We start from the raw sequence: 62,286 nt of genomic DNA, 5'->3' as shown, positions 1-62,286 counted from the left end.
GTGTCAGTGAATAACATTACTCTTAGGCCTTTGTACTGCAGCCCTCTGTACTCCTAGTCACATGACCTGTCTCAGACACCCCACACAATAGGGTCTGCCATCCACTAGCCGCAATGACCCCCTCCACCAACACCCCCCACCCCCATACACACACACACCAGACCCACCACCAATATACTGCATTTATATATGTATGTGCTTAAAAGCTACAAAACAGGTGTATGTGTATTAAATCCAGATAACATAAAAAACAAGTCATTTAAAGATACTCATAGGAACAGTTGGTAATATAGGTTGATAGAATGTGAATAGGAGGGGTTTTAATGGATCCAGACTTGCTCCCTAAAATCATTTTCTATACAAACCATCTAGGCAAAAGTACTGTGGCACAATTATACACACTGGCTTTCCTAAGCCTTCCAAACTCCTGCCAGCTGGCTTTGCACCAGGTTAAAAAGAAAGACACTGATGGTAGATAGATTGGAGGGCTTGATGTGGACTGGGTGAGTCTCAACTACAGTGGTCATTATTAAGCTGGAACCTCCTTTTATGTAAAAACATGAGAAAAAAAACAGGAAGCACATGCATGCACCTTCATTAAACTGTATTGCTTTATATTTATGGTTATTCATGGTCTACTCCTCTTTAATTGAGTTGCTATGGAACACAGTGGCACATACATCTATGATTCCAACCCATGCAAACCATAATTGTTTCAAACAAATCCACCCTTCAACAGCAATTTAGTGGTTTTAGTGTAATGTAAGTTGTTACTTTTCACTCAAGCCCAGTCAGGTTACACAAATTAAACCTACCCAGGAAAAAAATAAACATTTAAAAAGAATTGAATCACTGAGTGCCTGGCATATATTAGGAATGCAACAACTGTCTAATGGCAACATACTGTCTAATGCTCCTCAGATAAACATAGGCCTATATGTTATCTCGATAAAAGTCTCACCACGCCACCCTGAGGTCAGTTTAGGAAATAAATCCCATCCAAAACAAAACTGACGTCAAAAGAGCATACAGCTTAGTCTGAGGAAAAATATAGAACAATGGCAGGGTAAGACCCATAACCATGATGTGCTAGATTTTTATTTTTTTTTTCCGTTTGAGTGAACTTTTTAGTTACATAGGCCTACAGTTAAAGATTTCCGGCCTTTTGACTTCTCTGTATTTGGAGAATTAAGAGAATTAATAAGTGAAATTTGGGGGAAGTTTATTAGATTATCAGAATCAGAATCAGAATCAGAATCAGAATCATCTTTATTGGCCAAGTACATTTCCACATACAAGGAATTTTTCCTGGGAGTAATTGCTCTCAATGTACTTAAACTGAAAAATATGCATGCAACAGTTTAGGATAATAAATAAATATAATATATTATATAATAATAAAATATAATAATCTGTCAACTGTTCACTAGAGTGACGGCAAGGGGGAAAAAACTGTTCCTGTGTCTGGTGGTTTTTGTGTACATAGTTCTGTAGCGCCTGCCAGAGGGGAGGAGCTGGAACAGATTATGTCCAGGGTGTGAGGGGTCTGCAATGATTTTCCCGGCCCGTTTCCTGGCTCTGGATGTGTACAGGTCCTGGATGGTGGGCAGGTCGGCACCAATAATCCTTTCTGCAGACCTGACTGTCCGTTGTAATCTGTTCCTGTCTAGTTTAGTGGCCGAACCAAACCTATATCATGTAAATCTATTTAATCTTTTAGCGATTATTCATTTTAATAAAAGTATTTTAACAAAATATGAGTAGCCTAAACATTTGAAGCATCTGAATTGGATATGAAGTTATCATATAGACATTTGACTGAAATCAGTGCAGTACATTGAACAAAATTGACAATGTGTTTTCAGCAGCCTCATTAGGCAATCTCATTAGGCAACTTTTAAATAGGCCTTTCTATGTATTACTTCACACTAGAATCACAAGACTTGACTGGTACACAAATGCAGTGCATTCATTTAAATGTACAATCTCTGTTTTAGTGTACAAGGTAAGAAAGGTTAGTTGCAATGTGTCCTTATAGACAGTCAAGAGGTCTTTTAATTGCAGCGGTTTTATGAGCCGGAAGAACGTGTTGCCCCCTTCAGCCCATGCGCTAACTTACGCCATTTTGAAATTCGAAGGCAGCCTTAAAGAGGTACGCCTCATCTCTGCAACATATTTAACATACAACGTTACGTTGACTGTATTGTAGTGTAGTCTCAGAGTTTTAAGTATTTGTTGTATATCGTCTGCTATGGCAAACCGAAACCTTAAACAGGTAAACATTCAAAACAGTGCTTCCCCAAAACCCCCAAATCAGAAGCGCAACACCGATTCTCCAGCAATGGACCGAAGGCCAAACATGGAGGAAGGAACACAACCCCATTCTGTGGTTAGTCCAGGAACTGAAAATGATGGAGGCGAATCGATGGAGATGACGCTGGATTTGAAAAGCTTTCGGAGGACTGGAGAAAAAACGTTCACACAGAGATGCCGGTTGTTCGTTGGTAACCTACCATCCGACATAAATGAAGATGACTTCAAAAAACTATTTGCGAAATATGGCGAGGCCAACGAAGTATTCATCAACCGAGACCGAGGTTTTGGCTTTATTCGGCTGGTAAGGAGACCTCACTTATTTTTAGCTCATGTAACGTTAGAAGCTTGAAGGTGTTCCATGTAAGAATTTTTGTTTAAGCATTTAGATAATGAACTAGAAATAGGAACAGAATGTAAAGAAATTACCGTTTTGACGTTACGTTAACGTTAAAAATGCCTATGCTCTGTGTTGTCCAGATATTCATTGCATTTAGCATGCTAGCCATCTGGCCCCAGCCTGTTTTCATTCATAATAGCATCATAACATCTCATCCTACCACTTTGTACCGCTAGAAGCGCTAGTGAGTCAATGTAGTGAAGACAGCAAAGCCAACCAAGTATTCCGTTACTGGCAAAGGTAAAATCCCATTTCAGAGGAAGTGTTTGTTAATTCGTGGAGAAATGGAATACTCCACTTTTGAACTACAGAGCCTCAATCCATTTTCAGAGTGCTGGATGAATTTACTAACGGACCCATGTATAGCTGTTCTGTAGTTGGTATGAAATAGTACCTTAGTAGCAAACCTATTGGTTAACGTTAATGATTAGAAAGCTTGAGTGTTTAAATGAATCTATTGCCGTGACTAAGTTAATGTAACATATACATTTCAATTGATGTTGTCAGAGAAACTAATGGTGGCCTCGAAATTCAACCTTCAACCTCCGCCACCTTGGCAGCCACCATTCTGCTTGGGGTGGGGAGTATTCGTCTAGTCGGTGTGACATTATATCTGGCAAAACTCTGTGAAAACAAAGAGTTGTAAAGCCAGAGACAAACCAAACCGACATCAAAGAACCAGTGGAGACGAAGGCCGACTGTTGCGTCGCCTCTTGTCGTCTGGACCCAAAAGTTGCACTTGAACTCACCACGAAGACTCTAGCCAACAGCCATCTAGCGTGTACATTCTGTGCCTTCACATACCTGCAGGTCAATATTTTCACACCACTCTCGCTCCCAACAGATGGTTTTGTAAGGTAGCTACTTCTAATCGAGAATATGTCTGAGAAGAGGTTGCAAATTGCATTGGCGTTGTCAGCCCTCGGTCTTATTGTTGTCGAAAAAGAAAGGAAGAAGCGGAGGCAAAAAATTAGAAACTACTAAATGGGTGAAATCATGGATACTATAGCGACAGGCTAAAGGGGCCTGTCTTGAGTTAGAGATAAATTAAATCTCAGACGCTCACGACACAGCCTGACATTGGCTGACGGTGGTGTATCATGGGCTTGATGCCTGGCAACCGACTGTGAAGCTGTCAGATGTACGTATTCATTGATTTCCGATTATTAAGCCTCAAACTGCTACAGGCAAATTTCAAACATCGACTTTGACAGCTCTTTGTTTTCACCAGGTTGCCTTGCAATGCGATCGCGCAACATTACTTCTGGTTATTTGTCGACCAGATGAATTAAATAATTTAGCTTGCAAGCCGACCGCTAGTCAGGTTTAAATATAGTCCCTTTAATGATTGCCAGGTGTAGCGTTAATGTTATTCGCTTGCAAAATGTAAGTTTCCAGATCAAGTACCTAGACGGTCAAATGAAGAATCAGATGTACAGCATTGCAAACAAATGTATGTTCGTACGCATACATAGAAATAAAATACCTGTATATGGGGTTCTCAACACCTTGATTAAAGGTACAGTCTGCGATTCATACTCTTTTTTTGTGAGCGAAATGCTCCTCACGGCCCTCTAGTTGTCTGTTAAGTGTTGCGGGCGGCTCAAAAAAACTCTGGTGTTCATACACAGCCCTGGCTCTGTAAATAGGAATCAAACATGGCTTGGACCGAGCCATAAACAATCCCAGCCAATCAATATGGTACTTCAGCAGCACATGGCATGTGTCATTTCATTGGCTGTTGAGCTGTAATGTCAACTGTCTTTCGCAAAACCAAAATGCGGACTGCATCCTTACACTATGATTCTTTCAGCACCTCCAGCATCAGCTGTCTGTTCACATCCTGGCATATAGCCCATTGTTTATCCTGCAGGCATTCTTCCTAGTATTCTTCTTATGTACTCTCCCATTTTGATGGTATTTTTATGACTTGGCTGTGTAACAAAGTAGAAATTAATAATCTATAATAATATAATAATAATCTATGCAACTAGTATTTTGATTTGACAGCTGATAATTTGTTGCCCTACTATGAACGAAAGCTCTGTGTGTAACCTACTTCCTCTCATCTGTTATCTTTCAGGAAACAAGGACTCTTGCAGAAATCGCCAAGGCAGAGTTGGACGGTACTGTGATGAAGAATCGGCCCATTCGCATCCGCTTTGCAACTCATGGTGCTGCTCTGACCGTCCGCAACCTCTCTCCTGTGGTGTCCAACGAGTTGCTGGAGCAGGCCTTCGCCGAGTTTGGCCCAGTAGAGAGGGCCATTGTGCAGGTAGATGATCGTGGCCGACCGACGGGGAAGGGTTTTGTTGAGTTTGCCAACAAGCCTGCTGCAAGAAAGGCGCTGGACCGCTGCAATGACGGAGCACTGCTTCTTACCACGTAAGAGACAAAGATTGCGATCATGCGGATAGATGGTGTCATTGCATTAATGGTCCTTTGATTTAGAACAGTTTTGTTGTTTTGGGCATGAAAAATTAAAGAGCTTCTTAATTCTTATTAAAGAGCCTTTAGTGGTCTTCACACAAAGGCAGTTACACCAGACAGCTATTTGTTTTCTAATATCCCTCCTGTGATACCCTTAGGTCACCTCGCCCAGTAGTTGTGGAGTTGACAGAACAGTTTGATGAAGAAGATGGCCTTCCTGAGAAGTTGTTGCAGAAGTCAGCCCAGTATCATAAGTAGGTTCTCTCGTATAACTTAACTCCCTCTCATCCCTCTTCCCTTTCCAGATAATCTGTCTATTATTTATTGTTACATATATGGTTGTAAAGGCTCCGTATATACGATTTGGTTTGTCTTCCACCAAGTTAGACATGGTAATGCAAAATCAATGCTACATAGTTGGTAGTATCTTAAGGAGTCTAAATGAGTAGGGCAGGGTGATATGACAAAAAAAAACCTCATATCTTGACATGCTGAAGAGAATGAAGATGTACGATGTGATGTAATGAAAAACTTAAAGTATAATGCTTAAGTATCAGTAATTATTTGTAATATCAAAAAAGTGAATACAGCCTTCTGTCCTATATCTAAATAGTTGCATTCAATTGAAGTAAAAAATATAAACAAATTGCACACACAGCATACAGTATCTTAAGTGCAATCAAAGACAAGTTTCCAACATGAAACACAATCCTGGATTTAAAAAGAGAATAAACAAACGACAACTCTAGGCCTACACACAGCTTAGGCTACACCATAAAGCTGTAGTGGAGGTTAAAGTATGAAAGTAATTTCAGTCAGTGGAATAGCAAGGTGTTGAAAATATTATTTTATGAATATATAAACAAAAGTATTTGGCCACACCTGTTAATTATTGAATTCAGGTGTTTCAATCAGACCCGTTGCCACAGGTGTATAAAATCAAGCACCTAGCCATGCAGTCTCCTTTTGCAAACATTTATGATACAAAATGGGTCGTTCTGAAGAGCTCAGTGACTTCAGGTGTGGTACTACAAGCACCTAAACTGGAACGAAGATTGTGAGCCAGGCTTTCTCGTCCAACGACTGACCTCATAAATGCTCTACAGAATGAATGGGCACCAATTCCGACAGAAACACTCCAAAATCTTGTGAAAAGCCTTTCAAGAAGAGTGGAAGCTGTTATAGCTGCAAAAGGGGGACCAACTCCATATTAAAGTATATGTATTTGAATACAATGGCATTACAGTCTCTGTTGGTGTAATGGTCAGGCGTACAAATACTTTTGTCCATATAGTGCAGTGTTTCCCCTACCGTTATATTAGGGGGGCGCCCCGCCCCCCCAACGGCACCCCCGCCCCCCCTGGAAGGTCAAGTTCATTTTGTTCAATTTTATTTTCTATTAAGCGCCAGATCACAACGGAAGTAATTTAAGGTTACCTTTCCTATAGAACAGGTCTATAGCTTGTTCTTTTATTAAACAAAATAAATAGCCTTATGTTATTTATCTTATTTACACGACGGCATGTAATTTCTGTCTCTACATGGTCGCGCGTTTACAATTCTCTGCTCTCTGTATCGCGCATGGCAGAGTTCCGCCGCGATGCGCACAAACACACACACACAGACACGTGCGCGCACACACAGGTGAGCACACTCCCACCAGCTGACAGAATTGGGCTTAAGAATCAGTGCACAGCTACGGACACTTTTAAGCTTTAAAAAACTAATATCCAGGCGTTCATGAATCCGGCAGAGATCTTTTCCTAGGTAGGGTCGACAATGAGGCCCAATGAGAATGGCTACAACAGACGTGGAAACAGAACGTACGTACAGAATGTCCGCACCGAAAATTCAGAAATAGATCTGGCTTCCATTTTTTATCATTTTCCGCGAGTTGTGCGTGGCCCTTTTTACATAGAGTCTGGTAATAAATCTATGAAATGTAACGAAAATTATTTATTTTGCTGTGAATAATGAAGGAAGCAATAAATTCGATTATTTGCCAAACCCTCAAGAGCTGTTGCCATGGAGATTTAACGTTACTTTCTGTTTGAAGACAAGGTAGCAGCTAGTGTTGAAGAATGGATGACTTGAAATTGGACGATTTTAAATTAATATATGAAATTGAACATCAACACCTATACGGATAAAATAAATAAACAAGGATAGCAAAACATATTGATAAGCAATGAGAACGACAGAGACAGGACGTCAGATGACGAGACAGATCATAGTGACACAGGCTGTTTTTTTTTTTCGTCATATGAAGGCTGAGACATTCATAACATTTTATTCAGTCGTACTGGTCCTTTTATAATGCCAACATGTGCACTTCGTTGTGGATAAGTAAAGCCTATTTTGCTAAATTTTTGTAGTCCTGGTAATCTTTTGTTTGGCATATTGGTGAGGTTATTAAGAGGACCATTTCTCAATCGTTTTGTTCTTGATGAATTAATGTTTGTTTATTAATCAATTATTTTTCAACAAATAACTCAATTATAATTACAAAGAGGACAATTCACAACTTTTTATCGCAACTTTCACTTGTTTCGCCAATTTCATTGCAACAAAAACCTAAAAATAAAAACTTTCATCGCAACTTTTTGGAAAAGCTCCTGCGAAATCAGGAATTTTAGGCCGCAAATATCTCAAAAAATGTTCTTCCAGAAGCCCAGAAAGATACACCACTGCAGCGAAAAAAGCTGCACAGTTTGTGGATAATTGTCATAAAAAGACATGTTCCGATGTTTAGTTGTTATATTGACTGCTGTCATTAAAAGAAACACATGAACACCATGATTCCTTTAAGCGTTTGTGTCGGTGGCCGCGCTGCGCACCGTCCGCACCGTTTGCCCTGCCTGTCTTGTGTCTGATACATGCCACAGGCTTACTTGGTTCTTTTCCTTGCAGGGAGAGAGAGCAGCCTCCGCGTTTTGCTCAGCCCGGCACCTTTGAGTTTGAGTACTCGTCGCGCTGGAAGGCCCTGGACGAGATGGAGAAGCAGCAGCGGGACCAGGTGGACAGGAACATCCGCGAGGCCCGCGAGAAACTGGAGGCTGAGATGGAGGCAGCCAAGCACGAGCATCAGCTTATGATGATGAGACAAGGTAGGTCTGAGTTTTCACACACACCAGCGCACAGCACACATGTGCACTTCACATAGACCTGCAAGTACATCTTCACAAGACACTTCACATAGACCTGCTAGTACATCTTCAATCAGCTGAAATCGTTTGCGGCATGGGAAACAAACATGCATGTGTATGACACAGGCACATATAGGTCAAATCTCTACAAACTTAAGATTTATCAATGTTGTCTTGTGTATCTCGTACCTGCTAGTGCACCTGATATGAATGCAACATTAAATGTCTCTTGTTCTCTCTGTGTCTCTTTACCCAAAGATCTCATGAGGCGACAGGAAGAACTCCGTCGTTTGGAGGAACTAAGGAACCAGGAGCTGCAGAAGCGCAAACAAATTGAAATGAGGTACAGCTCCATACGCGCACACACACACACATACATTTAGTCATTTAGCAGACGCTTTTATCCAAAGCGACTTACAAGGATGTATACACATTTTACGTTTACACTGATGGCACACTGCACATCAGTAGCAATTAGGGGTTCAGTGTCTTGCTCAAGGACGCTTCGACAGGGAATCGAACTTGCAACCTTCTGATTACTAAACGACTTCTCTACCTCCTATACCACTGTCGCCCCCAAACACACAGACACAAATACACTCTTTACTGGGAGGAGTTCCGAGTTTCTCTGAATCTCTTTTTGATTTTGATTGGAAATGCAGATTTTTAGTGCCAACTAATTATTATTAGTTCATATAAACACAGGTGACATGACTGCCATTCTCAAAGTACACACTGTTTTTGTGTGTGTGTGTGTGGGTAGACATGAGGAGGAGAGATGCAGACGAGAGGCGGAGATGATGCGACACCGTGACCATGACGACATGCGGCGGCAGCAGCAGCAGCAGCAGCAGCAAGATGGCTTCAAGCCCAACTTCATGGACAGCGTGAGTAAAAAAAAAATGGCAAGCCCTCGGGCCTGCCCTCCTTTAATGTTGGTTCGTCTGTCGTCTCCTCCAAGAGCGAGCACCAGTAAACATCAGCGAAACAGATTCCTGTTGGCCCTGGTACAGCAGGCGGCTCCAGGGGGCGTTCTAAAGAATGGTGAGATGTTAGGGTTATGTGTCAGATCGCTGTAAGATCTATAGTGGGCATATAGAAGACTATCAGTTTTCAGTGGCTTATGGTTTTTACAACAGACAATGGAGCTACTTTTCCATTGCATTGTATCTTCCATTACTTGACTTTTCAGGCATTATGCTGGAGCTTGGTACCTTTGGATACTATGAGCTACACTGTTTCTTACTATAACTTATACAAGTAACGCATGGTTTGTTTTTCTTTCCAACTGGACAAACCATTTTTCCCCTCCCTGTCCACTAGATCTTGATCTGTATCTTTGTCATTTGAATCTGCATTTTGATGATCTGGTGCTGGCTCTTAATAAACACATTCTATAAATATCCACATGCATTCTAACAAAGAAGGAACGAGAGCTAGACTTTGCTACGCTGTACAATTGGATAACTTCGATAACGTTGCACAAATGCTGTTGTGCAAGCTAAAAAGAAAGCTAAAACTTTCACGCATTTCATTTGTCCCTAAATGACAGCACTTTAATGATGTCTCAGGAATTCCTGTAAAGAATTCACATCTGTGTCACTATATTGGATGTTCACCACTGAAAAATATGAGCTTTTAAGAAAGAAAAAAGGTTGTGTGGTTCAGTCACGTAACTGTAAGTTGTGCTTGTCCAGTACTGTCCTGATCTGTAGCATAGTCTGAATCTAACTTAACTGGATCACCTTTAGAACTGGTATATTCAGAAGACATAGACAGATAGGTCATTTGTCATGGTACTTCAAGGCTTTAGTCATAATACTCATCTACAATGGTAGCTTTGGAGTTTGTCAGTCTGTCCTGTTTATACTTGCATACATGAGGTGTTGTTGGTGCTATAAGGTGATCAGAATGTCTTGTGTTCATTTTGTTTGAATGAAAACAGTCAAATTACTTTGTGCACACCCAAACAGACGGCCAGTCTGACATATCAAGTGAACGCAAATCCATCTTAAAGTGAATAGAGTTTCTCGCAGGGTTTGATTGTTCAAATGCTATAGAATTTTAATGGTATTGAAAATAGTGTGTGGAATTTTCCAGGATTTTGATGGTTCCAAAGTTCTTTGATTTCTAAATCTTAAAGGTACTTAACTGTGTACCTTGAACTGAATTGGTGAGCGACGTATACCCAGAAAGCTTCTTCTGAACAGAAGAATGCCCTATCGACACCATTTGAAGGGACAATTGTAGATTTTTGTCTAATCATAAAAAAAAATCCCAGACATTTTACTCTGGAAAGTGAAAAGGAGCTTGATGTGGGAACATCTGTACCAAGAACATGTAGGGAAATATATTTTAGTTGTTAGAAGTATGAACAACATGTACATTTGGATTCAGTCAGTTTTCAACATTCAGATTAATACGAGCTTGCTATAATGCAGAGGAAAATTAAATGGCTTGAGCATTTTTTTTTTTTTTTTTTAAAGGGAATTCCTTCGATGAAATGCATTTGACAGAGCCTAATACTTAAGACTTTAAAACAGCAGGCTTTGACACCTTATGGTACGTCCTGTATAGGGGTGTAACAGTCCACAGAAGTCATGGTTCGGTTCACACCTCGGTTTGGACATCACAATTTGGTACGAGTTCGGTACAACAGCAAAAGGAACCAAAAAACCCAGATGTGTGTTCAAAATAAATGAAAAGTTACAATTTGTTCCACCTAGTGTCGTATAGTATATGATAAGAAACCATCTACAGTAGTTGACTTCAAGGTACATTTAACAGTACATGCATTTTGCAGCAATGTCAAGGTTTCATATTGTTATCGGCGTAATTGACATAATTTGTATGTATCAGTAATTTACTACCTTCATGTGTAATTTTTGTTTCATTGTACGAAACAAATAGATTAGATTTAAGAAATTAGAGGTTTTACTTTCAGTGTGGATATAATTTTTTTTTTTTTGACATCATACAATTCATACTTTTCAATTTATTTAAATTACTTATCTAATAAACAGACAATCACTAAATCAATCGAGTGGCAGTGTGAGCTCTTGCAAACTCGACTTTCATAATGGACATGCCTCCTCTTGTCAGTAACCCTTCAATATGCATGGATTTAGGAAGGGGCTTTTATTTTGCAACGCCGTCTCTGTGCCAGACGAATGGCGGAATTAACGGTTGAATGCAACAACCATAGGCAGTTTCATATGTCATGTTTGAACAAACTTTACAAGTTCACAACTGAATACCGTGCAGAATAACATGATGTGCAATAAGTTCATTCAGCTTTCAGTGAGATAACAGTTATAGATCAAGCTATGTTGTGAAAGTCATTGTCAAGTGAATGTCTTTTATCAAGATAACTTCAGTGTGGCTGTCAATCCATCTAATTATGTACCTGTCGCCAAACTAATGGGGCATGAACCCGTGGCAGTGAGTATGACAGATTATGCATAACCTTATACCACCATCAGGAGACCTGACCTTCAAGGCTTCTTTTCTGCTGATTTATGTGCAAGTTATGCAGTAGGAACAGTTCAGCATTGTGAAAGAATTGCATTGAATCCCACAAATGCAGAATCGTGACAAACTGGACGGTTATGTTATGTTCTGTGTGTCTCTCCTCTCTCCCCCTCTCCTTGTCGCATAGATATGGAAAGCTGTTTTGACAGGATCAGATTTAAGAGTATTTTTTTTAAGATGAACAGAACCCATATTTTACAGGCCAGAGTGACTGGGTAACCGCCATCATACACCCGCCCACACAGAAATCTGCACACCATTGTGGGTTGGCAGGTGCTAATTTTGCGCCCTGTTTAGCATATTAGTCATCTGAACACAGACGTGACCCACATGGTGTCTCATTTCCAGGTGGAACTCTTCACTGCTTGTGAAATTTGGTTCGTCTGCATTATGTTCATCAATCTTCACACGTAGGCTACAGCTTATTCTGCATCCGTACAACTGCATGCACTGAACCTTAACGTCTGTACCGTGACTGTTCCGGATGAATACACGTACCGTTACACTCCTAATCCTGTAACAAACCCTCCTCATCGAGGCCCTGGTCTTTAGGGCAAGATCATGCTTTGGTTGTGTAAATCATTCTAAAGACTTTATACAGCTGATGTCTCGTGTCCACCTTTTAAATGTGTCTACACCAGATAGGCTTGTGTCTATAATAAGATTCAAATCATGCCACAGTTGCATTCTTTTGCCTGTTACGTCCATTTAAAATGTTGTGCTTTCATCTATAAATCCACTAATCTATGTGCAGAATATGGCTGCCTGTGTTGGCCCGTTCACGATCGCATAATCAGAAGTGAATGCAAAGTTGATGTAGAATAATGGAACACGACTTTGTTGGAGGTCAGAGGTCGGGGTGCATTTAATCTTCTCGTGAGATAAATGGCATGTGATGTGTATCCTAATTTTGAAAGTGTTTGGTAGTATGTTTGTGTGTGTGTGCGTGTGCGTGTGTGTGTGTGCGCAGCAGTGTGTTTGTATGTGTGTTACTGGCATGTCTTCTTTTCCTCCAGGATTTTGATGGAAGCGTTTCATTATCTGCTCAAACTATGTAGCAGTGCGCTCATTAAAAGAAGCATAGCAAATGTGCAAACTGAAGGATACTGCACACAAAAGGGCCAGACTGCACTGAGCAGTTGTTCACTTGACCACTTTACTTTGTCTTTTTTTAACCGGCACAATCCTGTAATGTAGGTTGTGCTTGTCTTGAGTTCCACATGCAAGGAATTCCTTTGAATGCACTGGAGGGTACTAATGGGTACATATGTTAGGAGGAAAAAACCCTCTGTCTCTTCAAGAATTGCGCCTTAACACTTAACCGATGGCAGAGGGTACTATCTAAGGTGCGGTTAGGGGTTCAGTGTCTTGCGCAAGGACATTTGGTGAGAAGGAGTCCGGATCAAACTAGCAACTTCCGGGTGCTGAACGACTCCTCTACCCCCTGAACACCTTCTGATTTAGTGTTATACCCCTCACAGAAGAAGGAACATTTTGAATTGCTTATTTTATTGCTGTATTATCTCAGTTATGATTTTGTGAGTCACTTCAAAATGAAATAAAAATGTCTGCTAAATAGTAAGTTCAAAACAAAGCAAAAGCTATTTGCTACATGGGCAGCTTCGACGGTTCGTTCTTTTCAATACCCCTGTCCATATTGACTTGTTGCTGATTGCTGATATTATGTCAGTCAATTTGGGGGTTAGTCCAAAAATTAAATAATGTTAATTAATTGTACCAAAAATCCTTTACGACCTGATTGTTCTATCCTCTCGTGCATTTTGGTGATGCTAAAATTCAGTAGGAATCCAATCAAGCCATTGATCCACTAAAGATCACTTTAAGCCGGTGTCTTTAAATGGCTTGATTGTGTTCCCCAATATTTCAACAAAGCGATACTGTTTCCAAAAAACAAACATTCAAGAAACCTCAAAAAATCTCTATCTATCTCTATTGTCTTTCTTTCTCCTGAAACCTGTCTGTCTTGTTCAAATTATCTTCGAATATGGAGCTTGTCTGTCTATGCATGCTGTTTTTATAGGTTAGTGTAATAGTGAAATCATCTGTTTTCTTGTTGAACCTATGTACTACTTTAGTGTATGTAAATGCTTTGCATCAATGTGAGCTAAAACATACACCTGGATATGCACCTTTGATATCTTTAGCGCTTTGATAATAGCAATAGTTATAGTGTGTACTGTATTTACTCTAAACATCCCAATCAAAATGCATCATAAAGGTCATCTCTGCATTTTGCTTAGACAGTATATTAAGTAACCTATATAAACGTGTGATCCTATCCTCTGTCGTACAATGGCATAAAAGCATACTCGTGGTTGCCTTAAATGCATTCTTGAAAGTTTTTTTTAAAATCCTGTAGCTTTGAGGTCATGTTTTTTGCATGCAATAATGTGTTTTTGATGTTGATGTATAATTATGTGATTGCCTCTTTTCTCCTGCTGTTACCGCGTGGAGAGACTCCATAGACATCCTGAGACCCGCTGGGAAAGTCAATCAGATCTCACCCAAGGCAACTCTCAGCCACAAGTCTATCGATACAGTGCCTACGTCCAATGTTTTATTAGTTATACTCCCGTCATCTCCAGTTTTTCATCAGTGTTTTATCACTCACACTTTCTTAGAGTACAAAGCCTTCAGTGACGTGTGATCATTGCTATTGAAAATTTAATTTGGGTGGTATTGGCAGCTTCAGATTCAGAACCTTTAGATTTTGAAGCGGCAATCATAGCAAACTGCTATATGAACAGCATCTCTTTTTGGAGGAACCTAGAGTTTCGTCGTGTAATTAATGAATAGCTGTACATGTGCTTTGAAAGTGATTTGAATGTGATTTCATGTGATTTGAAAGCGACTGAGGTGATGTGTTAGCTGGTTACAAGTCGATTCAATTTGTCAACAAGGCAGAAGCATTCCATACAGCTCAGAATGCATGCTAAGACAACTTAAGCAGAACAACAAACACCTAGCTATAATGTATGAATATTGGGGGAAGTTAATGGGCTACAAACAGATGGCCAACCTTATGAAAGCTATATTCCCCCTAATATGAAGTGATACAAACTTGAGTGGCTAGTGAATCAACTTAGCTAGATAACAACCGATTGTAAAGGGACTAATTAGCCGTACTCAACATTACTGAGAGAGCTTACGGCCGTTTTAGTCCAAGACTAGAGAGCCAATAGCTTTACTAACACAGCCAAACAGGACGCTTGTGTAGCGCAACAATACAAGGCGGCGAAGGGAATGGCAAGTGTGCCTCTTTTTGAATAGTCAGCGGATGTCCTCATTTGTTGATGTATTGCTTATTCCCTTAAATTCTCGCTAGTTTTTGTCCTATCCCAACTACATAATGTCATACGGGAGACAAGGACACCCAGCCTGAAACAGACGTCTCAATCTTTACTACGTGACCGTGTACCATCAAAATTAATTTGAAGCAAAAAAACTTTACATTTTCTTGCTTTTAATACCTTTCTTCTGCCAAGTTCATTATTAGGTGTATTTTAAACTTTATCAATTACTTTTTTGGTACAGGTTAGCACTTCAGTTTGAAAAACATTCAACAGCTTAGTTCTAGTGAGCTTTATCATTCAGTCTTAGTTCTAACTAATTTATTTAGCTAATTGTAACGATTGCTGCAGCTGAATTACACAAGCCCCGAATGCTGCAGTTGAAGAAGAGAAGTCTTGACACTGATCTACATTTTTATTTCTGATCAGTGTTAATTACACTAGCTCAAAAGTGTGTGTTGATTCTCATGCAGTTATACCAACGCTGACGTTCAGAACATATTCCCAGTTTTAGTGGTGGGCTTTTTTATACACCCCAGTGTTGGTGAGGTTTGAACTGATGTTCACATATGGAAATCATGTGACATATGTAACATTATTTTGAACTTAGTTAAACTTACAAAAAAAACCTCCGTTCTTGTCAAACATCCCCTGCGAATTTTGTTCAATTACATACCTGTAGGAGACCTTTATATAACAAAGCATAAAACTGTATACTGTTTACTGAATACTTTTAAATCTTTTAATTTGGTTTATTTTAATTCAGTAGATATGACTAGTACAAATGTAAAGAAAACAAAACTATAATTGGTGTCAAAATCTCAATTTTATAGATTTTGAGACACTTGAACAATTTTAGACAAGGCTCCATTAAGACCGCAATGTATCATTAAAAGCTGTAGCTTCTAAATTTTGTATGTTTTAAGGCATCACATTCTGCCTCTGGTCCCCGAAGACTAATGCAGATCATAGATAAAGATACAGTAGGGCAGTGCAGGTGTCACAAACACTGTATTTCTATGTTCACAGAATCCTCTTTGCTGGGGGAACAGATGGAACAGACACCAAGAATGAGAATAACTGGCTAAGAACTAATGTTGTGATTGGCATGCAAACTACATTTTCACCCCTCAAGAAACTAGTTGTTGGTGAATAAATTGAGTCACGGCTCAATTTGATGCATTTATTTAGTTTGTGGTCTTGGAGCACAAAAGTCAGTACATATTTGCTCAGTCTAATTATTTAAACACCCTCTTAAGGGGTTAATGAATTTGATCAAATTTGAGTATTTTTAGGGCGACTAAAACTGCTCCGTTTCTGTTTAATTTGGTGTCTGTGAATGTTGTGAGTGTTTTTTTTTTGTGCACACTAAATATGTGTGAATGGGCCAGTTGAGTGTGTTTGTGTGTGTCAACATGTTGACGTTTTATGGGGGGGGGGGGGGGTTGATTTGCAAGCTGTGTGTGCGCGAGCGTGCATGTGCGTGTGAGATCATGTACGTATGTAGTTCATTCTAACATGAATTTATCCTGTGGTACTCTTCTTGATCAGGTAAGTTATCTAGAGCCTTAGCCAATTGAAAAGCATACGAGAAGGCATATTCACTCCTGGATGATGGAAAAATGTTGATTAGCATCTCTGAAATCTTTCCCAAATTTGCCTAGATAAATAACAGTATTAATTAACTCTGAGTAATGCCCAGTATGTAGTCCCATGCCACAGCAGACATAAATGTTAAAAAGGACTTGCCTACTTATGTTTGTATGAAATGTATATTTGCTAACTTCCAATAACTGATAGAGTGGCTGGAGTTGTTCACTTGTGTGCATTCCACCAGTATGCTATGCACTTAAGTTCTTAGACAGTACATTTGTAGTTTGTATGATAAAGACTTTGGCAAGTCCTTATTCATTAACAAAGTCAGACAGGAAATAGCATAAATTAGAACTGTAGTCATCTAATGTATTCTGTCTGTTTGTATCTGTATAATTATGCAATGTAAGCTTTGAAAGGTTTTTTTAATTGTTGCAATGTTTGTGTGATATTTGAGTGTGATTTTTTTTGCTTGCATGTGTTCTAGGGTACATAACTGGAGAGAAGGGGGTGGGGCTGAGTGAGATTGTGTGTGTGTGTGTGTGTGTGGTGTGTGTGTGTGTGTGTGTGTGTGTGTGATAATCATTGACTAGGAGTTCGGGGATGTGGTCAATTTAAGTGTTTGTGTTAATTGGTGCGAATGTGTCAACTAATCAACAAGAGGTACTTTGCTTACAGATAGTGGTTGTAAAAAAAAGTGTCATATCACACTTTCAAAATGCATATCTACCCTTGGGTCTGTGCTCTTCTGAACATTTCATTATAAGGAACGGTCTGCAAAGCAGAATGTGTTATTCAGGTCACATGTCATTGTGGCTTGTCAATGTACAGATTAGCTTTTCTTTCAGCTTGAAACAACCTCAGTCACCTCCTTTGTTGGAAAATACAACGGTTTAGGGGGTTTGTTGGGTGCTGTTTATTTTAGGTACAGTACTTAAAAATCATGCGAAAGTGCTGTGTTTTGCTCAGTCACCCTTATTATTATTATTATTATTATTATTATTATGGGTAGTGTACACATTTGTTGTGTGTGTGAATGGATGAATGTGAGACACATTGGACATAATTTTTATGTCAATGTGTTAATTGAAGAACAAGAATGACAAATGTCCCTATTTTGTGGTATCTCAGGATTGGGGTGTATGAATCCAGCCAGCATTAGGGGCCCTGTTTGGGCCTTTATCATGTTTGTAGACATCAGGAGGTGTTGGACTTAAACGATATAATTGCTACTGATGACTCCAAACATTTTGTCACTTCATCTGTTCTATATACCATAGACTACTGTACATTTTAGTTTTTGACCCTCCAGATAACATTATCTGATTTAATTTCAAATGGCCACTAACTAAATGCTATGCATGTACTTGTAGACTTATGATGTGGCAAATATGGAAAATGTATGTTGGCCTTAAATTGTATTGGAATTTTAATGAAAATGTTTTCATTGGAACAGGAAGTGAGTGTACAAATTAGTCCCAGACTAAGATATAATTGCACTCGAATGTTCATACGAGTGCATGACAACCTACTTTTACTGTAACACAACTTCATCAATTTACCTGCAATCCTTACCGTTTGCACACCTTTTCTTCACTTCCAGAGGGAACAGGAAATGAGAATGAGTGAAATGGGCCCTCGTGGAGGAATTAATATGGGAGGTAGGGTCATAAAGATGCTATCATCATACTGAGGAGAGGCTTGGTGAGGCACCCTGGTTTTTTTGACAATACAAGTAAGGATGCATTTGGGACTGCACATCACCTGAAGGAATTGTGTACACAGAATGGATTGGGACTATGGTTGAGCTTGGTGATGGGTTTGCTGTCAGTTAATTGTGTGTGTGTGTCTGTGTGTGAGTCTATGACCATATGAATGTGAAGCAGGGGATGGCCTCATTTGTTGATGGTAGCCTTCAAACAGTTCTTGTCTGGATTTGTCTACATCCTTAAGAAATAACCTCTTGTGTTCTCATTCCCATACCATGTTGAGTGTCTGTGGCTAAAACCAATAGAAAAACACAAAATATCGTAATGGACGTATGCTGTCAACAATACAGAAATAACATTTTATCTGAAGATACGGGAAGGGGGTTTGCAAACCTTTATTATTTTTTGCAGTGTGCTTGCTAAATGCTTGGTCAGTTTTGTGCAATACAATCAAAAGCAAATGTTCTTTCCTTTTACCTTGAGGTATCAGTTTCATCACCTCGATTCCCCATGTTGCAGTGCCCGTTTTTGTATTTTCGTTTTTCGCTTGTTTTTGTTTAAAAATGATTACACACTTGATGGCTTAACCATAAGGTTCCGTTACATTTCACTTATTCTTAAGATGCTTCTTCCATTATTATTTATGATTATTGTCTGGCTCTTAAAATGCACTTTCATCAGCAGACTCAAAAATCCGTTTTCTCCTAAAGCGCATTTGGAAGAGAGTTTGGTCTTATTAGTTTTATAGGTTAGTAATGACGTTAATGATGATTCAGTGATTCATTACGATTCGTTTTAGGGTTTTTACTGTAGTGGGGTTCAGCGCAGTGCCCTTCTTAATGCACTTTATTTTGTTTTGTAAATGAATACATTCATTAGGAAATCAGAATGTGAAATGTTTTACGTGAAAACATGAAGAAAAATGTCATTAATGTCTCTGGCAGATACACCAGTGTTTTCTATTCAGTGTCTTCTGTTTGTTTTTTTTTTTTTTTTTTTTTTGGTCTGGGATGGGTCTCTGTACAGCAGTTGTGGTGTGGTAAATTCAAAAAACCACTTCACTACTTGGCTGTTTAATTGATGGATCTACTTTTTGAGCTGTCGTTGTGTCGTAAAAAAAACCCCAACCTATTTCTCAGTAAAGTTTTGGAATGGCTTGAAATCTATTCTTCCCAGAAGATGATATGCTGATCGTTCTCTCTCCTCTCCTCTTCAGTATCTTTGCCATCGTAATACTAAAAAAGATGCTGTGCAGTCTCAAAAGCAACAAAAGCAAATGGGTGATATTGAGTGGATTGTTGTGCCACACCATCATCAGTAAATCTAAACTATATTGGGATGCCTCACTCAGCCTGTCCAGTGTCTTGAAAACTCTCTTGTAATGCATTTTTCTCACATGGTTTCTGATAACTGATTCGTACTTTCTCTTGAATTGGTGGCCATGGTACACTCCAAGTCAAAACCCATGATGCATTATCTTGCGTAGATGCTTATAACTCTGGTGCAGCAGCTGGTGGTAACCAGGCTCCCTCTCAAATGCTGGGTATGGGGATGCCAGGCCGGGGTGGAGCCATTGGCCCTGAGGGGACACCATTGATGCCAGATAATGGAGTGATGGTAAAGTATTCGTGTACATATTTGCTGTGTAAAACCAGTTATTTTATGCAGTTTGTACTGTATGTCAGTGGTTGACTGTGACAGCTTAGTGTGCGTTTGGTGTGTGTGTGTGTGTGTGTGTGTGTACACCTCGTGCCAAATTGTTTTCAACAGAAAAGCACATGTAAAAAGGTGCCCTACCCTTTTTACTTTTTCTTTTTTTTTAAGATAAAGCAGTTTTCTTTACAGTGAAAGTGATGTAAAAGTACAGTTAGGGTTTTAGATACTAGTAAATGATTACAGCTAAATGTCCATCTGAAGTATAATAATCGGCAAATCAGTCCTGAGTAGGAGATCAACATTTGACTTCAGAACTCAAATTTAATTAAAATGTTCTAAAATTACTATTCAAATGCAGTAAAAATGTCTACCAACAACCCAATTTAGGTAATTTGACAAAGTGACACCATTACAAAAAAAATTATTTCAACATAGACAGCTACATTTTAGTTATGTGCAACTTGGCCTACCTTTAAAAAAAATTGTAAGATACAATCGTAAATTAGAACAGTATAAATAGGTTAAACAGACCGTGATTATCTTGTCAATGTACAATGTAGACACACTAGAGACAAAAGCAATTTGGTTCCTTAATCCTGTCCGACTGCAGTATATGTAAAGAAAAATATTATTCAGGTGTATATGAGAGTCTCACACTCTATATTTTGGGTACTTTTATTAGACTGATTGTTGAAGAGGTACATACTCCTCCAGTGGCAAGAATACTGCATGGCACAGAATTTCACATTGTTTTGAATGAACGTATACAGTACTTGGAATAGAAACAATGAAACTAGTTTTTTTGCCTTAGCACACAAAATTGTTAGAAAAATATAGTAATATTCAAATCTGCATTAAACAAACGAGTACTTCATAAAGTTAATTATTAATAGTTAATCTGGTTTTAGACATAAACAGTGTGATCATGAAATGGATTAAAACTATATACATTTTTGAAATCATATTTTAATGTGACATTTGTGTGTGTGTGTGTGTGTGTGTGTGTGTGTTCAGTATATTTTTATATGTTTTGTGTTTACAAAGACACAAGTGAGAAAATGGCAAAATTGGAGATGTACAAAATATCCTTAGCATGTTCTTTACCACAGTGCATCTTGAGGAGTCATTTATCAACATTGCATTAAAAGTCAAATGAAGCCCGTTGTCACTTGAAAAACTACTTTCTGTAAGCATCATAGTTTATTCTGTTTTGGGAATGGGAGACAAGACAGCATGCTGCTTTGACATAAAATATTGTTACGCTATGCCTTGAACCAATTTGGAAAAAAGGGATTTTTACATCATAATGTTGCTAAAAGTGCCACATTCTCACCCTATACCTCAAGGATCTATCCCATAGAAACACAAATGATCACATATTGTAGTAGCCAGTTTTGGGGTTGCAATTGCACTCTACCATAAGTAGTGTGTTTTCTTAAAATGTTTGCTGTACATGTTCCACACAAGAGGTCCCTTCTGGTCGTTGGTGACAATCATACATTTCCCTCCATATTTGGGGGATCTGTAAGAACTTTGTGTAAAAGTTTGGCAGTCAGTCACTTGGATAAATTACTTGCCATTTGATGCACAGTATATAGGTACATGTCCACATGCAGTCTTGACAAATGACTCCTCTGTTGTGTTTGCAAAGAACTATGGAAAATCTTTTTTTTTTTCAGCATTAGTGGTGTGGAAACATTCCAGACTTTTGGTTGTCACTAAAGGCCTTAACAAATAATTTGGTTATTTCACATTACCTTTTAAGGCAAGCTCCTATACCAAATTACCCTTGTAGTCCGTAAAGTATGTTTAGCACCACTGATGTATTTTAAGCCCTCAGATTTCTTAATTTGTCTACCCTTCTGACTCCAGGGAAACCTCATGTTCTTGTAACTAATTGAATGATTGATCTTTTCTTCCCTTGATTACTTCTGATGGTGACTCCACTGCCTTTGACTATCCTCAACGCTTGGAAACCTCTTTCTTTAAACAAACAAACTGGACCCCCAACCCTGCAAACCATATATCATGACCATTTGGAATCCCCCCTGTATTTGTAACCCTATCGACGATCACAAAATCAAACGACTGGACCCTGGCTCGCGCTCTAAATGTAGCGCAATGAGAGATACCCCCAGGGTGGGCCTCCTCAGATGGTGCCCCCCATGGGTGGGCGACCAGGGGTCGAATCCCCCCAGCAGCAGCAGCAGCAGCAGCAAGCAGTGGTTGGAGGGGCTGGGGCAATAGGTGGAGTTGGAGTTGGGGTCGGGGTCGGGGTTGGGGGACCAGGTGCTTTTGGCAGAGGAAGCCCAGTTGGAGGCAACTTTGACGGCCCCAACAACAAGCGCCGTAGATTTTAAATTTTATAGTTACTGCCCACAATTTGTTTCCCTTTTTATTTTTTAAATTCTTGTATATACCCATGATTAGTCATGTCAGAGGGGGGGGAATGGGGTCATACTCAACTGTGGTTGTGCTGTCCTGCTGCAGTATTTCAAGCCTAGTCCATGTGGAACGGTTTTTGTTTGCTTCTTTATGTGCATCAGGAAGTTTAGCCATGAGCATGAGCACCGTGAGCCACCCTAGCAACCCTATGTCCTTTTGAAGTGCTCTGGAGCCACCAGCGACATCTGTGAACACGTTTTACTATTGATGAAGCCCGCTTTTATAGACTGTGATGTACAGTATTCTTGGTTTTCCTCCATACTGTGATGTTTTTTGTTGTTACATTAGGCTTACTGTGTTGCTAGACTTGCATGCTTGATTACAGTTGAAATGAAATGCATCTTGTTCAGTTCGGTAGTATGTTCAATAAACCCATTTTCAAATGTGTGCTCTGTGCACTGCTATTTGCCAAACATCTCCTGGAAGCTGGAAACTTTCTCAAGCATGTCAGAATAGCATGTTGACAAAGTTACTTGGTTCATTTTTGCCTTTTGAATGTCTTTTGAGGTGTGTGAGAGCGTTACGCAAGAGGTTTTACTCACTTGCTTCTAATACAACAAGCCATTGCTGTCAGAAAGTCACCTTGATGCCTAAATCAATCTCCTGATAATGACATGAATGAGAGGGAGTCCTAATATATGCAGTAAAACAGGACTGACTAGTTTGCAAGTTTTAGTGTCTGGTCGTATGCCTTGTGGGCCTTCCCTGTGGAATTTATTGATGCCTTGAACAAAAACTGAGTGTTGTTTTAGGATTATCAGGATCTAACTTTTGAAAATTCTTATGATGTACCGAATTTAACAACCCTGAACATCCTGCTGTTGACTTTATTAATCCCAAAGGTCAAAGCCTCTGGATTTCGTGTAAAACTACTTTTTTTTTCTTCCTGTTTTTTTTAATTTATGATTAACAATTATTTCTGCAACACACTACGAGCTTACATAGCACATTTACACTTGTTGAATTTTTCCCAGTCGGGCTTCAAAGTCAACATTTAATTGGTTCCATGATTTTTGTCTTCAGCAAAAGAACAGTGTTTCAGTAGACCCAGATCTCCTTGGTGTTGGGTAGACAGTATGTTGGACAGGCAATAGTCCGCTGATCTCAGTATAAATCACTGCGCATGATATTTCAGGTGGATGTAGGCACATAATTATAATTTATAACAAATAATCGCACTCTCTTTCTGATGTTGAGGCTATGGAGATATTACATTTGAGAGAGACATCAATTATAATGCAGCATTGAAAAATATTTAAACTTTGAAGAGCAGGAGTGGAGTGACAAACAGCAGAAACCTGTTGGTACATGTTAGCTGGTTGACATGACATGCACATCATTCAGAGATCCCTACAGATGTGCTGTTTTTGAAAATATGCTGTTTTACGCTGCTAAAAGTCCAAAAATGAATCATTGGGAAGAATATATTATCTCATCTCATCCACCATCACCGATATGTAAAACTCAAAGCACATCATAGCTGTTTTATAGTCTTACGCTGTACTAAGTTTTCAACGGTCCCACTGTGGTAACAGATCAGTTGCATTCATGCAATATCAGGAAAAATAGCCCAGCCTTGCTTTGAAATGCTCTTATCAGTATCACATTTTTGCTTACTGCTTTTGGAAATGTTTCATTGCAGTGTCTTTTAAACACCCCATTGTTGAATAACATGTTGATCCTGCTTTGGACTGATTCTTGTATTTCAGTGGAGTACACACAGTACAATCCTGTTTAGATTATGTTCTTTCGAGATCATTTCAGTTTATGGCTCAAAAGTCCCACACTTTGAAGGGTCTTGTCCAGAAGACTCACTTTCTCTATGCAATTTTGTGTGCACATTGCAGAACCTGTGGGAACTTGACAGGATTGCTTTATGACACTTAAAAAACACGCCACTCCCACTTTTGAAATGGTTTTGAAATTCTTTGTTTCTTTAAAATATATTTAATTCAAATTCCATACCTGCCAAGTTGACAATACTTATATAATAGGTTTGGAGTTTAATTTCTCTTTTTAACAGTAAACATATGACACCAGGAAGGTAAGGGGACACCAAAATCTTTGTCAGACCTAGATGGAGCTCCTGTAACCTTTGCAAACCAATTCAGAATATCTATGGCAATGTACCGTGTGTGTGTGTGTGTGTGTGTGTGTGTGTGTGTGTGTGTGTGTGTGTGTGTGTGTGTGTGTGTGTGTGAGAGTGCGCGTCCAGAGACCTGCAACTGTTTGTATGGTCAATAAATACCTTCAAGAATGCTTTTGGCGTTGCCATGCAAAAATGGTGACATGGCCAACAAAGTATACTGATGGCTGTTGTATTAAATGTATGTTTGCACTGTAAGGGAAAATGCGTTACTGTATCTTGGATTATGTGACATCCTATTTTGAAGTAAATACAGCTGTATAACTATAGTTTATAAAGAAAATGGAAGTAGTAGAGGGGCATAACTGGATCGGGGGCTACTCAATACCGCCTTTTTAAAATATGTGAAACACATGTTTTCACCATTTTAACATTTTCAACACTCAACCATATGCATCTGTTATATGGGAGATTCAACATTACCTGTACAAATTTTCATTGCAATATCATTTGAATAATATTAAAACTATGGGTGACATTGAGGTATACTGAACATGGTAATGCAAGCTTTTCACCTGACAGCCCAAATCCATGCATTACTTGACAGACCTAGATCGATCTTTGAGTTTTGGAAAGATTGATTCATAGGTTTTATGGGTAGCTTCATACCTGTTTTGAGGTTTTAAGTGGGCAGTGTTTCTTTTGTTCCATTCAATCAGCATGGATCAAATCAGAGGCACATTTGAGTGTCTACTGATGATTTCTGTATAGGCCTACATGTTTACAACATTCCCAGATCATGGGTTCTTTTTGGCATGACGTCAAAGAGCCTACCGGGTATTGAGGTCATCAACATTCTCTTCTCTTAGGACACTTACTAACCTATCCGCCTCCTACTTTGCTCAAATGGTTGCTGTCCGCCTTTGGTGTATCTTACACACAGCTGCTTGTTTCATACTGGGCATGAAAGACTTGACGTGATTTCCAGACTATTAAACATGGTTTATACATTGATTTTGTAGTTAATACACAGGTGCATTCAATACATGGGTTTGTTTTAAAAAAAAAAAAATACAGCGAATTAGGTAAAATATTGACAAGGCATTTCCTTATTTTGTATACAGATTTCTTCTCCATTCTCGTCATAAATCTGAACATGAGTCAAATCAGCGTAAAATCATGTGCATGTGAAGGCACTTAACAGAATGTTTGCCTATGGTTGAACTTGAAATTCTCTTGCTAGGCATCCTGCAGGTTTATAAGGGGAATCAGCCGCCATGTGGATCACATCTGTGTTCTAAATTAAATTAGGACTAATATGCTAAATAAAATGAAGGATAAATCAATATATTGACAATGTGTTCTTGCAGAGATCATGCACTTCTCCATTTTACGCTGTACACCGCTTGAACAAAGGATGAATTATTAATTTAAGCAGTTGTGCCACAACATTTGTAAGTGTCATGGTGGAGTCTCGGATCATTTTGGTATTGATTAATAGAGTTGTTTTGTCAATTACGCCGAATTATGCTCATTGACCTCCATACTGTTACATTTACCTTTTAAGTCAACTATTAACAATATTCATGAGAATTTTTGACCGTTTAGCATACTTGCATCACCTCAAGTTCCTCTGCAATCTGCAAATTACAAATATTATGTGTATGCCACCTCAAAACCATATCCAGAGGTACGCATATTTTCACGTCAAGTATTTTTTCATGAATACAATTCTATGTGTATGAAATTGCTCAGTGTGATTTGCCATTGATTTTGACTGTCCGATAATGAACCCCATTCAATGTGGTTTTAGAATACAAACCTGCCTAAAAAACATATTTGGACCAAAACGTTTTGTGTATCTTGTCCAGAGCATTACCTGTTGAGTTTTTGGTCAGACGTACAATACTAGACCAGTAATTCGAAACTGTTGCTCTGTCAGCATTTGACAGTTCACCACTCCGCTTTGTGATGATATCCAACTTATATCAAGACTTTCCTGAGTCACGGCTGTTGTTTTTAAGTGAATAAAGTGAATTTCAAGCACACAAATGAAGCTGATGGAATTGTACCTGTTGCAGGTAAGTGTGCTGTGCAATAGAGGAGCCAGTGGTGTGTGTGTGTGTGTGTGTGTGTGTGTGTGTGTGTGTGTGTGTGTGTGTGTGTGTGTTTTCCTTTTCTTCTAAGTAGGACTAAATTACTTCATACTAGTCATGAAATTAGCGTGGAGTGTTGCTGTAAGTCACGTCACGCTCATGATCCTTCTGCGACATATAACATTCTATCATGATTGACGTTTTGGACTCTGTATCTGGTTTAAGCTGTGTGGCGTTTTTGTGTGTGTGCTTGTGTGCATATGAAAGAGTGAGATATTTAGAGTTTTACTGATTGACAGGATGTAGTCATGACGGTTTATATTAAAATCTCTTGCCAGTTTTGTGTTGGAGCATTTAAAAAATAATGGAATACCACAGGCAGTGTGTTTTACATCACAAAATTGCATCGCAGACATGATTCAGCTGAATTCAGCATGATTCAAACTGAAGGTACAGTATGTGCTGTATAGGAAGCAAGCAAGGTGCAACCTTGAGTTCTCTACAAAAACAAAGTGAAAAGTAAAAACTAAAAAAAAAGCGCACCAGTGGCCTGTTGCAATGCATCAAAGTAACACCACCAGCAGAAACACGAAGGATGCATGTGTGATGTGCATCAGCAGAGGTCCAACACTGGAATTGAACCAGTACATGGGAGGCAGGCGTGTTGGCGACGGCGGCTAAAATCCATGACTGCAAGGGTCAGTCATTATCAGGTGTCCTAAGGTACTTGGGAGTGAGGTTTACTCTCTGCCCTGCTCTGCTCTCCCGGGCCACCATCTCACATGCACAGAGTGCTTTGTGGCTGGTGTTCTCACTAAATGGTGTGGGTGGGGCACTTCTCAGATTGTGTGGCCGGGTGAATAACTGCAGTAATAATTGTAGTAGAGAGGATGCAGTTTTTCCCCCCCCATCATGCCTGTATATAGAGAAGGTACTTGGAAACTGGGATTATGCATGTGTGGCCTTCACATGATGCCTTGTCCGTGGCAAACATCAGACACTGTGAAGCTTGTAGCTGCAGTTTTATACACTGGGAAGACACGCAAGATGTCAGTTTTGTAGAGGTCATTACAGTCTGGTTTGTCAAACACCAGCAAGTGACCTGTTGCCAGCAAGCAGAGTGTTGGGGCACATCTATGGAAGATTGGAGCACATGGGTATGTGAGGTGAGGAGATTAGTTAGGTTAGTTAGGTGTTCATTTTAGCTTTGAGTGATTGGTCAGGCAGTAATTCATAATATTCAAGATTGCACACAGTAGTCTTGGGCCTATGCTAAACAAGCAACTGCATTTACAAACTGTCTTAGTGTTCAGATAGACATTCTGTAGCGCTCACTACAAATAACTGGTGAGTTATAGATGAACGCAGTCCTTGTTCAACAAGTCCATCTAATTCCCTATTCCCTGTTTTTCAATCTGCTTCTTTCAATAACTTTATTTTGTCTACAATATGTCTTACTGTAGTCTGCCTTTAAAAATAAACAAACAAAATAACAGATTAGGTTGATGAGTATACCACGATATGACAAAAAAGGCTCATCATAAGTCTTGTTTTAATAAGGTTTTGCAACCTTGTGATTGAAGTCAATGCATCAGTTGTAGTATTTACACAATCAACACACACATATTTCCTGGTACAAATGAAATTAAAGTGGAATGAATTGTTAACTCCAGGGTAATGAATTGCCTAGCCAAGCCAAAGGTTCATTTTAGCTCAGAGAGGAGGTCTGTGTTTCCACACTGCAGGAATGGCAGATGTATTAAAACTACGCATCTGTTAGTGAAGTCCTCCTCCCAGCTAAGACTTGTTTGGTCATTCTTATGGAATGCTAACATACAGTTCAGCTACAGATAATCAACAGTAATCCAGCCGGTTTGTATACACAAACAGACTCACTGATGGCATGCAAACTGCTCACACACAGATTCAAGGGAATATACACAGACAAGCTACCAAAAAACAACCTGACACATAAAAGAAATTGATAACTGTCTTCTAAATGTCACTTGCTCTCACCTGAGGTATCAGGAAGAGATACAAAAGTGTGGATGAGAGATGGTGAATTGTTGATGGGGTGACTGGCTTTTTCACTTATAACTGCATGGAAAATACAATTCTCTTGTACTTGAAGGTCATAAATGATCCACACCGAACCCTACATATACAGGCCCTTTGTCACACTTGTCAAATGTTTAGTTAGACTTGCATATGACCTAGATTCATACTGTAAGGTTTTAATATATCTATCTTATGGTTCATAATTTCGTGTTTCCTGCTTGTGGGTATGTGTGAGAGAGAGGTTGTTGGCCAAGATGCCCTTGACTTGGGCTCCTAACTCCTTGCCTGTAGCTACCCATTGGATTTATACCATTGTTTAGGGCAGTACCCAGCTGTTTGTGTCAACAGTGATGGTGAACCAGGTCATTGTTATAAAAGAGGAGTTAGGTAAATCAGTGTTACGTAAACCAGAATTAGTGTTTGAGGAACGGTGTCCTTTTTTTATTCTCTATCTTTTGATGTCATAATCTCAACTCTGGCGTATGACAGTTCAGTCACAGATGGACAGAATCCCATGCACATAAATCTTTAATATTCAGTATGATGGTGCCGAGTCATAAGTCTAACTGAAAAATCTACATTTCTTTCAAGGCGTGCTGAAAAAGTTATGTTTTGCAAAAGAGACATATGTTCAGATGCTTTTGTTAAACAATCTGTTTACGTTTTTTTTTTTTATTATTCCTTTCCTTGGCATGACCGTGACTTTAGAACTTCAGTCACGCTTTGGTCTATCACTGGATCAGTACAAAAGGGGCAAATGTTGACATTTCACTGAGGAAGATATGATTAGGGATGGAAAGTGTTTTTGTCATAAATACACCCCCGAGAATGGGAGTGAGTGAGGCTACACTAAACTGCGGGAGCCTACCAGAATGTTTGTTGCTCTAGTTGGGTGGATGTGGATCTTATGGCGCACAGTGTTGGTAACTGGTTTGCTTTTTAAAGGCAATTCAACTAGAATACTCAATAAATGGTTCTTTAAAACGTTAATGTCCCTTTTTTGTACTTCAGGCTGTTTTCATAATAACAATACTTCTCTCTGAATGCCATAGCTGATTCAATTAAAAAACCTTTTAGAACTGCTGCTCGTAGCATTTTTAAGTTGACTCAATGTTGTGGATAATTGGAGTTGATCATCAAGCTATTCAAAATCATTCAGGATATAACAACAGTTTTGTAGTCTGCAAGCAGAGTAGAATAATGAACCCCCTTTTTATTCACTTAGTCATTAGTGATTACATTTAAACAACTACATATGATTGTCATGTATGTCCCTACATAGATTGAACACACTGGTGCAGATGAGTGTTTTGGCGGTTGCAGACATGGTTTGTTGTGTATTTAAACAATAGGAATGCTCTCTGATGACTCCAAACAGGTCTGGTCTCTCACTCTGTGATGGGCAGAGTGTGCTACATTTACATTACATGTAGTCATTCATCAGAAGCTTTTGTTCTAGGCGGTTTTCGTTGTAGTACAATTAAGCACTGTGTCAGTATATGTGTTTCCAGGGTACTGAATTCATGACCTTGATGTTATGACAACAGGAACGTTGCACTGCATCAGCCATCTGTCCCTCATAGTATACAGTGTCGTAAGGTTAGAACTTGGAATTGGAATTGAAGCACGAAGTGCATAGGCTCTCATGGAATGACGACTGGCCAATGAAATCACTCAGCTAAACCAAACTGTATAAAGAATTTTCACATCTGGAATGTTTTTCTGACTTTACCCTTCATGGTCTTGTCCCTTTGTCTCCTCTCAGGTTACCAACCACACATGCAGTGCTGCAGGAAAGGCCAAGGGCCACAGGTAAACATGGTGACCAATCATCACATAAGGTGGGGGTCTGCCTCTAGTAGGTTAAACTTGGCCACACTTTAGACAGGTAAGTCTTATTTTACCCTTAAATCTGTCTGCAATCATTCTGTCATGAATCTGATGTGTTAAATAACTGCAACAGCGGGATGAAAGATCCACTGGCTCCATACCGTTGTCCACTAGGTGGAGCGGTATTCTGACACTGTCAGTGAGTGAGTGCTGGCAAGCCTCTGCAAAGCCAACCCAACCTGACAGCAGTTTTCTGTGAACTACATTACAATGCCAATGTTGAACATATGTAAAGCTAAAATAAATGAAAATAAGCATGTTATTAAAGACAGCAGTGATGTTTAAAAAAAAAAAACCTGTCTGTCTAACTTGCACATAAAAGTAAACTCTTTTACAGTCTCAGATTGCATGTGATGCATGCTTGGACCAATGTCCTGAATGTAAAGTCTTTCCAGATTTTTTTTCACTGCTTATTTATAGTGCTGTTGTGGATGAAAGCAATAAAAGTTTTTCACACTGTACAAAAACAGTCATGACTCTGTATTTTGTCTCGTCACCTTGGATATAAATCTGTTTGTATTTTACTTTGCTGCTTTAAATGAAATCAGATACCACTAAAGTCACATGATTCCTGCTAGAGACACACACACACACACACACACACACACACACACACAGAGAGAGTTGTCACGCCCAGATCCCGCTGTTGAGAACATAATTGGAATTCTTTCTTGTCCTCTTTAGAAGTCCCGTCATTGTGTTCTTACTGCAGCACAATCCTGTTCTGTAACTGTTGAGAAACTCCATTGACCTGGGGCCTCATGGCCACATAATGCACTGTCCTGCTCCATTACACCTAGGAGGCAAAAAGTGTGAAAGTGAGCCACTTCAGTCATATTTAATCATATATACATTTCAAAGAGGAGCAGAAATGCTATGCACTGACACAAAAGGTAAGTATGCTCATGGTATTTAGGAAATTAAGACATAATGCACCATCGGAAAGAGAAGAGGAGCCTTAAGAGTAATTTTAGAGACAGAGAGAAAGGGATTTGGGTGAGAAGGGGGGTGAGGTATGTGGAAGAAAAAAGACATTGGGGATGTGGGGGGGGGGGGGGGGGGGGCTGGGGGGTTGGTGACCCACAGAAAGCCACATAGGAATTCTAGAATAAGTCAAGATAGAAAGGTAAACCTCTTCAAGGGCCAGTTTGGAGCAGACATCAAGCACAGACATGTACACCATGACAGGCAGTAATTCTCTGTTGCAAGATGTTCTGTGCCGTGTCCCACGAGACAAGTGAGGAGAACGTCTGGGGCACTGCCGGACCATGAGCGCATCTCTGGGGTTTCGCGTCGGTTCCTCCCGTACGGTGGGAGTTCACAAGTCAGACTGTAAATATTTAAGCATTCTCCAAATCTGGGGCACTGGCCCCTTACCGATGCGGCCAAACATTACTCAGGAGCCAGTGATAACGTGATGCAGCGCCTTCTGGCCATTTCTCATCGGGGGGATCTTTGCTGTTTACATTTTTCAAAAGTTGCACGTCGATTTTGCGTGGAGATGTGTCACAGCTGTGTTTGATTACGTGTTCCCTCAAATGTTACAAATCCTCTGTCAAGGGCCAGCAAATGGGGGACCCCACCCTCTTGATTTTTACGAGCCAAGTTGTTAAAAACATCGTTCCAGTGACGTCAGTCTGACTCCCACTCTCAATATTTAATATTACTCACGGCCTAAACTTTCTTTTTACCATCACGGCTATTTGCTGGGCCAAACTATCACACGCACGTGTGAGTGCACAAAATCCTTACTGGACATTTGCAGACTTGAATTTGCAAACTTGTGCAACGAGCAGCAGCATGTTCCGTCAGGCTGTCTTACAAAACAGCCCATCATAAGACCTTCTTAGAATTCCTTTTTGGTGACAGTTCTTCTAGGGACTGGCAGGCGGGCAGTGGACCCTTTTGTGCTAGACAGGGCACCTGTATTACCACAACAGCAAAAGTGTTGCCCTCAGAAATAGTGTTTCTGTTGACACTCAAAGCACACAGCTACAGCATCTCCCTTAGGTGATTCTAAAGTGAGGGTGTTGTATTGATTTTTTCTCCTCGAAGGTTTTCTTTTTGGTCACAATACTGGTATCAGTGAGTGAAAGTAATTGTATCTTTATACAGGTTCAAGCATGAAGTGTTCTAAAATCTCCTGGTAGACGGCTGCATTGACTTTGGACTTGATAAAACACAGTAGACCAACACCAGCAGATGACATGGCACCAGTGGCGTAACGTAGTTACGGTGCAGGCTATTATGACGGGCCCTTGTCAGTGGCGTAAGGCAGTGGTTCCTAAACATTTTACAGTCCCGTACCATTTTTATTCATGTTTGTAACCGCCGCCGCCTATAACACTTGTCAGTGTCATTTTTTCGGTGAATGTGGGTATATTTAGATTGACATAAATATGTCTATGGGCCCCCTAGACCCACGGGCCCATGTGCGACCGCACCTGCTGCACCCCCTATAGTTACGCCCCTGCATGGCACCCCAAATCATGACTGACTGTGGAAACTTCACACTGGACTTCAAGCAACTTGGATTCTGTGCCTCTCCACTCTTCCTCCAGACTATGGGACCTTGATTTCCAAATGAAATGCAAAATTTCCACTGAGCAACTGTCCAGTTCTTTTTCTCCTTCGCTCAGGTAAGACGCTTCTGACATCTCTGGTTCAGGAGTGGCTTGACACTAGGAAGGCGACACTTGTAGCACATTTCCTGGACACGTCTGTGCATGGTGGCCCGTGATGCACTGACTCCAGCCTCAGTCCACTCCTTGTTTTGCTTGACAATCCCCTCAAGGCTGCGGTCATCCCTGTTGCTTGTGCACCTTTTCCTACCACACGTTTCCCTTCCAGTCAACTTTCCATGAATATGCTTTGATACAACACTCTGCGAACAGCCAGCCCTTTCAGCAATGACATTATGTGGCCTACCCTCCTCATGGAGGGTATCAATGAGTATCTGCTGGACAACTGTCAAGTCCGCAGTCTTCCCCATGATTGTGGTTGTGTGTACTGAACCAGACTGAGACATTAAAGGCACAGGAAACCTTTGCAGGTTTTTTGAGTTAATTAGCTGATTGACCTCTTCTCATTGATATTTCTGTAGATTTTGAGATACTGGATTTTTTATTTCCATGAGCTGTAAGCCATAATCATCAAGATTAAAACAAAAAAGGCTTGAAACATGCCACTTTATGTGTAACCTTTCCATAATATTCAATTTTTTTTTAGATGCAACTGTATGTAGATATCAAGGTCTGTTTAGATACTCCATGCTTGCTCATAGACTCATAATGGCACATGTCTGTCCTTTGAACCTCCTGAGGTTGAACAAAAGCTGACAGGTTATCTTTGTAGACACAGTGAGCCCATAATGATGGCTCTCTGCTTTTTGTCAGGCATTGTGGTATTATGTATACATCAGTCTAATGGGGTAGTTGCTATAGAAGGTAAAGGCTGTGAATAAAACACTGATTGCTCGGCTGTGTAATCTAACCATCTCGGCAACCTGCAGACACCCCTTTCACAACACTGGAGAGAAAACGGCCTTATTTGATCCTGTTTGTAGTAAATAATGTGTTTCGGATTTGAGTGGTGAATGCCAACGTAGAAAAGTTACCGAAGATAAAAAAAAAACATAATGGGAAATTGCTGTTTTAAATTCACTAGTAGATAATGAAAAACTAACACGCCATAGAATCTTTTTACAAACCCATTGATTGAGTTCAGACTGGATAAAACACTAACATATGTGATCCTAAATTTAGTATTGGAGAGGAAATCAAGTACTTGGATTATTAGCTATATGGATTATATGTTTACTCATTGACACCAGCATCCACAAAATCATGGGCAGTGTGAACGCATTCAGGTCTTTCATGACAATAAAAAAACGTACACACAAGAAAAAAAATCAATATAATTGTGTTACCCTAACTTTAATCCTTTCCACTGTCCTACTCAGCATAGTTGTGTCATGTTGCTTCAAAATGACCTGAAATTTGTCTTCCAGTTATTTTTCAGCTGAGCTGACCCATGCAGACCCGTACAAGTTGTCCCAGCTCTTGTCTTACAAATCTGGTAGGCAGACAACAGGCTAAAACTGGATGCTGAATTAATTGTGGTGTTCCAAACATCTAATCAGACATGCCTAGGGATTGCCTTGGATTAAGATCAGAATTAACCACTATATGACTCCACCAATCACATTGCTGCCTCTCATCAACATTTTCCTGTTTGCTCTTTGCCTTCTGCGCATTCTCTCTGTGTGGTCTTATTGTGTTAAAGGCTAGCTCTGAAGCAGTCTGGCATATGGTAGAATATGGTATGATAACACAAAACACCAGTTGGGAAAAATAACATATGAACCTCTGCTTGTGTGGAATGAGAATAGCTTCATAAACCAGTTAGGGGCCCACCAAATAACTGATATAGTTTGGAAATGAGAATAGCTTCATAAACCAGTTAGGGGCAACCAAATAACTGATATAGTCTGGAAATTAATTGAACCATTGAGATTAATAGAGCCCATCTACCCATGCAGGCAATAAGCCATCTAAAAATAATTTGTCAACTGTGCAAATAGGTCAACAATACTGGGACCATGGGGAGGGATCTGGCAGTGACGGGCCTCTGGGGAGCTGAGTGGGGTATGTGTCTTGCTCGCTCGCTCGCTAACTCACTAACTATTTCAAGGTAATGGGAGATCAGAAGAAGGGGGAAAACGGAAGGTACATCTGAGTTTGACAGTGGCTATGCCCGGTGGGTAGATGCAGTGAGGTCCATTAGTGTCATTCAAACATTAGTCAGAGTTTTAAGAGAGAGAGAGAGAGAGACCAAATCTGTGTGTGTATTGTTTGTTTTATGTTTTAGGTCTGGGAAAAACAGGTGCCCCCACCTTGCTGGCTCAAGTTCAGTCCTTACAAGGTAAGTCATTAAGAACTAAAACCTCTTTGGAGCCACTTGTGTGAGACAAAAAAAAACTAGAACCTCAAGGTGCTTCAAAACGCTTGTCTTCCTTCTTATTAGACTAATGTGGATTTTGGAAAAGTAAAGACTGCATTTAGAGCATTTACCAGTTACTGATGCCTCACTGAGTAAGAATTTTCCAGAGTTTATCCATTAAACAAATAAAGGATTCTACACACTTCTGGATGCAGGCAATGTAAAATAAACTTCAATGCAGCATAACTCCTGGCTGACACTATTGTAATATGTGCTATAAGCTTTTATCAAACATAACCAGAGCCCCCTAACCTAGCTTGACCGTAAGTGGACATCAGATTCTGTAAATATTTATGATGATCACCATTCCTGTGCTCGTGACCATTAAACCGGCAGTCTTTGTTGACACTCATATTTAGTTCAAACAATCACATGAAAATTGGCATTGAAATAAGGTTTCTTTTGAGGATGAACTGCTTTGGTTGTTTTTGGGCATGTGTAACCGGGGCCACCCAGACAGTGGGAGTTCAGTCTCATCCCATGGCCTACATGTGACCAAGCTCAAAGGCACAGGACTCTCTCTCGCTCGCTATTTTTTTTGCACTGTGAAAATGAAGGCTATGAGCATATAATTTGCTTCATCTCTAGAAAGGTGCATTTAGTGCCTATGCCTCCAGTCAGTGTCACACAGACGGAATGCCAGACTTAAAGACAAGGTCTAGTCTAGTGTTCTCAATTGCTCTCTGACAGCTGCATTCACCTATGGATGACCTATGATGGATGAAGGGTGGCTGTGCTCAGTGCTTGAAGCTTAGGTTCGTGTTGGGGAACACTGAAAGAGCAGCCAAGTCCTGTCTCTCAAAGCAGATAGATGACTGGCACACATAGATCATACTCATGCACACCTGTGCAGCTCCACAATCAATGATGTCAAAATGAACCGGTTCACTTTCATGCTGTAGTTTAGCCTCTTAGTTCCCTGAAAATCCATTGTTTGTTTATAGAGGAAACTTTCAAATAGGACTCATTTCGAGGGAATGAGACGGCACACAGACCAACCGTCTAACGAGGCCTCTTTGGATGTCAAACAAAGTCACTGAATCTCTACTCAATAAAGAAATGAAAAGGGGTGATGAACATATTAAGCAAATGTGTGTTGACACCTTGCTTGTGAATAAAAGTGTAAAATATTCCTTGAATACAATTAATAAGGTATCTCTTAGTATCTTGAGATTTATTTAATTTGAACTGAATAGGGTAACATCTCCTCTATGTATTTAATTGAATGGATCAGTATTGAAAATATGTCCTGTATCATAAACGGTGCTATCAAACCTGCACTGTTCCCCTGTGCAAATGTCATTCGGCATTGTGGCTTTGACATGAAGTCTGTGTTGTCGATAAACAACGCAAAATGCTTTCCTCTGATAACCAGGCTCCTCCTTAGTTCTCCAACCCCCATGTATGGGACTGTCTTTCTTTCTCCCCCTGGGCTTTGACACAGAGAACATTCCTCTATGCACTGAAAACTTCACACTTTGTGAAGAGCTTACCAAGACCATGATGTCTGGATAGAGTTGAAGGGATAGTCAAACAAACACTTTGGTCTGTTAGTGTGGAGGGATAGGAGTGGGGAAGGGAGCAATCCTTATCCTTTAAACTTGCTTTACCAATGGGTACTGTGGACTATGTCCATCTGTAACTAAGACTCACCTGGGAGATTTCTCGGTAAGTGAAGAGGTGTAGTGAGACCAGGTTTGCATCTTGGAAAATCCCTTTGGAGCCATCAGTGATGACCTCTTCAAATAAACAGTAGAGGGCGTGAAGGGTAAACCTGTCAGTTATTATAGCTGCTGTTGTATCAAACAGGCTGTGAAGCATAACGGGACAGCTGTGGACCAACTCATCAAAGCACACAACATTTTTGGTTCACTTTTATGAAGATGGCAATGGATCCCAAGACTCACAGATCACTGAGCCTAGGGGAGGTTCATCCACCAACTGTAAGTATGCTATAAATGATCATCAATTCATGCAGTGTATGTGCTTTTTGATTCATGTACATTTTATGAAAGTACTTCATGTATATTTTATTTAGGATAAAATTATATATTTGTGATGAAAGATGATTGACATTAAGCCCACGGAAGAAAGATATGTGTTTGTTATACATTCTGTCAACATGTGTTTTGGTCTCTGAAGTATAATAGATGTGAAGGCTGGATGGTTAATGGGTTCTCATGCCTAAGGCATTTTCCCATGGCACCACACAGTGGTGCTAAGTGCTAACCTGCTGTTGTCTGAGTTTACCTAGAAATGACCTAACCACAGTCTGACAAATGTAGTGCACTTAACACTGCCTACAGAACTGACACAAATAAAAGTGGTGTTCAAATGCTGACCGCTTTATATAAGACCAACTTTTATGGACCTCTTTGTATTCCCTGTCTTAAGGATTGTCCTTTGAGGTAGAACAGATGGTCTATATATTAAGCTTTATTACAGTTCAAGCAGAATCATCTATGAGCCTTCGAATGTCCTCACCTGGAAGATGGTGTGGTGCTGACATTTTCACTGACAGTCTGGAACTCTAGCCACCATCCTGGCTCTAATTCAGAGCCAGGGGGCCAAAAAAGGTCTCACCTTGGCAGCCATTATGGTTCAGGGCAGACCCAGGGTGTGTGTGACTGACATCTCTACTGGCAGGCAGGCAGCTGTAGAACACCAGAGGGAGAAAAACAACACTGGCGAGGTAGCATCCTGGAAGGATGGAACATCGCTTCATTATGCGTAATTAAATTACCTGCACTTGGTTTAGTTCAGCAGGACAAAGAACTGAAGCTTTACAGGGAGGGAGAAGGAGGAGGAAAGGAACTTAAAGGAATGAGAACGTTTAATTACTGGCTTAGATTAGGGGCTGTGGTTCAGACACCTTGTGCACTGCCAGATCCACCAATTAAGTGGCATTGATATGATTGGTCTTGACTAAGTTTGTTGAGATACTTCTGAAGAACCAAGGACCATGGTTTAATGTAAAACACAATCATTACAGTCCAGACGTTGCAGTTTGCAACATATTCAAACAAAAAAGTACAGTACCACTAAGACTAACTGAAAGTGCTTAAATAGGTCTTTAAACACTGAAACAAGCAGTGCAGCTGTGTTCAACCTCCCTTGTTGCTAAAGGGAGGGAGGAGAGATTGATTCATGCGCCTTTCTGTTTTCCATTGCATTCTGGGAATTTGCTATGAGGCTCAGGAGGCTCAAGGAAAAATCGAGCGCAGGCTGAGGAAAGTATTTAATAGGCTGAGGTCATGAACCACTGAAATTAATAAAATGGTGACTCTGGTACCATAGCAACACGCATGGGAAATGCCTGCTAATCTCATGAAGCAAAGAACTATACATTGGTATGCATGTTCAGTGTGCAGAGGGGTCAGGCACTGGTTTGAAAAGTTGTAGCTGGCTCAGCAGGTATCTGGTTTTTGACTAGAGTGTAATGGTCGAATGCTTAAAGCAACACTGTCCATGATGATTGCCTTCTTGGGCCCAGCACGAGCTTTCACACTGTTCAGCCAAGTTGTATTCAGTACAACTGTTTCCAGTTTTTTCACTCTCTTTTTTCCCCCTTTATCATTATTAGCTGGAATTCGAACCATGGGAGGTCCATCACTCGGCTGCTAACTCCCATCAACATCAAACTCAACAAAGAAAGACAGAAAGACAGAGTGGGAGTAGGGGGTTGAGAAGGGAGGAGGGAGGACAAGGAGAGAGTCAAAAGAAGGGCAATTACAGACACTGACCACTCAAGTGTTTCCCTTTTCAGCTTCACTCATTAGAGAAGGACCAACATGAGCGAGGGTGAAAGAATTGAGAAAGGGGGAGGGCAAGCTGCATACTGTGAAATGAAAGACTTTCATGATCCATGCTCCCTGTCGTATGGATCATGGAGAGAAAAAGGAGCATAGATGAAATTATTTCAACACAAAGAATTATCAATAGCAGAGAAAAGGTGAAGGGGGAGAAAGAAACCGGTAATGAAAAAGACCATGTTTGCCTCTAAGCACTGGTCAGTGGAATGCCCCCCCCCCCCTAAGTGGAGGTATTTTTAGCCTTGGCGGCCTAATGATGTGATTCGCTTACTTTTACCCTCTGTCCGGGCTCTTCTGCTGTGGAAACAAAGGCTTGCATAATTTTTGTGGGTGTTTGTGAATCTTGCTTTCACTCTATTTTTATTCTCTCTCTAACGCTCCCTTTCTTTTGAATTGTCTATGTGGTGTATAGTCTTTCACTGTCCATTTCAAATATGCCCCAAAACATCTATCGAGACAATCGGGGTACAATCCTGCATATTTAACTATGACAAAACTTTAGACCTTTTTTATGATTCACCCCTTCCCCTTCATGCTTTTTGTTTGTTTGTTCATCTCCTTTGGACCCTTGGCTGCACAGTTTCGAAAAAAAAAGTATGAGTTTACGTTATGGAATAATACAGTATTTATTGATTTTGTCAATAATCTCTTCAAAATGGAATTTTTTCAAAAGGCTTTCTTGCCTTGGTGAGTTGTGAGACTATAAGGAATTGGAGAATCCCTTAGACATAACATGCTACAGTTGACTACACTGGCTCTCGTGAACACAGCAGACCAATGATAAATAAGGTATCCTCACAGCCATTTTATGTACAGTTCTCCTAGCCTGTGGCATCTGCGTCTCTGCATGATGAAGTTAAACCGTGGTGAGGCGCAGACTCTTCTTCGCCTAGCCTTCTGCTTGGCCTGTTAGCATTCCAGACTGACGTCTCATTCATCAGAAGACTGACTGGCCTTGGTGACCTTCATGACCCTCTCCAGCTTCTCTGACATGGCCGCTTATGCTGCCGTTCAGGTTGCTCTTTCTTGACTTTAAGATAGACCAGAGTCATCTTATTGACAGGCTCGTGTCTGGGCAGTGTTTGAAACCCCTTAGTCTCTCTGCGCAATCAGACATATTTCCCTCCCCTTTGGAGAAAGAACCGGACAACTCCCCTGCACTTTTGAGCAACTGCTTCGCCATTTGCTCATATCTGGGTGAGGGAGAGTGTTCTGACGGGCCAGAGATTGGAACCATTCTCTAATTCTGCCTTTTCTTAATGCAGACAGAAAACATTTTGTTGCGCAGTGCTCGATACCAGTCTTCTTTAAGCAAGAAAACGTTGGTAGATAGCTTAATGGATTCAGACTCTCTGTTGACCATACTCCCCACCCATCAAGCTTAGCTGAGGCTTGGTAATGATAGGGGGATCTGGTGACTGGATCCAGAGGAGAAGCGGCTTTTGGATGGTTTCATGTTGTGACTGATCTGACTAATTATAGAGCCGAGAGAAGGAGGAGAGGAAACAAACCTCAGCGCCTGTTACTTGGGGCTTTACTGCTATTTCTATCGCTAGCCAGAGTGCGTGCGGAGGGCGTGTCGCCACACTCACCCTTTTAAAAACATGTTTTTTATTAGCCAGCCTCGATTGCTTGCCTCAGTCGTCCCCATCTTTTCTTCCTCTTGGGATAGACCTTCCATCTTTAAAGGCACGTCTGGCTGGGTTACTATCTTAGAGGGGGGGGGGGGGGGGGGGTGCCAGGGTCTGCCAAAGCTACTTGCAGCTGGGCTGCACTCTCCATGGTTGCCCCCTCAAAACACAGCCTCGTCCGCTTTTAGCCAGCTGCCAGGGAGCTATGAAACCAAATACATTGAGTAATCAGATTTACTACATGAGTCCTGAATTTTTGCTCATTCAATTTACAGTTTATATTTACATGTACAGTATGTATCTACATCAGTATTGAAACAGAATTCCACTTCTTGCTTCAAAGCACAAAAATCATCCCCTGTATGCTTCCACTACACCAAGGACAGATGTTTCTTTTAGAAACTGTTGTCTTCCATTGTGCAGCAACATTTTATTGGCCATCAGCTGGGCTATCACTTTTGTGGTATGTAATCCTGGCTGCGATTATTTTGCTTCTCTTCTGTCTAAATGGCGTAGCTAATGAGAACATTAAAATGAACATTTGCTCAGCAAACAAACAGGAGAACTAACCAGAGCTAATAAGATATTATAAGTAAAATTAAATGCATTCTAAATGCAAGCTAGCGTTTTTACTTTAAAATATCCCTTTTAAACTCGGAATTCAAAAGAAAATATTTCATCACCAGTGACCTTGGGGCTGTTTAACCACGCTTTTCCTTTAAGCTTCCTCCTCATCCTCATCTTCCTCCGTGCCTGTAGCTAGAGTTTTAATCAGTGTCATTTACCCAAGATTTTCAACAGCACAGATTTTACAGAGGTCATGACACATTACCTCTTGAGCCCTGTGTTCCATCGATCACATACAAGGCTTGTTTTTTGTCAAACATGTTGACAGCCATGTAAGTACAGCATTCTTCTTAACTCACAAGCTCAAACACATTTGCATTTTAACTGCACATCACAGCACATACAACAGGCCAGTGAATGGAGGTGGTATCAGGAGTTCTCCATCTGCCTAGAGCTGCTGTGTGCCATTGACTGAAGCTTGAAATCAAATCAACCCAGTTGGTCCTGGACACTTGCATAACTCTGCTGGCTGATGACCATACCGATTCGGTTGCCAGGTGCACTATTAAATGACCCCTCCATAATGCCTCACAGCATACCATTGGCCTGACTGCAATCATGATCAGGTCTGTGATAAAACACTATTAACACAGTGATGCTGATGGCCTCTGTATTGACCAAATGTCCTGTTGTAAGAAGGCTGTAGCCAGACTAGTGGAAGGTTTTAGGCTTTTTTCCCTCTTACTCTCATTATACACATGAATGCACACTGCGGGCAGTTACAAGGACACAGATTCACAGAACAAGTGTTGGGGGGGGGGAGTCATTACAGGCCGTATTACCTGGTAGATAAGGCAGGTCAGATAACCTTCCCTGCAATACAAGCACACCTCATCTCTGACATGTGTGATACTGTGACCTCATCATAAAAGAACTCCGACGACTTGCTTTGTCAAATTAGAAAGAACTCATCCGAACTTGGATAGGGAAAAAATATTTATGAATGTTTAGATTCCAATTCCAAGTTATTTTCCCTCGGCGGATTGTGCTATTTGCTTATGTTGTTATCGTGAAACTCTTTAGAGAGCTGCTGCAATTATGGCTTGACAAAAAAAGACACACGGAACCATTTCTATTTCTGACTGCTGATTGTTCTCTAAACTGATCATAAATGAGTACTGCGTCGTCTTCGCCCAAGGCACTGGACTGCCTTCATTGTAAGAATCTTCACTGCCTGAATGAGTTTAACTTTGTTTTAATGATTTGCCTATGGAAAGAGACAGCTGAACGCCCCCGGACCCAGTGCAGTGTCTGTGCTAGTTCTGCCTACTTTAACACAATTCACAGTATGGCCCAGTTTTCCCCAACTATTCTGTCTGTCACCCACTTATTCTGAGTGCAAGGTTACTTTCAGCTGAGTTTTTAGAAACTTTATGTTTTGCTCATGAAGTTATCCTCCTACCTATTATCATCATATGAATGCTTATCATTCCATGTTATGTACTCAATGTCACTTCCTTGTGGTGACCATTAAAGTACATTTAGTTTACAATAAGCCTTATATTTCATCGTCATATGACCTTGGGACCACAAACCATAACTAACATAACTACCTGTGGTACAAAGTGATAGCCATACAAAGAAAAATTTGCAGTTCAGTCTTGGCTCATCTAGTCTTACGTCCTACACATGGTAGATCGGTTTGTTACTGTTTGCAAGACCATGTGATAATGAAAGCAAAGAGGCCTGCTTCTGCACGTCAATTAAGCAGTGGTGTATAAAGTACCCAAAAGCCATACTTGAGTAAAAGTAAAGATACCTTCCTGGAAAATTACTCAAGTAAAAGTAAAAGTAACCTTTTAGAATACTACTTGAGTAAAAGTCTTAAAATATCTGATCTTTACTGTACTTAAGTATCAAAAGTAATTTTCTGATATTAAATGTACTTAAGTATTGAAAGTAAAAGTACAAGTAAATGCTGTTCATAAAAAAGCAAAGGGTCAGAATTTTGAAAATTATGAAGTTTATTCCGACTAGAATGAGCATACTTATAAACTGGGCCTTATTTGAACACAATTTGAACTCAATAGGCAATACTAAAGCAGCACCGAAAGTAACAACCCAGTCATTACTTGAAACTGAAAAATGTTTTGTTCATCTTCAAACAAAACGTCCCAAAAAGCCATTATGAATTTTTTAAATTTTAATCTTTGTAACATTTTGTGAATGGGCTCCTGAGTATCCCAAGGTATGCATAAGGCACAACCTGAGAGCAATAACCTGGCGATCTGATACAAAGCCATAGCATTACGTCAGGATCATCAGTTTTACAAGCAAGTTATCTGTACAGTGACTGTGAAATACTTTCAGCAACATGCACACACATCCCTTGAACAATAACGTTACTAGCAGCTATTTTGCTCCACACTGCTACGTTACTGTAGTGTAGATTGACACCATCCTAGCTAACTAGCTAGATACTTCGCCAGAGATGGAATAAAGAATAAGAATAAATAATCTTTGTAGGTTATTAGCTAGCTTGAAATATTATATACAGATCTTACCCAGCGGTGAAAGAACATGACTAGTCTACAAGGTTGTGCTGGTGGCATTTAATGAAGAGGTCGTGGGGTTTCTCATTTTTTGATTGAGACCTGTGTGCTTTTGCTTCGATTATTGTTGTGTCCCCTTCGTTGTTGATCTTAATATTTTGGATATATCCCTCCACTGCATATTGCAGTCCATTTTGCCTTGATCTGGAGCAGTGGCGATTTTAGCCCGAAATTTCTGGGGGGGCAAATTTTGTATGACTTCATGTCACCGTCAAAAAACTAGAGGTAGCTGTTTATAAGCAGTAGACCAGTAAGATATGTTATGGGCTGCATTTTGAGTGCCAGCAAGGAGCAGAAATCCTATTTCAAATACATTTCACATGCTTCAGCGCAACACAAAGATGTTGCCTATAATACAGCATTAAAGTAAAATGATTGCAACAAAGTAAAAATATTAGACAGACACATAGCTCAAATAACTTGACTAATTTATTAAGCTTGTGGCACACGTGTGGCATACAATATGAAGCGAAAGGCACAACTTAAACAAATAACAGCAACAAAACATGCTGCTAAATGAACAAAACTTTGTAAAAAGACGATGTCCTTGCAGATTGCATTGATACATCCATCAGCTCCGAAAAAAAAAGGTTTGACTCACCAATGCAGATCACTTAAATAGGAAGTTGGCGCGGTGGTTCTTTGCTTAAGCAAACCTCTCGATGACTTTGCTGTTAAAATCCACCAGTCCATGAACAAACGGGTTTTCAATGGAAAGTATGGAGAGTCACGTTCAGTCTCTGCTGTCCCATCGTGTTTCTTGTGAATGTCTAAATCCTTTTGTGTGGCCCCAAACGTTTAATTTCTAATTTATCTTCCAACGACAATGTACTAAATTGCACCCTCAACAACTAGTCTACATTATTCATTGTAGGCTGAATTAAAACAATTCCCAAATACTCGAAAACTAGCGATAGCTAACTAGCAGTAAGGTTACTGGCATTGATCTGTCTGATTTTGATCTGACTGTATGTTTTTTTTCTCTTAGTCACGGGGTACAGGTCTCGCGGTTTTCGCATTATTCCAGTCTAGTTGCCAGGCAGATTTCGTGGGGCACATCTGAACGTGCCCCACCGCTCAATGTTAACTTTGGCCTGTGTGGTTCACGCTCATTGGTGTTTCCATGGTAACGGTCAATAACGCATTAACGTGCGCTAGGACCACTGATTCGCCAAACCTGCTTGCAATCTGTGTTCTACCACAGTCCCCAACGTTGGTCTCGTCACTCTCATGATTATTTTTTTTTCTAAAGATGATTTGATTTTGTAACGAGTAATGAAGGTATCAGGGGAAATGTATCGGAGTAAAAGTATCCGTTTTCTTTGCAAAATGTAGCGAAGTAAAAGTAAAAGTAAACAGAAATAAAAGTAGTAAAGTAAAGTACAGATATCCAAAAAAACGACTTAAGTACAGTAACGAAGTTACTGTATTTCTACTTCGTTACTATACAACACTGCAATTAAGTCATGCATCAGGCTTCCCCAGCCCCAACTACCCTTATACTTTCCCCTCAACACAGAAAAGTAAGGCGGTCCACTGCGTTCTAACAGAGAGCTATTTAAGAATGTGTGAGAAGTTGTGAGATTGAAATGGCTTGTCTTCAGAGATCAGTCCAAAGTGGATAAGAAACGTGGGAGTTTCCCGCGAACTTCATGAGATTCAGATTAACACTCAATGAATTCCACGGTCTGGACTGAAGTTATTTTTTAACAGGTCAATGTAGCCTAGACAACTGTATGTTTTGTGACATCTAAATCAAGTTCACTTAATCTTTATGTGACATATTAATTATATGTTTATCAAATGCCAAACGGGTAGGTGTAAATATAAAATGTGGACAGAAATTCCTTAAACAGTGCCCCCTGCTGTTTTGTGCGAACACGTGCACCCAACATTTTGCAACGCATTGATTTTGTCAATCAGGTACGTTTTTGAGGTCACGCAATCAATTTTGTGGTGGGTGCAGCTTTCGCACCAAGTGTTCTCTTTGTGTTAAAATGTTTAAAAATGAGAATTGTAAAATGAGAATTGGACATGAATTACAAATTATTGAAACACAGCACTGGAAACTATCAATATCTATTTTTAGTTTTCATCAGATAGGCCTAGATATGTAGGGTTTGTGATATCGTGGTATTTTTATAAAATGTGTAAGATGTGACGTGTTTGCGGTCACAGTGGTCGTGCCCAAGGCTGTACGGGGCTACATGGATGATTGAAGACTGCCACACTGGCCATACTGTCCATTGTTATTAGTTGCATGTATTTTCACAAAAGATTGGACAGCGGTAATATGGCGCAGGACACATATTATTAGTGCATCCATTTTGGTATCCTCCCAATTATTGACCCCCTCATGCGACTCTTCTCCAAGGGTTTAAGAGATAGATGGCAAGCAGCATATTAGGAACACCTACTTTCGGCTCTAGGACCCAGGGGCGCAGATTTCCCTCTATGCTAAGGCAATGGGTAACCCAGTGTTGCCGCTCAGAGCGAAGGAGTGTAGTAGAGTTAGCGACCTGAGACGCAACTGGGAAGGGAGTACTGACAGTGGCCGCAGCTTGTTTTATCGGACTGGCTCTAACGTAGGCTGAGATGTACTTATCGAAAAAAATGAATTTTCTTATTTGTATGGGAATACTGCACGTCTCAAGACAACTTTGAAAATCTGTTCAGTGTGTCAAACGGGCATTAAAGCTCACTGCCCGTGGATTATTCAACAAGCTGTCTGAATGGAAACCATGTCGCCGAAGCAGCAAGAGAGTATCAACCCAAGCCGATGCGCATCACTGACAGGGGACCCAAAAATGGGTCCTCAGTTAGACAAAAAGGTAATATCACGTGTTGCAAATTATGCAAACAAACAGAAATTCTATGTAAATCTGAGGAAAGCTGTTTCCACACAGATGACTACAGTAGCTTAATAAAATAAATTGGGCAATAAATGTGGGTTTATTGGGAAAGGTGAAGTGCATTTTTGTTCATTTCAAAGATATCCATAGTTCAAAGTTTACATTGAAAGTCCACTGTGCAACTCAAAATGTGACATTTTGTCATATAGTTAGGCCATAACATAGGGGGATGCACTTTGAAAAGCCGTTCCGTGTGTCACCAGCTCCTTAGCGAAGCAAGTTATAGGTTACTGGACCAGGTGTAGCCTGCGTGTGACTGAAACATGCACATCAAATTGTCACTCACTCACGAACCTCTGTTTTTAGCTTAGGACTTTGTTTTGTTAGGGAATGGGCAATGGTATACGCAGAAGTAATTAACATCTTTGTTTAAGACTGAATAGGCCTAGTGTGCCCATTTACTATTAGTTGTTTTTTGTCATTCATTTAACTCCAGAATACTGAACTCTGAAAGGCTCGCGGTGCTCGGATTCAGAAGAATAGTTTGAAGACTATATATTGGCTATACATTTACAAAGGGCTCTGTGGATTTTGATGAGCACATACATCACCGTGGGTTAGCAATAATGTAGCCTAAAACATTGTGTATCGCCATTATCGCGTAGGCCTATTGCATTTTTCTCACAAACGGATCGACCATTGAATATTGGTAGTCTACGTCGTTGCAACCAAGGCCATTCAGACCCACACGTCATATAATCGGTAGGAGGAAAAGTCTTGTCAACAGAGCTCCTCATGGTTCGCGGTCAGGGCCGCAGTCACTGGCGCCCTTGATTGCTAAGGTCTTTCTGAACTGTGCTGTATTTAACGTAATTCCATGTTTATGCAGAGGGAAGTTATTTTGAGCATCCATCCCCGCCTTGAATACCAGTGGTTGGATCATCCTGTTTGTAATAGTTTATTTGATTGCTTGTTTTCCTTTCACACTCTCTTTGTCGATTTGACTCAGGTTAACACCTAACGGGCCAGTTCAGACTGGGCGAGGTGTGACAGTTCTGTTCCGCTGTCGCAGACGCTGGTATGCTATTCTGAACAGGTCTTGGCAGTGTCTCTCAATGTACAGTCGCTGGTTGCTGTCAAAGCAACATCTGCAAGCTTCAGTCGTGGGGTGCTGAACCTGCGCTCTCTTGACTGACGAAGCGCAGATTGAGCGCAGCGCGGAATGCCTTACATTTTTGGCTCAGCCCCTGTTAATCTGTAGGCAATATTATGTCAAATCACCCGTAAGTGTTTTTACGTGTTCTGCGCCATCCTTACATAATAAATGGTCGCTTTCAGACAATATGTTTAGATTTTTATATATACGGATGTTGTAAGGTGATATTTCTGGTCAAACGAGGACTGGCTGTGACTCTTCTAGTCAGTGGGATGTTTTAATTTGTAGCCAGACAATGCGTGCGCGGTTTTATTGTGTCCATTAGAGACTTTGCAGGTTTTTGCAGGTTATGTTTATGAGGTAATCTAGTCTCTCTCTTTTTTTCCTTGATGGGGCTGTGTCCACTCTGGAGAAATTGTTTGTTTCTAAAAACCACGGCCAGGAACGCAGAGCACTTCCTGCCGATTTGGAAGAACGTCCCTTTCCTAGGATCCATTTCCGATGGTTTTCTGGTGTGAAGTAGTGACTGGAATTTGAAGAGAAAGAATGCAAGAGAAAAATGTCATTGTCTATGAAAGCCGCAGGCTTTTCCGCCTCCTGAGAGGAAAAAGTTGATAATTGCATGTCAAAGATGAATTCAGTCAGACATTTACTTTAAAAAATGCTATCCACCCATCCAAACACGCACACAGACCCTCACACACCAGTGTCGCCGGCATAAGCACAGTCCTTCCACTTGATTGGACGTGCTTCGAGTTATCCCATGTCAAATATCCTTTTGATGTGAAGACGCCACTGTACATTTGGCCAATTAAGGATTCGCTTTCATAAGTACTGTGCAGACTTTATTACCAGTCTACTCCAACCAGTAACTAGATCTCCCTTCAAGGTTTTTGAGAGATAGCTCATTCACATGATCGACCTGGTAAGATAATGCTCCCCTTGTCTCATATCGGAGGTAACCCTCACATGAAGTAAGCTGATTAAATTGGTCCTCCCTACATGTCTTAGGCATTTTCCTTTGACCTGGCTGGAACATCAGGGTCACTTTGAGAGGCTCATCATGGAAGTCAGTGTAGCCTTTTAAAATCAAACTAAGTTTGACTGAGATCAGCAGTTTAATAGATATGTAAGTAAAGGCAGAAATGGCTATGTGGAGTTTTAACGGATTGCTATTCTTTAAGATGCTTCTAATTCATTGTATGGGTAAACCAATACCTATAGATATGCAGACATTCACAAACCCTAAGCACTTGGCAAGTCCATTTGAAAAAGTATTGTGTACTATAAAAATCCAGTAAAACATGCCTCCAATTACTGTACCCAATAATTGTGTTTAATTTCATGTACGGCAGTGTTATAGCTTCAGTGTGAAAGATAGTTTGACAAACAAACAGATTTATCTCTGTTTAAAAGTTATTCGTTGTCAAAACATTTGTACATCACATTTGGTGCCCCTTTGGTCTGAGGAAAAGGTACGTTTGTGAGACCTCAGTATAGATAGTGCATAGAGCAAACAAAAATGTCCTGTGCACACACACATACTGTATGTACGCATGCTATGTAATGGCTGCCTGTTAAAATTAAATTTCCTTAAATGTCGTTGGCATGTGAAGGTTGTGTAATCAGCTGTGGGCTGCCTAGTAAATTGATTGGGGAGGGGTCCTCACAGGTACATCACTGTGTATCCGATAAGGGATACATGCAACTAAGGCAACCCTCCACAAAAAAAACCAACCCTGTATACATTACGTCTGCACAACATTTTTCATGCCACAACCGGCCCTCTGTGCAAATGTACTTGCACTTATCATTAGTCAAAGGTAAAGACACGCCAAGGTTTCCCCAATTTGAAACAGCTTGTGATTCGTACAGGTTTAGCTTGTGTCACCGTGTGCACACAGTTTCCACACCGTCTACAGTCTGACATTTGAAGTCGGGGTCAGATGTCCTTTAAGAAATATATTTTCACCTGCTCCACAAACAGTATTTGCTCTCCAGTTTGATTCAGTTCATTGGCTTGTCTCCAAAACAGACCACAATGCAAGCCCTACTTCGGTGGCAAGCTCCACTATTAACCTGACCTTTTAGTGGGTTCTACAAGAAGCTTTCTTTGGAGGTTCCCAAGTAGAACTAAAGAACATTTTGATGGATTGCTGCAATTTGTTTTTGGAGTCAGATTCCACTCACTTTCTCTTTCTATTTCTTGCGCTCTCTCACTCTGTCTCAGAGGATGAAGTCTATGATGCATCGCAGACAGTCCGCTCCTTCGCTGGTCATCAGTAAAGCACTTACCCGATCCAGAACGTTGTCCAGGTAAAGTAGCTGCCAAAGTTGTGATAAGCCTAAGACATAACAGTCATACATTAACTCATCCAAAGTGTCCAAATATGTGTGTTGGTGTGATACTGTGGTGTTTGTCAGTGACATAATGTGTTGATAAAAATGCAAGGTAAATGAGTGGCTACCCTTGAATCTGCATATGTCATTTTGTTTTATTTTTATCTATATTTTAATAAGAAAACTTCCACACCATGTGCTGGGTTCAGTTCATCCAAATGGACTAGAACGTTACCATATTCAGTAAGACTGACTCCATTGTAAAGTAGTACAAGTAAGTGTTGTAAATATAAGTTGTATACTGAGAAGGGAGTGCATAGGAGTTATATACTTTCGTCCCTGATGCTTTTACAGCAATTCACGTGCGTCATCCATGTCTCTTTTGGTAATGGGTGCTATTGCACAGACATGCCTAACTGACCCTTAGAATCCGGCAGTAAACTCCTCTCGCTGTGAGAGAAGCTAAATCAACCAAAGGAAAGTGGCTGTGAGCTCGACCACTGGCATGTGTGGCCTGCAGCATCTGGTTTGAGTCTCTGCTAGAGGTCAAAGGTCACCACGTTGAGACGTCTGCAGAGTTCAGGGTCTCCCCCCCCCCCTTTACTGGCAAGGACGCTGTGGCACCAGATAGCCCAAGCAGTCAGACTCCTTCAAACATCAAGAAAACGTCATGCATGTCAGTAACGGGCGATTCATTCTGACTGACAAGTTAAGAAAAAGACAGCTTGGCTGTCTGTAGACAGGCAAACAGTCCACAGTTATTCCACATTGCCCTCTCAAAGGGAGGAAGACAGGCAGCAGTTTTCCCTTTCAGACATATAGATAAACAGTGTGCTGTCACCAGGTAGTGATGGGCTCCTATGGGCGCTCACCAGAGCAAACATTGAGACTCAGTGGTATTCTGTCCCTGGCTTGTGTGTGTGTGTGTGTGTGTGTGTGTGTGTGTGTGTGTGTGTGTGTGTCTGTGTGTGTGTCTGTGTGTGTGTTTGTGTGTGTCTGTTGCATGACTGACTGTAAGGTCCATGAAAGGACCCTAAAGAACAGTGTTTTGTCTCTGTGTCCCAGGGAACGCACTAACAGAGGAGGGTCTCATCTCTGCCCTCCGCTCTGCTTATACATATCTACAGTAAACAGCCATTTCACCACCAACAATCTGCTCGTCCAGTTCAGCTCCCACAGCATGACTGCTGAGTGGAGGAGGGGAGGCATTCAAATGCGTGTGCATGTGTGTTACTTGGCAAGTTTTGTGTGGCATCTAAGATTCAGATCACTGTGGCACTGAACACGAGCCTCCCAAACTGTGAATCTTTTGCAATGGTCATGGGATTGTCTTAGGTATTTTAAGAGCCCTATACCAAATAGCTATACAGTAAATATCAACTAGCCAACTCCAACTCTTAGCTACCTGCTAACTAACATAATCTAAACTCAAACCTAACCTGGCCTGAACACTCACCTCACACAAACTCCAACATTGCCTGCAAGCCTAACAAGCACCTCTTGTACTAACTTCTAGTCTTGACTGACCTTGAAAAGATAAGCTCTGTGTGTGTGAGAGATATAGAGTGAGGGAGAGAAATAATGAATGTAAGAAAGAGGGACAGTGGATTGAAGGAAGTGATGAAGACTAATTGAATCTGAGATGAGGGTGGGGGTTTGGGGGTCTGGGGGAGCAGACAAATGAGTCCTAAATGTTTACGGCAAGGCTGAAGGTGACTTAAATTGTCCAGACTAACCCCTCACATCCTCTGAGTCTAATGTTGAGAGTATCACTCTGATGTTGATGGGTTGTCTTTAAGGGGTAACTCTTAGTTACATTGAATCAGATTGGACTTCAGTTCCTCACAATTAGTGCGAAACAATAGCATGTCAGATCTTTTATTTTCAGCAGAACTGGACTCCGGCTGTGTGATTACAGTAATCACTGTCCCAGCCAACCCCCTGCTTAAAGATGAATTACAACACCGTTAAAGCCTGCCAAAGGGCCGAGTGCTGGTACCAGATTTAGGCCTTTTATACTAGACAGATGGCTAAATCAGAAATGGCATGCCCAGATTGTTAAATTGTGACATTTATGTAGGCCATTGTAAATTACACAACTGCATTTGGCAGATTGCTGTACTGCCATTCCAGAGCCTTCTCTTTATAGAGACAAACAACACTGTATCTTTGGTGTAGCAATGAAATATTTTCGACCCAAAGTGCTGAGAAACGTCCCAGGCTGTATAGTTTGTGTTCACTAACAGCAAGATTTTAGTCCCTCAACCCTCCTTCTCCCGTCTTCTCCTACTTTCTTTCCCTTCATTTTACTCCCTTTCTTTTTCAACTTTCCCCCCCTCAGCCCTCCCTGTTTCCCTCCCTTCTCTGTGTACGAGTGTCTCAGAGGAAGCCCTAGGCGGATAGCAGAAGTCCTTTTTGACAGTGAGAGGAGCCCATCTAGAGAGGCAGGATGTTATTTTTGGTGACATTTCCTCCTGGTCTCTGATCTGGGGAGAGTGATACCACCGGCCCATCTGTCCATTCTGATGGTGACTAGCATAATTAAAGTTGTGCTCTTACAGAGGCTGGATCAATGTGTTTGTGTGGGTTTTTGTATGTGTGTTTGTGTTTGTGTGTGTGTTTTTGTTGTTTGTTTGTGTTCTGTGATTTGTGTGTGTTTCTGTGACAACAAAGCTTTTCCAACCATTAGTTGGTTTTGATGGTGACCCATTTAAAACAATCATTTTGGAAAGATTGTATATCATATTAACAGGGAGAAGTTTGCACCCTGTGGATTGCGCACAGTCACTTAAAACCTTGCTGCAAATAGGACAGCATTGATTTCCAATGGGGTGTTTACGGTCTGCTGAAAGAATGTCATTGTCGGCAGTGACAAACGGGTATTAGACTACTTTTAACCCTTCTGTCAGGTTCACTGTGAAGGCACTTTGAAAATCTCTGCAATTATTATGCCTCTGTTTATGCTGTAAGGCATTCATGGTGAACTTTGAGGGCTTGTGGCTTATGGTTGCACTGCTTGTACCAAGTATTTATACACCCCTCCCTCTCCCTCTCTCTCTCTCTCTCTCTCTCTCTATCCCACTCTCTCTCTCTATTTCACGTGTTTGCTTTGTTTTGTTCATTCTTTGTTTCTTGAATTACTTCCTCCTCACTCACTCTCTCCTTCTCAGTCACAGTGTGACTACCTCAGTAGCCTCTTAATAGCTATTAGGGATTATACTCACCAATCTCAGGAGGATCAAAATGCTAAAAATAGACCAGGGCTTTGCCCCAGGTGTCTCAGGACCTGGATAACCTTGTTAAAGTGCCACCACAGAGTGTGGTCATCCCCACGCCTTCTCATGCTCCTGTGACCCTGCCGTACTCAGTGGCCCCATTCACACGGGACACAGGTGGCCTGCAAACACAGGCCTGTGTGTGTGTGTGTGTGTGTGTGTGGGGGGGGGGTCATGAAACACTTCTATCAAAAGCTATGAAAACAGTTATCAAAATGTGTTACATTACTGGAAGGGATGTCTGTCTGATCTATACTCCATTCTCACTGTGGTCAGTTAAGGAGAGAGAACTTGACATAGTCTCATATTTTTTTCATGGCTATCTATGGTGAGACATTGGCATTCTTTTCAAATATGGGACTTTGAAGGCAAGAAAGGGCCCTGATACCTTTCTGACTTATGGACAGCATCTGTGGAACAAATGATGAGGCGATGAAAAAAGCTGATGAGTCTACATTCACAAACAGCCAATAGCATTGTCTCCTTTGGAGTCAGCAGGGTTTCTTCAAGCTGTTATTCTCCTGATTTATCCTTTCTTTTTTTCATTTAATCTGTTTGGGAAACTTGAAAATGAACCCTGGAATTTTTTAGCAATCCTCTTGTGATTTTGAGTGAATAGGGTTGATTTTTATAGTCTTCAGGCACAGTATTTCTTCTCTTTATCAGTGTTCAATAAAAACAATCCTCCTGCACTATTGCAATTTTTATGATATGCAGCATTTTCATTTACAATCATGATTTAGTGTTTCGCCGTGGGTGCTAATTAGCAAAACTGAGAAAAATATAGTGTGCAGGAATAAGGGATAAGTGACGTGTGACTGTCACTACAGTATCCATAAGCCTTGGGGTCAGAGGGGGGTGAGGAAATGGATAGAAGATGCATGAAGCTGAGGCTCAAACCTACAAGAAACTAAAACCACAATATTATGCTATGCTAGGCCTCAGTGCTATCAGTCTGTGTTCCATGACGCTTGTGTGGATGTGTGACCCCCTTCCGCATGGCTCTATGTTCTAGGGAGAACTTCCTGATGCCAGTGAGTCCGGAGACGTGCGTGTTGGTCCAGTCCTACCTGACGCCCACGCGCCACTTCGTCGCTCATGCCTACGCTCAGCTCAAGACCGGCCTGCAGACACAAGAGAGGCACCTCTTCCTCTTCAACGACATTCTCCTCATCACCAAGGCAAAGTAAGTGAGACAGATGAAAAGAGGGAGAGAGAGAGAGAGAGAGAGAGAGAAAGAGAAAGAGAAAGAGAAAGAGAGGAGAGGGAGATAGAGATGCATACAAATTGAGGCTCAGTGGTGATTTCATTCAAGCCCCAACTCCCAAAAGAACTTTTGTTTCCCCACATGGGACGGCGGCACAGTGGAATAGCTTCCTCCAAGTGGATGGGTAATTGAGGGATAACACACACTGAGAAAGAGAGACGGGGGGGTGAACGATCCATACTTACACTGGGAGCCGTGAAGAGGGCCAAAGGTACAGCAAAATGTGATTGGAAAGACAAACAGACGGGAGATCAGGAGAGGCCCAGACAAATCAAAAAGCGGAGAAATAAAGAGAAGAGGAAAGAGGGGCGACATCCGGTGGTGCGCCTCCACCCTTCTTTCTCTTCCCCTGCCTGATAGCTCTCATAGGATCAGTGGCCCACATCCCCCTTTTCCCTTCCCATGGTGCCTCCTCTCGGCCCGGGGCCCCCTGCTTGGTAATTACCACCCAGCGGGCTAATTAACTCGATCTGCGCGCGGCTCGGGATCAAAGCCGCTGCCCGCCTGTGAAGTCGGAGGGCCCCGGCACGGTGAGCTTATCACACACGCAGTGTTTGGGTTGCAGGCCGAAGGCACTGCCTGACTGTTACACACACACAAACACTCACACACTCACACACACACTCACACTCACACTCACACTCACATCACCCCCAACCCCCCCAAGCAAGATTTTGGGCTTTGTTGAGTGGAGGTGGAGAAGGGGAAAGTGGGTGGGTGTGGGTGAAGGAAGATTCTCTGGAGCATGGGGGAAGGTTGGGGGAAGGGGAGGGGAAGGGGAGGGCAGGAGGAGGGGTGGTGTGCCTTGGTTTGGGGCCCCTGCCGCTCGCTTGGCTATGATGACCTACATATGCCGTCACGAGTGTCACGGAAGAGAGAGAAACTGAGAGGGCTGCCCCGTTGACGTGCAGGCTGCACCGCACACACACACACACACACACACACACACACACACACACACACACACACACACACACACACACACACACACACACACACACACACACACACACACACACACACACACACACAGCACACCGTACCGCATGGAGGCTGGTGGCGTCAGATGACAGAGAGAGGGGTCGATATGATGGGGCCGTGAGAGTTTGCCAAACCAATGACTTACACCAGCTCTCTTCCATCCATGCACTAACACACACATACACACACACACACACACACACACACACACACACACACACACACACACACACACACACACACACACACACACGCATACTCACACACCCCTGCCCCATTGATCTCTCACAGCTTTGGAGATTTGGATTAAGTTCAAATATAGGGAAAAGAGGGCTAGTGGTAGACTGCACATGATCTGAAAGCACAGTGTCACAAAATGTTTGACTAACTATGTATGCGTGTGTGGAAATGACAATTGGGGAAAAGTACTCTTTGAAAAAAACACTAATGTAAACACAGGACATAGATTTGATATGTTTGTTTGGACACTATATTGTTGTCTCATTTGCATGTCATCCTTACACTTTTTTTGCTGAAGTTGTATGTTTGAGGATATTTGTGTGTGTGTGTGTGTGTGTGTCTGTTACACACTTACATATTTACACATGTAAACACACAGTGTTGTGCCACCTCCTCAGGTCATCCACCAACTTTAAGATGAAGGCCCAGGCTTACGTGTCTCAGATGTGGATCGCCAGCTGCATGGATGAGGTGTGTGAGGGCAGCACCAGCCAGGAGAGGAGCTTCGTCATGGGCTGGCCCACCTGCAACTGCGTGGCCACCTTCAGGTACACTCATGAACACACATCTAATGAAGTGTTTGTCATGTCTAGATGTAACAGAGGCCAGTTAGCCGAAGCTCACAAAGCTGCACCTATCTCCTTTAGCTTCCAAGGCATAGGCATATCAACAACAAAGCTAAAAGACAGGCTACACTATTATACACTACTATAGACCACCACTATTCCTTGATAGTGTTATTGTCTTTTGTCTCTGAAATCATGGCTTCTTCTTTGAAAGAACAAACCAGCCATGTTACATTGGTTTACTTACTGAATGGCGTAACTCTCTCCCACAGAAACCCCTTTTCTCAGCTGCCTGAAATGCCTCGTTAGAATTCCAGCCCTTTTCCTTTGTTACAAGATGACGCAATCTCATAACACAATCCTTATTGCCCGCCTAGCAGACCAATCAGAGCACACTTGGCTCATTGTTAAAGACCATGGAGTTCTAACAGAGTGTTTCTGACAAGGTGAATAGAGAGAAAAATAATGTGTTTTTGGAACATTGAAGCATGTAAATCTGTTCTAGTAGACCCCAAAAATGTAATATGAACATTGAAAATAACCTTAATAGGTCTCCTTTAATGTTTTTAAACGGGCTATCAAGTACACTTGAAAGTGTTTGCAAAACTTTCTCTAAAGTATCCAATTTGACAGAAACTTAGTTGGCAAATTCTTATGTTGAAAGGCTCAATATTTGAACATTTGTCACTAATTTGACATGACTTTCAGACTTTTATTTTGTAAGATATTCATATGCCTATCTATGTTATTAATGGCTATTGCTACTGCAAAGATCCACATATATTACATAAGAATACTTTTTTTCTTGCAGCACTGTGGAGCAAAAAGAGAAGTGGCTCTCTCTTATTAAAAGGTAAACTCCATGCCCTGCTACTCAGGTCATCTTCCTTACAACAGTATACACAACAAAACATGCTTTGCATGGTAGATTTGTTTTCCAATAAAATTCCACTATCCTCTCCTATAACGTGACAGTCACATGCAAGAGGAGAAAGAGAAGGACAACCCAAAAACGATCCCCCTGAAAGTGTTCGCAAAAGACGTTGGGAACTGTGCATACGTAAGCTCACCTCCTGTTAGCCTTTTCCAGAAGTGCACGTGGGGTCACATGTTCACATTTCATTGACTCGCTCTGCTCTCCTTTACTCCTCAGGCCAAGACCTTAGCTGTTAGCAACTCCGACAGTGCCAGTGAGGTCATCCGATTGGCCCTGCAGCAGTTTGGCATTGTGGTGAGTGCCATGTGTGTGCCACTCACGTGCCTGGTTGGCCGTGACGGTGGCTGTGAGACAGTCTACAGTCTACTTATTTTTATTTATTTATTTGATTTGATTTGATTTTTGCACAGAGATGAGCGTAGACCCTTTTACATTTCACTACATTTGTTGTATGTGACAAATAAAACACTTGAATCTTGAAACTCTAGACTTTTCTCACCAACAACAAAAAAAGTCTATGTTTTTTCATTTGTGTATTTAGCATGCGTATTTGACTTGTTGGGTAAGATTTATTTTTTATCATCATATTAGTTCATTTGACTTTTATTTGAGTTATTATTTCATTCTTATTTGCATAAATAAACTTTGCATGAACTTTGAACTTTGTTTTTAAGAACTTTTGAGTGTTTCATATTGTGTGAAAAGTGACTCTATGAACAGACAAAATAAATAAATATATCTATCTATCTATTTTCCATTAACAATTAAAGATATACGATATAGTACACGTAGTTTATGTTCTTGTTTGTCACACTCTGGGAGCTTCACATATAAAGTCTATTTCTATGTTATTAATATTACAATGGTGAAATGAGGCTAAAACCTGTCCCTGATGTTGTTCCTGCAGGGTAATGTGAAGGATTATCAGCTGTGGGTGAGCTCAAAGAGGGATAATGCCCCCTATCCTCTCATTGGTAAGATCACAGGCAGTGCCCTTCATACTCTACCCCAGCAGAAACGATCACACAACTCACACGGCTCATGTTTCACACTCATAGAATTCATAGAACTTTCTAGAAGTCATGCGTGGTATATGATCACAGTTGGAGGAATCTGTTTAAAAGATGCGCTAGGGGTGTCATACACTTCTTAACCCCTCAGCAGAAGTGCTAGCATGAAAAGTAAAAATTTCTTCAGGGGGGCAAGTGCATCCCTTTCACTTCCATACCCTTCCTAACCCAACCACGCTGGGGTCACTCACAGGTCACGAGTTCCCCTTCAGCATCCAGATGAGTCATCTCAGACCCCCGTCAGCCTGCCTCGACGACCCCAAAGATGCTAACGCGCCTGCTGAGACGCAGGTGGAGCTGTTCCTAGACCAGCTTCAGAGTGATAACCAGTGCCAATTCATCCTCAAGCCAAGTCGTGTGGTCGTGGGCCAGTCTTTCATAGGTGAGTCGACGGGTTTGGTGTCCATTACTTCATGTTAGTGTCATGCACTTTACTTCAATTTGCTTTCTTTTTCCCAAGATGCTTTTGAGTAACTGAAAGCCATACACCAAAAAAAATGCTTAACACATGAGCATCTTTGAACATTTTTGTTAATGTCCAGTGAGAATTTCTTTTCTTCTCTATCTGTCGTCCTCCTCTACAGTGGAGCCAGGTCAGAAGCCAACCAAGAGGAGACGTTCCCTCATCAGCTGGGCTTTTTGGAAAGGTTCCACCAACCAATTGGATGACCCGCCCCCAACCCCCTTCTTCTCTGCTCCTGGGCAGCTCTTTGGTCTGCCACTCAATGCAGTGTGCCATGACGATGCTCTGCCAAGGCCAATCATGGTAAATGTAGCAATATTGTTACACCTTATTGGCCCTCAGAAAAAGAAAAAGAAATTAAAGCGATACATTATATTAAACATCTTTAGAATATGTACTGTACATTCTTGAGAATAACTGTGTGTAGTAATAATAAAGCATACTGTAGTGTACTCAGAAGTGTACTTTTCTAAAATTGTTGAATTTCTCAAAATTGTTGAATTTCTCAAAATTCTTTCCATTTCTTTCTTTTCTCTTTTGCTTTTGCCCTCATATCTCTGTCCAGGACATCCTGGTGTTCTTGTACCAGGAGGCTCCCTTCACTAGAGGGATCTTCCGGCGCTCTGCCGGAGCCAAAGCGTGCCGGGACCTGAGGGACCGACTGGACTCCGGCTCCCGAGACGTCTCCCTGGTACACGAGTCCATCTTCGTCATCGCCGCCGTCCTAAAGGTCAGTTTCTGGTATTTTAAGCACCACTATGTCTCCAGGAACTGAATTCTGGTTGAGATCCTCTGTAGGTTTTCTGTCTGTTGTGTGTCTGTTTACAGCATCTGGATCAAATTGCAATTACAGTGAAAACCTCCAGTGAAACACTTGTCATGTCCCCTTCCCCTCACTGTTGCTGTCCAACATGTGAATGTATCCCTATAAGTGCAAAAACAGCAATACAACTAACAATCTACATAGTTAGATATTTGTGCCGTATAGATGCAAACAAACAAACAAACAAGAAATACTGATGAGAAGTAGGTAGGTAGCTTACAGTTACAAGTTAAAAGTAGATGCAAACTACTTTTGTAAAACTATGTAATTATTATGTAGCTGATGTATGCTATTTGGAACACATTTTTAATATGACATCGTGTTGGGCCTAAATGCAACATCTAAAGTATAATATCAGTGAAAGTGAGTGCATTCATACTGCCACAAGCTAGCTCTTGATCTATATTGGATTGGAGGTCTAGATCAAGGCTGCTATTGAGATTAAAGGACATGCCTCATTTAGAGCCATTTCATCAGAGACTAAATGTGTATTTGGCCTTTGGTCGTGATGTGAGCTTTGAGGATGATCCAATCTTTTTCAATTTAATTTAGGGAAGTGCTCATCTGCCAAGCCAAACTGGAGTTCAATAGAATGCTTTCACACCACAGTGAATGCGCTGAATGTGGTGTCACTGGTAGGCATGCAGTCTTCCGCAAGACACTGCCACACTAGAAAAAACATCCCAAACAAAAGTAAACTTTGCAAATGGAGTCATATTCATAAAAAGGATCTTAGACTGGAGCTTATTTCAAGGCCAGAGAAATGAACACAAAGACAAAGGCATGGCTGAAACAAAGAAATTAGTAACATCTAGCAACAAGATATATCAAAATGTTGAGTGTCCAGTTCTTCATTGGTGTCTTTGAGATGACATGCTTATTGAAAGTTTAAAAAATGCAATGTTGTTATTAGATGAATTACACACAGCACTTTGGGGTCATTTAGGTGTGTGTCTGAACACAGGTGCCTTTTTGAGTATGCATACACAGCAAATGAATCGACTTCAAGTCCATATGCCACGTCATCTTTATGCCAGTTGGCTAACTGCGACCACATCTTTGGTGTGACTAGATGACACAGAGCAGACACAAATCCTGTTTCACATCCAATTTCTTCTCAACAAAGCAAAGCTACAACTTAATCAGAGACACATTTCCAGAAGCTGATCCTTGCCTGAGTGTGTCATGAGGTTGGCCCACTTTTGAAATCCAAATTGAAAAAACGCCCTCAGACTCTCAAATCTCTTCAAAGGTCTAGATGGGTATTTTAGCCCTGTAACTCCGTTGAAAACTGGAACTCTTATTATATACACCGGATCCATTTTATATACACCGTTTATGGAAATAGATCACATTGTAATGCTTTCTGAGTAGTGTGAGATTAGGCTAACCATACTAGAAGGCCAGGTGGGGTGAGTGCTTTCATCACAGGATTCATTATCCTTGTTGTAAACACTGCTAGGATGATCTCATCCTACCTTTCAATTTAATTAAGCAGTGTTGCTGTCAGTGACATTGTCTCTTGCACAACATGTCTGGTCTTTAATTTGAAGTTTATTGCTCTCCACCTGCCAGAGTAGCTTTTAAATTATTGGTACTTCACATGACCATATCTCACTGATCACTGTGGTTAGACACACGTTGATGCCGCTTAACAGTTTTGAGGGTTTCGTGTAGCAGTTTACATTTATGGAGGCCACCAGGCACTTACATTGGGCAACCCTTAAAATCTCAAAGTGGTAGTGGTGGAATGGCAGAGTGGAAGTGGAGGGGTTTTTTAGCAGCAAAATGTACACGATCCACCCAAAAGCAGCTTGCTAATCAGTGACTAGGACAGGCTGTGTGGCTGTGCCTTGACTGGTGGCTGTCATTATGATTCAGGACTTCCTGCGGAACATTCCGGGCAGCCTGCTGTCGTCTGATCTGTACGAGCTATGGATGGGTGCTATGGATGGGCCAATCGAGGGGGAGGAGAGCCAGTTGGAAGCAATTCAGAGGTACAGTGACAAACAAACAATGCCATCCATCA

The 62,286-nt window shown here is 40.9% G+C and overlaps 2 protein-coding genes across 6 annotated transcripts in view; both read left to right on the top strand.

Annotated features, from left to right (window-relative positions):
* The first annotated feature begins 2,101 nt into the window (after positions 1 to 2,101).
* On the top strand, positions 2,102 to 31,266 carry pspc1 (paraspeckle component 1). 3 transcript variants are annotated; one of them, XM_012840596.3, is made up of 9 exons: positions 2,102 to 2,617; positions 4,797 to 5,098; positions 5,302 to 5,397; positions 8,054 to 8,250; positions 8,548 to 8,632; positions 9,053 to 9,176; positions 18,328 to 18,385; positions 19,920 to 20,050; positions 22,207 to 22,921. In XM_012840596.3, exons 1-9 carry the CDS (start codon positions 2,252 to 2,254, stop codon positions 22,447 to 22,449), a joined length of 1,602 nt encoding a protein of 533 aa, XP_012696050.2. In that variant the 5' UTR covers positions 2,102 to 2,251; the 3' UTR covers positions 22,450 to 22,921. The 3 variants fall into 3 exon arrangements, with proteins under 3 accessions (XP_012696050.2, XP_031414073.1, XP_031414074.1); XM_031558213.2 differs by lacking the exons at positions 18,328 to 18,385; positions 19,920 to 20,050 and having other exon boundaries at positions 2,106 to 2,617; positions 9,053 to 9,131; positions 22,285 to 22,921; XM_031558214.2 differs by lacking the exons at positions 18,328 to 18,385; positions 19,920 to 20,050; positions 22,207 to 22,921 and adding an exon at positions 30,540 to 31,266 and having other exon boundaries at positions 2,107 to 2,617.
* Positions 31,267 to 46,696: 15,430 nt separating this feature from the next.
* The window catches only part of arhgap20 (Rho GTPase activating protein 20), a 20,288-nt gene continuing 4,698 nt past the window's right edge, over positions 46,697 to 62,286 (top strand). The window contains exons 1-13 of one of the 3 annotated variants that reach the window (XM_031558645.1): positions 46,698 to 47,118; positions 50,526 to 50,611; positions 54,926 to 55,096; positions 56,797 to 56,946; positions 57,776 to 57,817; positions 57,940 to 58,024; positions 58,118 to 58,195; positions 58,443 to 58,463; positions 58,809 to 58,875; positions 59,165 to 59,353; positions 59,556 to 59,737; positions 60,000 to 60,164; positions 62,139 to 62,254. In XM_031558645.1, coding sequence (XP_031414505.1) covers positions 47,020 to 47,118; positions 50,526 to 50,611; positions 54,926 to 55,096; positions 56,797 to 56,946; positions 57,776 to 57,817; positions 57,940 to 58,024; positions 58,118 to 58,195; positions 58,443 to 58,463; positions 58,809 to 58,875; positions 59,165 to 59,353; positions 59,556 to 59,737; positions 60,000 to 60,164; positions 62,139 to 62,254 — 1,451 coding nt within the window. In that variant the 5' untranslated portion in view covers positions 46,698 to 47,019. The other 2 variants (XM_012840488.3, XM_031558647.1) reach the window with 2 other exon arrangements.

The sequence above is a fragment of the Clupea harengus genome, chromosome 21, assembly GCF_900700415.2.
Source record: "Clupea harengus chromosome 21, Ch_v2.0.2, whole genome shotgun sequence".
Lineage (NCBI taxonomy): Eukaryota > Metazoa > Chordata > Actinopteri > Clupeiformes > Clupeidae > Clupea > Clupea harengus.
This window is presented reverse-complemented; position numbering and strand designations above follow the sequence as displayed.

Excerpts from the sequence above, each read along its gene's own strand:
- pspc1 (XM_012840596.3), top strand. The coding sequence starts at position 2,252 with ATGGCAAACCGAAACCTTAAACAGGTAAACATTCAAAACAGTGCTTCC. Across the intron at positions 2,618-4,796 it reads GTTTTGGCTTTATTCGGCTG|GAAACAAGGACTCTTGCAGA; the intron begins GTAAGGAGACCT and ends GTTATCTTTCAG. Across the intron at positions 5,099-5,301 it reads GGAGCACTGCTTCTTACCAC|GTCACCTCGCCCAGTAGTTG; the intron begins GTAAGAGACAAA and ends TGATACCCTTAG.